Source organism: Oryza glaberrima, chromosome 4 (genome assembly GCF_000147395.1).
Source record: "Oryza glaberrima chromosome 4, OglaRS2, whole genome shotgun sequence".
Classification (NCBI taxonomy): Eukaryota; Viridiplantae; Streptophyta; class Magnoliopsida; order Poales; family Poaceae; genus Oryza; species Oryza glaberrima.
Genome location: NC_068329.1, coordinates 9,373,263 through 9,445,124, shown reverse-complemented (window position 1 = coordinate 9,445,124; position 71,862 = coordinate 9,373,263). Strand labels below are relative to the sequence as shown.

At 42.3% G+C, this 71,862-nt stretch overlaps 4 protein-coding genes and 2 pseudogenes across 4 annotated transcripts in view; 3 read left to right on the top strand and 3 right to left on the bottom strand.

Annotated features, from left to right (window-relative positions):
• The first annotated feature begins 13,045 nt into the window (after positions 1-13,045).
• LOC127771391 (protein EIN6 ENHANCER) lies at positions 13,046-18,054 on the top strand. Its single transcript, XM_052297293.1, has 3 exons — positions 13,046-13,445; positions 15,651-15,718; positions 17,713-18,054. The coding sequence occupies exons 1-3, from the start codon at positions 13,271-13,273 to the stop codon at positions 17,842-17,844; spliced, it is 375 nt and encodes a 124-aa protein (XP_052153253.1). The 5' UTR covers positions 13,046-13,270; the 3' UTR covers positions 17,845-18,054.
• Positions 18,055-20,170: 2,116 nt separating this feature from the next.
• On the top strand, positions 20,171-26,702 carry LOC127771390 (alpha-L-arabinofuranosidase 1-like). The gene is made up of 17 exons (XM_052297292.1): positions 20,171-20,859; positions 20,977-21,031; positions 21,482-21,678; positions 21,895-22,016; positions 22,099-22,246; positions 22,500-22,569; positions 22,655-22,800; positions 22,880-22,925; positions 23,008-23,060; positions 23,543-23,687; positions 24,141-24,259; positions 24,375-24,446; positions 24,925-25,028; positions 25,189-25,245; positions 25,329-25,521; positions 25,715-25,858; positions 26,295-26,702. Exons 1-17 carry the CDS (start codon positions 20,548-20,550, stop codon positions 26,409-26,411), a joined length of 2,100 nt encoding a protein of 699 aa, XP_052153252.1. The 5' UTR covers positions 20,171-20,547; the 3' UTR covers positions 26,412-26,702.
• Positions 26,703-29,572: 2,870 nt separating this feature from the next.
• Positions 29,573-30,643, bottom strand: LOC127770745 (crocetin glucosyltransferase 3-like; annotated as a pseudogene).
• A 12,641-nt stretch (positions 30,644-43,284) lies between these two features.
• On the top strand, positions 43,285-48,854 carry LOC127769879 (uncharacterized). The gene is made up of 8 exons (XM_052295540.1): positions 43,285-43,473; positions 43,651-43,776; positions 43,909-43,986; positions 45,159-45,284; positions 45,409-45,510; positions 45,599-45,745; positions 46,679-46,805; positions 48,634-48,854. Exons 1-8 carry the CDS (start codon positions 43,285-43,287, stop codon positions 48,852-48,854), a joined length of 1,116 nt encoding a protein of 371 aa, XP_052151500.1.
• A 4,434-nt stretch (positions 48,855-53,288) lies between these two features.
• LOC127771794 (UDP-glycosyltransferase 92A1-like) lies at positions 53,289-54,937 on the bottom strand (annotated as a pseudogene).
• A 15,868-nt stretch (positions 54,938-70,805) lies between these two features.
• The window catches only part of LOC127771296 (UDP-glycosyltransferase 92A1-like), a 1,749-nt gene continuing 692 nt past the window's right edge, over positions 70,806-71,862 (bottom strand). Inside the window, exon 1 of the mRNA XM_052297177.1 lies at positions 70,806-71,862. This exon is cut by the window's right edge and continues 692 nt beyond it. Coding sequence (XP_052153137.1) covers positions 70,947-71,862 — 916 coding nt within the window. The 3' untranslated portion in view covers positions 70,806-70,946.

Genomic DNA, 71,862 nt, shown 5'->3' with positions numbered 1-71,862 from the left:
TGAAGGGCGAGTGACGGCTTTGTCATGATGGACCGTGCGAGACCATTTGAAGCTACAAGTAACCGCATCAATCATTTGAAGAATATATGGTGAAAGGTATCGGTATTTGCGTCCCTCAAGACAATGAAAGAAAGATGAAAAAAGGCATTCCTAATGTATAATTCTTTTCTTATTTACATTTGAGTTTAGGAATGCCGTACTATTAAGAGGGATGCAACGTCGAGGTGTTTGTGCATGTCTCAGTGCTAAAAGTGACCTATCATAGTACTACCTTGAGAGAAACCCAAGCTTTAACCTATCCTTTCAGTGGTTTTAGACCTTTTTTTGGTTGAGTTGGGTAGTCCTCTGAGTGAGTTTTTCATAGAGTCCAAGTTCATAAAAAACGGACTCCCGAGCGAAAAGTTATAGTCGTTTTACTCTGTGCTTTTCGGAAAGTCCGAAAAATTATCGGAAATTCTGAAAAATTTTCGGAGTTATCCGAAAAATTTTCGGACATTCCGAAAATGGCTGCGAATCTGAGATTTGCTTCTGTAGATTTTCGGACTTGTCCGAAAATGATTTTCCGCTACCGTAGATTTTTGGACTTGTCCGAAAATGCTTTTCGGAAAATCCGAAAATTACAGTCTTGGCCTCCAACGGCTAGTTTTTGAGAGGCTCGGGTATATAAACTCCTCCACCCCTCCACCACCCCTCCTTTGAGTGGCTGTTGCTCTTAGGGAGTATTAGACACATCCAAAGCCAAATAGCCATCCCTATTTCCCTACCTTTGTGGTGCCTCTTTGTGAGGGTGATTTGAGAAGGGGAGAGAGTTGGATTGAGAGAGTGAGGAGTTGAGAGCTAGTGAGCTTCACTCCATCCTTTGTGGTGCCTCTTTGTGAGAGGGATTTGAGAAGGGGAAAGAGTTGGATTGAGTGATGGAGAAGTTGAGAGCTAGTGAGCTTCACTCCATACTTTGAGCACTCGAGTTCATAGCAAGCAAATCTTCGATTGTGTTTGTTACTCTTGGGGACTAAGGTCTCCTAGACGGCTAGGCATCGCCGGTGAGCACCCAAGGTTGTGGTGTGCCACAGAAAGTTTGTGAAGGCTTTGATTTCGCCTCCGCAAGGGAAGAAATCAACAGTGAAACCGAGGAGTGCATTTGTGCAACCTCGCGAGGAAAGGGTTGAAATAGGCCCGGCCCTTGTGGCTCCTCAACGGAGACGTAGGATCCATGGATCCGAACTTCGGGAAACAAATCACGCGTCTCCTCTCTTGGTTTGCCCATTTGTGCATTCTCTCATATTGTGCTTGAGCTTGTTTTTACCCGATCTACTTGCATGCTTAATTGATTTAGTTGGTGACCTTATATCTTGTTTAGATACCTTATTTGTCACCTTTTGATTCATATACATTTTCTTTATTTGAACTACAAGTTCATAGCTAGTGTTTTATTCCATTATCCGCCGAACCTTTCGGTTGAGATCGGAATTTCCAATCTCATATCGGAAGTTTCTATTTGAACCGAAAGTTCTCATCATTCTAGTATGCTATGAAGTTGTGATAATTTTTAGGAACGCCTATTCACCCTCCCCCCTCTAGGCGACATTAAGGTCCTTTCAGTTTCTATAACCCATCTAAGGCTCTTCAAACGTCAAACTCCATAGAATTTATTTTTGGGCATGATTTGAGCATTTGATTGAATTTTGCCACTTGGAAAGAGATACAAAGCAAATTTCAGGTCTTCTCTTGATAGAAAATCGCTTCTGCAAAAATTCTTTTTGGGAAAGTTTCTTTGATTTTCAAAGATCATTTCTGCAAGATTTCAACTCGCTTGGACTTGATTTGGAAGAGTTTTGAGTTTTTATAACTTTGATCAACTTGCTAAAAAATTCAGAAATGACATGGTTATAGGCTGAATTGTGAATTTTGTATCTCAAAATGCAATCCAAATTGGAAGGAGCTTCCATTATGACTTTTGATACCCTACGGCTGAACCTTACTTTTAAATTTTTGTTTGAATTTTTTCAGCTCTTTTGTACTTTGTTTGAATGCTTTTTAAAGCCCTTCTTGAGTTGTGAAAAATCTGGAATTTCAGCTTACTGAAATCTTGTGATTTTTGTTTTGCCTATATGGTTGAGGTATGAGCAAGACTCCCAAAATGAAACTTGTGCATGATTACATGATATATCTCCATGATTTATTGCATATTTTTTGGAGCTCATTTCCACAAGTTTATGTTGCTTCAAGAGCTTGCTTAGTTGTATCTTTTTTGTTAAACTTCAAATTTTAAAAGTGTGTTTCATTTAGTTGAAAATCTGAGTTGGTGGCTTAAAAAAAGTTGTGTCAAGAAGTGAGCTCTATGTTATGTGAATGTTAAATCAATTTTGAGCTCGTTTGGATTTATTCCTTGCATGAACTCCTCTTGCTCTCAAACACCCATTATTTGAGCCAACCTAAACTCAAATGGAATTTTCACTGTCAACCTACATATTCCATCTATTTTGCTTCTAAAATTGAAGTTGATCCTTGTTTCTATTGCTAACTACCATTTCTTGATTCCAAATTCGCACTTGCATACACAAGCGGTGTCCATATAAAATGGTAGTATCATTTGACCATCTTGAACTCGGTAATTGCCTATCATTGTCATTCCTTTGTCGAGATTACACACTTGACCAAGAAGCTCTCAAGTATCATTGACCGAAATCCTCTCATTGATAAAATACTTGTTGAGTGTATTTCGAGAGGAAGTTCAAGTGCTCACAACCACTCCCTCCGAGAGCAAGGGGGAGCGTTTCTTAAATGGACATTTTCTCAAATTTTTGCTTTGAAATTTCATCTAAAAATTTTATTTGGTCTTGTGAATGTTTGTTCTTGTTTTGCTCGAGCAAAATTGTTTCTCTTTTGGTTCCATGCAAATTGTTTCTCTTTCCATTGAGTCAAAAATCATAAAAAACGGACTCCCGAGCGAAAAGTTATGGTCGTTTTACTCTGTGCTTTCCGGAAATTCCAAAAATGGCTACGAATATGAGATTGGCTTCTGTAAATTTTTGGACTTATCCGAAAATGCATTTCGGAACTTCCGAAAATCGCAGTCTTGGCCTCCAACGGCTAGTTTTTGAGGGGCTCGGGTATATAAACTCCTCCATCCCTCCTTTGAGTGTCTTCTGTTCTTGGGGAGTATTAGACACATCCAAAGCCAAATAGCCATCCCCATTTCCCTACCTTTGTGGTGCCTCTTTGTGAGAGGAATTTGAGAAGGGGAGAGAGTTGGATTGAGAGATTGAGAAGTTGAGAGCTAGTGAGCTTCACTCCATACTTTGAGCACTCGAGTTCATAGCAAGCAAATCTAATTGTGTTTGTTACTCTTGGGGACCATGGTCTCCTAGACGGCTAGGCATTGCCGGTGAGCACCCAAGGTTGTGGTGTGCCACGGAAAATTTGTGAAGGTTTCGATTTCGCCTCCGCAAGGGAAGAAATCAAGAGTAAAAACCGAGGAGTGCATTTGTGCAACCTTGTGAGGAAATGGTTGAAATAGGCCCGGCCCTTGTGTCTCCTCAACGGAGACATATCCGTGAATCCAAACTTCGGGAAACAAATAACGCGTCTCCTCTCTTGGTTTGCACATTCTTGCATTATCTCATATTGTGCTTGAGATTGTTTTTACCCGATCTACTTCGCATGCTTATTTAATGTAGTTGGTGAACTTATATCTTGCATAGATACCTTATTTGTCACCTTTTCTTTCATATACATTTTGTTTGTTCGAGCTACAAGTTCATAGCTAGTGTTTTATTCCGTTATCCGCCGAACTTTTCGGTTGAGACCGAAACTTCCTATCCCATACCGGAAGTTTCGATTTGAACTGAAAGTTCTCATCATTCTAATATGCTATGAAGTTGTGATAATTTTTAGAAACGCCTATTCACCGCCCCTCTAGGCGACATCAAGGTCCTTTCACTTACAACTACTGCGGTTGTTAGCACGCTACTATCAAAACAAGATTCAGATAGTAAAGTTAGAAGGTTTTAGATCTGCAGTTTGGTACACATACTGTGATAATCTGGATGCTAGAGTGTCAGTTGGTTTAATTACAGTTCTTCTAGAATCTAGAGTCTTATAGCAAGTATCTGAAGGAGAGAACTCTGTGGCTTTGATCAACTAACAAGACAAAGCAAAGGGGAAGTATCTAGTGATGTATCCGCAGCACCGTATCGGTTGATATATTTCAATATTGGACTAAAAAACATTGCGGATAGACTGGCACTACTTGAACAAGGTAGAGTGAAACGCAAGCTAACTTGGTGTCTGCTCCACTCTGTTGAAAATCAGATACATGAGGATTCGACTGATACTTATGAACGATAAGAAATGTATTATTTGTTTTATAGTACTATTGCTATTGCTTGGATTCATTCTTCATATTGAATGGTGAGCTGGTTGTTAGTTATGTCTTAGTTATTTTGCCATAAAACCTTGCCTTTTCTTTAATGACTGGAAACATTGAATATAAGATAAGGCCTTCAATTAATTAGCATGACAATGTAGTAGTTCACACATCAATATTAGCTATAAGACATCTGGAAAATCATGTTAATTGGGGCAGACATTGCCATGCATGTTGTTGTCGAAGAGACAACTGCTTCACGTCAAAGGACGTGGTTCACTCAATGGAATGGTTGAATAGTAAAGTAATGTATTAATGGGCTTTTTATAGTCTTAGTACAAGCTCATGCACTCTAGGGTTTAATGTTTGCAGGGGAATTTACATGGATACCCTTCTGATAGGGACATTTACGAGGGCAAACAATGTCCATTTGGTTAAGGGGTCTTTTCATGGGCTTTTGGGCCCGACCCATATTGGTGAACGGCCTTCTCGGGCCGTTCTGATCCTTAGGCTTCTTGGCGAAGGCCTCACATCTTCTGGCGAACCCTTCCTGCTTCGCCTGAAGTGAAGACTTGCCAGTGGGTCCTTTGGACATGATGGCGAACCCTTTCAGCTGCGTCCTCAGGGTTTCGCCATAGGCAAACCATCTTGATCATTGGTGGATCATCACAGGTAAAACGGTTTCGGCAGGTTAATCCATGACTTAGTGAATTTGATATATGTGGAAATAACTCCGCTGGGGATTGTAGTCACTCCTAACTTATGTTTAAGCTAATGCTTGCATATTCTGTGTTAAAATTTTTGGTGACACACTAGTAGGAAATAGTCTTGAGATAATCAAGGAGGCACTAAATCCCAAAAATTTGTTTATAGTGACTTTGTCGTTTTGGACTTAGTGCATTTGATATGTGTGGAAATCACTACCCTGGGGATTGTAATCATTGCTAACTTTGTGCTGGAGTCATGCCACGAAGGCCTTCGACCGAGGCTACCAAAACCACTACGACCAGGGCGAAGGATCAGTCGAAGACCAAGATGCTTACCTAAGGCGAACCTGCTGGGCAAAACTAGAGGGATTCACCACCAATCTGGACGCCTTCGCAATGGAGTCAAAAGGCAATAAAGCCTAGCCGTTCGCCATGTCTGGCCTAGGCTAAGGCCCATTAAGGGGCCTAGGGCAAAATAGACACTAGTTACCCTCATAAATCTCTCTATCATAAGGGTATTCATGTAAATTACCCTGTACTTATTAAACCTAGGGTGTATGAGCTTGTACTAAGGCTATAAATAGCCCCATAAGGGCATTTAGTGGGGGATCCCGAAAAATTCCATTATTAATACACACTGCTTTACTTTTCTACTGTGTGTATACCTCGTTCTTCGACGAATGTAGTTGTCATTTGACAACATTATGTTTATGCTAATGCTTGTGTATTCTTTGTTGGAATTTTTTTGTGACTTGTACTAGTAGGAAATAGTATGAGATAGTCAAGCTCCAAGATCTGTTTATATTGACTTTTGACATCCTGGCTTCTATCTCAAAAATGACCATTTCTCTATATTCTTGAAAGGGATATTTGTTCAGTGTCATGTATACCAAGTAATACACAATAGTTTAGTATTTTGAATGACGTATTTATAACAGTGGATCTATGTTTTCTATGAGACAATGAAGTATTGTCGGCTGAAAATGGTGCTTTGCCCTGATAAGGTTTCTTCTTACATGTTTTATCAGGTGGGATGGCATTTGGTAAAAATATTTTCGACTAGTTGTAGATGGTTTTTTTTTTACTTTCTTGCAAATGTTGGAACTTCCGTACCCTCGTTCTTGATCTATGGAAATGCGGGGAGCATGGCTCTCATTGATAAACTACTTATCTAAATGTTGGTTTTTGTTGGAAGGATGATGGTTTATGAATAATTGTAAATGTATATTCTTTTGGCATGATATCTAGATTAGGAGTTAGTCTATTTAAAAATTTGTTTTACTGCTTTTTTTTCAAATTTGTCACCAAGGTAGTACAAAATGGTTTAGAGTTACTCTTTGCATTTTAGGAGGTCTTTCAGCCTTAGGAAATCGTGGCTTTGTCTTATTTGGTTACATTGTGAATGATAGTTATCTCTAACAATGTTAAAAAGGTACATATACAGCGTTCCCTCTTTTAGATCTGCTGAGAAGTAGTCTCATAGTGTGTATCAACATGCAAAACATTTACAATCGTTCATACCCGATGAAGATCAAATACTTCATTTGTGGCTTTGAGAGATAAAATTCAGTCGAATCAGTAATTCAATAAGAAAGGCAGAAAGGCTGCGAGAGTGCTGACACCTGCATTTTGTGTGGAGAACTGAAACCTCCAATGCTATATTGTTTATTTTTCTGACACCTGCATTTTTCTGATGTAGAGATATAGGGATGGACAATAATCCCTATAAGCTTCGAAGATATAAACTTTTTTTTAGCTTTTTCAATGGTGTTGATGTAGAGATATAGGGATGAATAACAACCCTAAAAGCCTCTTTCGCTTTTGCTGCTAGCCTCTTTCGCTTCGTTCCCTTTGCTGCTAGCCTCTTTCGCTTTCAGTAAAAGCCATGTCTCACGACTTTTGTAAAAAAAAAAGCTCCTACCTTATGAAAATTTTCTTTTGGGTACAATAATATAAGAGAATTCAATCCACTATTCAGTTACATGAAATAGCTCGGGTTTGATATGAATTTTGTGTTCTTTATGCCCAACCTGAAAAAGTTGCACATGTCTTTTTTATTGTCTTTTGCACAATTAGTTGGTTTCACTTATAGGGATGCTGATGCCTGGAATGCTATTTCAGTGTGATTTAAACATTATTTTACAAAGGTTGTGGGTAAAACAAGCGTTTGTATGCTATTAGTTGCTACAGTTCTTAAAAAAAATACATTCCACTCCTTTGACCTTAATCTTCCGCATGCTTTCTTATTTGCTTCAGTGAACCTAACGGCCCTCTTGAAATGTGAAGTCTGGTTGTGTTGGCAACTCTGACTAACTAGCTTATTAATCAGCAACTATTCTTTTTTAATGTTCATAAATATATTTGTTCCATCTCCCTAACTATTCTTTTCTGATGTATCTCTCTACTTCTGCAGTGCTGTCATGCTTAGAAATTCAACAACCCGAATCTCTGTCCAGGACTAGCCAGAGTACACAAACGACAAATTGATACAGATCCATGTCTTACAAAAATATTAAAATAAACTTACAAACGCAGCAGAAAATAAAAGACAATCTAAACTTAATCTTCACGGCAAAAGTGTAGCATCCTCCAAATCACAGGCAATCCTCAACGTCCGGAACAAGCTTAATCCTCAACGAACTCACTATCTGAAATATTCTCTGCTTTTGGGGTTGGGAAAAATAATTTAAGACTGAGTACAACCACCGTACTCAACAAGTCATACCAACGGAAATGTATGATGCAAGGATATCACAAAGGATTGGCAATAGGATATTTGCATAAAAGCAGCATTTGCAAATCATAATTTGAATACAGTAAAACAATAGATATTATGAAGCAATATTAAATAACATCACTGCTCAACGCTAAAACCACGTTGCAACAGGCCCAACCAAACCACCTGAACTACTCCAGTCATATTATTTAAGTGAGACTAATCACGGTGAGCTGGTTGACCGCCCAATAACCACGGGCACGGCTATTCGAATAGTTTTACTCTGATTAGAGGTGTACAAATTTACCCACAAGACGCGATTCGACACATGTTACCATGCCTCGAAGTAACACCGCGATACTGCAAAGGTGCAAATCGTGACAAAACCCTTCATATAACCCTCCTTAACCAACATCCCACCTCAGGTTTCACCCCCACCCCTAAACAGGCATTGGGCAGCCCCCTCTTGTGCCTAGGTTAATCCGGAAGCAGCATAGACCGGCTCCCGCTCCATCCATACTCCATGACAGCCACCCTTGCCACAGTATGTTAGCAGAAAAGATTATACTTCAGGTCAAGCCTAGAGACCATGCTAGCTTGTGGTTTGTACGTGTATATCTTCCAAGGATTCCCGAGAACCGGTCCTTAATTGTTATGGACACGACTTGCAAAATCATGCACCCACAACCCACCATTAAAATATATTTTAGTTTAATTACTTGTATACATGTTGACGGTCGTTAGCGATCAGTTTCGCCCATCAATATTACTAAAATAAAGGAGAACTAGTTATGTTTGCAATGCATATTATGTTAGAATAAGATATATTCCACTAGCACTGTGCTTTCTAACCTTTTGCAGAGAATAAATACAAAATGGAGGAGAATCAACAGTGAAATAAACGATCAATCAATCAGACACTGTCGAGAATCAGACTTATGAATGGATGGGCCAAGAACTCAGAAATGACACGACCAAAATGGGCCAAAATTCATAAGTCTGCGAAGAGAAGAACATGAGGAGGCAACCAGCCAAAACCTAGGCTGGTTGGGCCGGCCCCTGGTTCGGTTGAACCTCGGGTGCAGCCGAACCCCCCTCGTCGCCGTTTGATCCAAGGGTTTGCCTGGACGGTGTAGATTAGCCCCAATGACGGTTGGAGGGTATTTCCAACAATTCCAACCGTCGCAACTGTCATTGGGAGGTTATAAAAGGAGCTCTCATCCTCCACTCCAGGACATACTCAAGCAAGAGCTCAATCATCTCTCTCAAAGTTTAGTTTAGTGTCTAGAGTATAGTGGAATAGAAATAGAATAGAGTCTTCAGTCCTCGGAGACTTCGGGAAGAGTTCGGGTATTGCTCTAGTAGCTTTTCCTTCTTTTGTAAGACTTGTACTATTTTTAGAATATTCTTCTAAATATATATACAGTACTTTGCTTCATTCTGATCATCTGAGTACTAGCTTTCCAATATGTTATTTGATATATAATTGTCTAGCTAGCTTACTCGGGAGATGCAATGGTGTGGGTATAATGTTCATGTATATGATTGCTCTGTGTCATGACGATGATATTAGAGTAGTATTTGGTAGCATAAGCGAGGTGCTTAGGCCGCTGGATATCATTATTTGGGATTATATGCTACGGGACAGCAGAGGTGGGCCGCTGATGGTGACAGTTCAGTACGGTTATTCCTCCACATTAGCATATAGTCCTAAGTACAATTTCCTGGGGAGGGTACTCCTCCGTATTTAACCCCGGTTGGATGGCCATGACGGGTTGTCGTAAGGAACTCGGCAACCAGGGGTGGTATCTCGAAACACTAGGAGGGCATCGTAAGAGGGTATTGACTATACAATTATATAGTAGATAATATTGACTAAAGTTGTATGTATGTATATTAGAATTATAGGAATTGATTCCTTTCTTATTCTTTCCATTAGCCTAGAATTAGTTTATATGAGAATGATGAGTGTTCTGCTTTGTGTCACCCTACCCTTGAATTTACCTTAACCCCTGCTTAGACTTTGATTATTACAAGTAATATATAAATATTAGTATAGTTCTCTCTATTATAATCTTCCCACGGGATTAAACAAATATGATACCCTTGAAATACTCTCGGGTGAAATGCTACAATGGTATATTCGTGCGCTTGTGGATGAAGTCTGTAACCATAATATACCATGAATATTTCTGTGCCATTGCTGGAAATTATATTTCTAGTAATGTCGTTAAAAAAATACCAACAATACCATGGCGGCATAGTATCATAATGACTAAGGACTAAAATCATAATGAATCCCATTGTGAGCTAATTGATCTAAGCATGGCTAATCATTCCTAAACCAATCATCTAATAAATTAATATCCGAGGCTATCAATGACATAGGGTAAACAATAGGCTGAGTACGGTAAATATCCACCCCACATGACATTATAAAATAATGCAGTTTAATAGAAAAGCGGGGATTTTGCAAAGTAGGTTCAACATGATCAATGATATTCGTATGACTTGGCTTGCTCTTGAGCTGACGGGACCTCGGCGAACTTCAAAAGAGACTGGAGCGTCGGAACTGCCGGATTCTATACGACAAACAAAGCACACAAGCAATACATAATAAGGCTACTGAAACAGCAAAAGGAACCAATTTTAATGGATTCTAGACATTTTAGCAAATTCACTGCAACTTGAATAGATTAAAACGGAGCTCGAATGATTTATATATGAATTTTACAATATGAACTGTCTTGTTTACTCATTTATCATATAGTAATGCCCATAGATAAATTACATCAAAGAAAATATATCATCAGTAAACAAGCCTCACGAGTTAACGACTCAATGAGTCAATATATCATGACGCGGGACCATCCAAATGATCAACCGAAACCGGCGAACGGAACCGGCGGCTTAACATGGCTCAAACTAAAGAATGACTCAAAACGACTGGACGAATGAAGCAGTGGACAGCACTTCGTGCAAACGAACCATTAACAACCTAACAAACGACTACGGCTGAACCGGTAGATTAGACACATTTACGGCAAAGACTCGGTGCGGAAAACGATTGATCGGTAGGAGTTTAGAGATACACCTATGGCTTTACAACTTAACTACTGAGCTTTAGGTCAAGACGGTGGCTAGGTTTTAGAGAGACATGGCCACGGCACAGCGGGACTTAACAGCGGCTCGGCTTGGCAGCAAAGCAGTGGCGGCGGCGGCAAAGCGGCGGCAGCAAAGCGGCAGCGGCGCGGCTCGGCTTGGCACAGCAGCAGCGACATCGGCACTGCAGCGGCGCAGCAGTTTAAGCAACTAGGCACGCACAGCACATACGGCGACGACATGACAAGCGGCGGCGGCGCTAGAGCAGCAGCAGGGTAGTGGCATGGTAGCAGTGGCGCGCGGAAGCTGGGGTTAGGGTAGCTGCATGGCAACAACGCGACGACGCAAGCCAACACGAGTGAAGGAAAAACAAACCCTAAAAACAGGATGGAAACCTCACCGGAGAGTGACAAGTACCGGAGAGGAGATGACGACGGCAACGGTGGTTCCAATGGCAAGCTCAGGATCGATGACGACGGTGCTAGATGAGATTAAACGGAATATATTAGAATATAGATGGATGGGTATAGGCATCAACTAAGATACCGAGAGGGAGTACGGATTACCGGTGACGCAACGGCAGCGAAGGTGATGACGAACGGCGGTGGCACTGGCCAGCAGCGGTGGGACAGTGGGCGCACAAGGGAGGGGCGGCGGCTAGGGCTGGGGGTTTGGTGATTATGTGGGAAATAAGAAAAATATGGGATATGAGTACTTATATAGGGGGAAAAAATAAGTGGATAGGTGGGCCTTGTGAGACTCGGATTGGGAGGAGGGGGAGGAATCCGAATATGGGCAGGAGATTGACTCGGCTCGGTTGGCTAGGGGGAAGGGGGCGCACGGCAGTGGGGAGAGGGAGGGGGAAACTGAAAAGAATAGGGTAACAAATAGGGAAAGGGAAAGGAAAAAGATGCGGTGCCGTTTTAGTAAAAGAACGGAACCGGAACCGGAATAAGATTCGGACTCGGGTCGTTATGCAAAACGAAATCGCGGACGGAGAGTGGAGTGAGTCGGGCACAATTCACGACCAAAGGCTGGAAAGAAAGATTAACATTAATGTAAATCTTGACATTTTAAATTATCAATATTTATTCCGATGCTCTGGATATTTCGCTTTAAATCCCGTTAGTGCTTTAAGAGCAAAGAGAATTTGAAAAGAAATCTCCCAAACATTTCCGATTATTAAACATGTTGTTAATTAGGGTTTTTTTCCTAGTTAACCAAAGTAATTTTTTAGACAATTTATTAGTGAATTACTACGAAAAGGGGGAAAATTCGGGTGTGACAAGTGGGCAGGAAGGTATTTCTGCAGTCTAGGAAGGATGTGCATCTTGACCTTTTGCTTCTGCATTAAAGTCGCGGAAACAAAGCATACTGAAATTCTTGATATTTAGCCAATCTGAAATTCTGATTTCTTTCGCTTTCATGTGCCGTTGAAAACTTACAATAACTAGCGAAGACACCTTGCGCCATTGAGAATCTAGTAATGTGTCATTTTTTTGATAATTGGAAGGACTGTACTACAATGTCTATTTGCTACGAGTATTAAAGTGTAGATAGTAGCTAAATTATCGAATCACCACATAATGAGTTGCTCATGCTGTGTTTGAGGAGAATGAGATAGACGAGATTGGAAATATACGCAAAATGAGGTGAGCCATTAACGCATGATTAATTGAGTATTAATTATTTTAAATTTTAAAAATAGTTTAATATGATTTTTTAAAGCAACTTTCTTATACAATTTTTTTTTACAAAAAAACACACTGTTTAGTAGTTCGGGAAGTGTGCGCGCGGAAAACGAAACACACAAACTCACAATGTTACGCTGCTGAACGCAGCCTAAGGGTCCGAAGTTAGTTTGTTCAAGTTAGTGCATTCACATAACCGATTAAGACACCTTTGGACCCCTAACACCTCGTATTCTGTCACTTTTTGATAACCTGAGGTCGTGCTCGATGATGAACAGTATGCCACTTTTAGATGTATCAATAAACTATTTGTCACTGGACCCACATGTCATAGACACATGTGAACCCACGTTTCATTGAGATAGATGTGGCAAATAGTTAATTGCCAAATCTAAATGTGGCAAATAGTTAAAAGCGGGGGCGGGTTCATTTTCCTTCCTTCTTCCCATGAGACTGATAGGTGGGGCCCACATCTGTCCTCTAATTCTCTCCACCCTTCTCGTTTCGGAACGCCGCCGCCGCCGCCGTCCACCGCCGCAACCAGCCCCCACCAGCTCCGGCCGTTCCCGGCGCGTCCTCCCGAACGCCTCAGCCCCCACCCGCCAGCAGGTGGAGGCCTGCGCCGGCGCGTCGACCCCGGCTCTCTCTCTATCTCTGTCTCACCTAGTCGAGGCGTGGAGATCGGAGCATGGAGTCGGAGGTGGTGAAGACGGAGATGGTGCTCGCGGCGACGTTTCCCTTCAAGAAGGTGCAGATCGCCGACAAGTACCCCAAGGGCCAGTCCCGCGGCCGCCAGTGGAAGCACCTCCGCCTCCTCCTCCAGGCCGCCGACGCCACCTCCCTTCCCCCCGACCGCCCCAACTGTAAGCGCCTCCGATCCAAACCAATCTTCCCCCCTCCCCCCTCCCCGCTCAATTAATCTGCCGATTTCTTCATTGGGATCAGTTTAATGGTGTGGATTTATCTACCTTGTTGGTTGTTGGGCGCTTGTGATTGTACTACTCATCGAGGATTTGTGTGGATTCACTTCTATAGGTCAACGAGCCCTTGTTGGCATTGGGAGATTTATCTGGTTAGGGATTGAGAATTCGATGCTATGCATTATTCATGTTAGGCCCTTGTCCAGCCAACGGTTGCTATTGTGATTGCGCATTAGATTGTTCTTATGTTCTGTTGCAATTTTACAATGTTACTATGTGAATAACTTAATATGGTTTAGATTTGGTGGTAATCTAATAGATTTTTGAGGCTACGGAAGCTACATGTTCATATGCCTTGTCTTGTTGCGAACCATCCATCTACCGTGAAAACGCAAACCAATTGGATAGGGTTATCATCATTTGTTTACTCTCCCAAATAATCTGGATAAGCAATCTGAGTCCGTGCAAACAACTTGGTTCTGGAAGCGGATTCTTAATAATCAAACGATGTTTTTCTACTGAAGTCCAAAAGCAGGTACGGAGCTGCTTTTGTGGATTTTAAGCGGTAATGTTATAACATAAGAGTATTAACATAGATGGTGCATTTCATTGTATCAAAAGCCAAATCCACAATCAGCTTTTAAGAATCCCCCTTGTGAAAATAACATTCCAGAAGCAGGATTGTGAGAATCAAAAGCAAAGTAAACAGGCCCCGACAATGGTACAATAAGGATTTTTTTCATACAAATATTATGAGAGATTTCTAGTTTCAGTACAAACATTTCTAAAATATTTAATCTAATAAGTCAGCCTAAAGGTAAATGCTCACCTCTACCTCATTAGTGTTAAACTTTTAATTAGTCTGTTAGGATGAGATGAGCACTAATGATATGGGTGTCTGATGGCAGCATGATCAGCAAGTGATGTGTATAGAAATTACAACAATATTCAGAAATAAGTTATGTTTTACAACAATATGTTCATCTTAATATTTTTAATAAATATAGTACTAGTACATATGTTGTGCATACTGGCATTAGATAAACATAGGAACAGGAACATAATATTTCCAAAATGATTAATGAGTCATTAAGCAAAGTGGATCATTTGTACATATCATATAATCATGTATTGCTGTGTTGTTCACCATGTCTAAGCAGATGACAGAATTTGTATCTTTGATCATATGATTCTGGCTTTTGGTATTTTGATGGTTGATATTGATACTAGTATTGTTTATGATAAGGGATATCATGAGGTACTATTTTTTTTTCTGGTTGTGTATGAGTCAGCATTGATAGGCAAGTGAACTAAGAATCAAATTTATTCTATGAGATCATAAGATGTATTTGTTTCACTTCTTAACATCATGAGGTATTTATTCTTACATCTCCTGAAGGAGAAGCGTGGGCTGTGAATGTGTCGTGATATGTTGGGTTGTCACTTGTTACATAAATGTAGTAATTAACTTTGATTCAGTTTGATGCAATACCATGCTATGAGAAATATTAGGATCCGTTGTCCTACTTATCATTCTTGCTTTTTTATAAGCTTTTTTTTAATAAGCAAGATAATTGAGTACCATTTCATTAAGAGGAGAGAATGGAAAGGGAGCAGTGGCCACCAACCCGGTCCAAAACAGGCCAAAGTCTTTACAACACACGCAAAAAGCTCACCTCCGAGGGGCTATCGACCTCTCACGGAACTCCTTTAGTCTAGAAGCCCCGGCTAGCGACCACATGATACACTTATTGGCCACTGTTTGGAGGACAGCAGTTACACAAGGGTTAACACCATTAAGCACATTGTCATTTCTATGCTTCCCAATCTCCCACAGTACCAAAATGATGAGAGCTAAGTCCGTTCTTGGTGTCTTTGTCCCTTCCTCTCATCACCCTTGACCACCACCTTGATAAATTGGTTGTATCTGGACCTGGGGCTATATGGGCCAGCCCCATCCTTTGGAGGATTATAAACCAAACTTGCCGTGGACACCTCTTATCTTAATTATTTGATTGGCCATTAATGTTATAAATCACAAGGCATGGCTGAAAATTGATGTTAAGTTAATTATGCCACATATTATCACTTTTCCATACTGAGGCTATTGCATTTGTCTTTATTCTTACATTATGGTGTTTTGTGCAGATTTGAATATCCAGTCGCCCCCATCAATTTATCCACCCAAGAGATATTGTGACATAACTGGTTTTGAGGTTAGTTACTTTGCTGTGAGTTCGTCCTGTTGGATTTGCATGTTTTCTTGTTATTTTGAATGTTCATTTTATGCTACTTACTACTGAGTTTAAATTGATCTAAATATCTTCTGAGCTAGATGGGCTATACAATATCTCGCGGTTTAGTAATATTATCAAAGTCGACATTCTTTGAGTTGGATCTCAAATGCTCAAATTAAAATCCCGTATATGATTAGCATCAGATCAATAATCCACAGAAAATGTTATCACAATAGACAAGCTACATGTCTGGAGAATTCAATCCTCTGTAAAGGATTACGAACACATGCATGTATACAGCAACAAAAGATTCCAGCAATTAAATCTTTTGGAATTGTTAGGAAAAAAAACATGTGGTAGTGATAGTACACCATTGTCATTAACTCACTCTATAGGCGAAGATATCCAATTAAATTCTATATAATAACTCAACCTTTTGTCCATGCTATCATCGGATCCTTATTTTCCACCCTCTGAACTTTGAAATCCTCAACCTTTACATCTCTCTGTTCTAAAACTGCCTCAGCATATACCGTAGTGGTATTTGCTTGACGACAGTCATCAGTAGATTGGATATCTTCCATGCCTACTTTTCCTTCTTATTGTTGTCAAATATCAAATCTCTTCCTCTGTCTGTTTAAAAAAAATACATTCTCAATGTGACCTAGGCTAAACTCAAGTGCATAGCTTCATGGCCTCTGAGCTCCACCACAGGTGCAATTTTCCCTAGTATGTCATCATGCCTTCTACATCTCTCCTAGTCAGCAATCCATGCCACCTCCCAAATCCTCTTTTGCTCCTGCAAACACAATACATTTCTTGATTCATTTGATAGAGTTGTGTAGTATTCGTGTTAGCTAAATGAGGAGCTGGCCCTTAGACTGATCCTACATGCAGCTCATACTGCAAAGCTGCCATCTCAAATTCCTTCCCTGTTGTGAACGCCTCATGGACATAAATGAGCTTTATTTCCCCACCTGTAATCATGGTGGTGCATATGAGGGTGGAGGATCGTTGCTTACATTACCACTGAATCATGTGTCGCTAACATGTCCAACATGAGATAGTATCTCAAATTCTCAATTCTACTGCAGACAAGTTACTGAGCATGAAATTGAGGCTGCCTGAGAGGTACTGAGAGCGCGAGGGAGTGAATATGGAATTGCTGTTGTTTTCAGTTATCTTGTTTAAATTGTTACTAGTTACCTGGCTAAATCAGCAATAGAAGATGACATTTGGAGCCTTCTTGTTGCCACATAGGCCAAAACTGTAGTGGATTGGGCTTTTAGGTGTTTCAGTGCATAAGTATTGTTAGTCGAACTTAGAAGTCCAATTTTGGTCCTAAATAGCACTTAGTTACTACTCCCTCTCTTTCATATTATAAGTTATTGACTTTTTCTTAGTTAAGCTTCTTTAAGTTTGATCAAGTTTTTAGATAAACATAGTAGCATTTTCAACACAAAATAAATCTATTATCAAAATATATTCATTGTTAATTTGGTGTTTTATATATTGTTAAATTTTTCTATAAACTTAGTCAAACAAAAAAGTTTGACTAGGAAAAAAGTCAAAGGGACTTATAATATGAAATGGAGGGAGTATTAGGTGTCCAATTTCTCTACTTAGAGAGCATTTAAGTTACTGTTTTGGCCAGGATACTTCATTGACATTGAAAAATGTTAGAGCATATGTGACTGACATGACGTTTCACCAAGAATTTCCTGTTCTATCTTGTTAGTAATGGTTTGTCTTGGACATCAACTTATCTGTAATCCACTAGAAGCTTTATTTGCGCCCAACAACGCTTTAATGCTCACACCTAATACTCCGCTAATGGGGAGCACAAAATAAACTGAGACAAACATTGATAATATCACTTGGTCTTGCATTCTCTATTTGCTCTTCGACTGCAATGGTGTTTTGTGTGCCTATTTCTTGTGTTGTGTGGATAATAATTGTATATTTTCTTGCAGGCACCATATGTGGATCCAAGGACAAAGCTGCGCTATGCTGATCCAGAAGTGTTCAAGCAAATCCGAATGCTTCCTGATGAATATGTCCAAAGGTATCTGGCACTGAGAAATGCTGCCGTTGTACTGAGATAACTATGCAAAATCTATGTAGAAGAGAAATGGGGATTTGTGCTCTTGAGTCTGTTGGCAAATACATCTCTAGATCTAGTGTGAATGTATATCTACTTGTATACTTGTTTCTTAGCAAATTGTAAGAGATGACTTTTCCTCTGTAGTGATAGCTGACATCATGGCTGGGGACGTTCAGTTCGTGCTTTATCGACGTTCATGAATTACTGGTAATCTGTTCTCGTGCACCATAGCCGAAATTACTTTCTGGATTGCCCTGATCTTTATCAAGGAATGCAATGACGGATGAATGTGCATGCTTCTTGACCTTATAAACGGTGCGCAAAAAAACTTTCGATATATCAATTTATTAGAGAACCGATTTAAATCCAAATTTGAGCTTTATAATATATTTTCAACCACAAAAACAAATGCAGTTGCTTGTATACACGCGTGCACACAACATCTATACGAGCATCTTCAAAAAATTGAGCTGACATGTTTTTAAATTGACTGTTGTTACGGGTGTCTTGCTATCATCGACTGTTGGTCATTGACAAAATATTAGCCGTAAATGTGAGCACCGTGCTAAGCTTAGGACTTATTTAATTAATTTATTTGTACCATTATATAATCGTCACAAATAATTCAGCTATTCACCCATTTAACACGAGAACAAAGCCAAGCATACGGATGGGTCTCATCTTTTCGATTATACTTATGCTTATCAACCAAAATTTGAATTTTGAACCTTAAATTTAGAGTTGATTTTGGTGTTTTTTCATCGTAGTTTATTTTTCAGCCTTTGCTTTTAGATCGTTTAGAACACGTATATAAAAGTTTTATTCACAAATTATTTTTTATTTATAAATATACCGTTAGGCTTATTCCACCAAACAGCCAAACGATGGGCATCACAAGATCATGATTTGATGTACCTAAATCCTGGTCCATTCATTTGTGTGCAATTGAAATTAAATCCTGGGTTATACCCACATGGATGCATTGATCAACTTGGATTTGGGTTCATACAAATGATGTCTTATCTCTGAATCTCTGATATCATTGAAGTTACCGATAATTCATGTAATTTTCACAAAGAGCAATTGATGGGCATAAAGTGCCTGAGATTTTCTTAATTGCATGCAACATCATATTTTTCCTTCAAGCAAAAAAAAAAGAAAAAAGAAAAGAACCGCCAAAACAGCTCTGCAAATGCTGTTCCGACTGAACAAAGTCCGTACCTATAGTTACCATGGAATGGGGGCCCACATGTCAATATCATAGTTTTCTTTTCTAAATGTCAACTAAAAGAATGATTCGATGATATTCCATACCTCAACGGGTCCCACCTGTAAGTTTTTGTTTTCCTTTTTCTGTTAAAAATCTCCCCCAGAGTCCTCTTTCATACATACTCCGATTTCGTCCATCTTCTTTCTAAATCCATTTAAAATGAAGTCGGTAAGCACTAAGCACTGTAGTATCTAGTATTAGGTTGGACACCTGGGCTCACTTTGGTCGGTTCTTTGGTTTTTGTAGATTGTGTGTAGCTGTGTATGACTGACCATGTCTGTCAGTAGCACGAGCAGTACATGCGTGTGAAAGACTTTTCTAGAGCTGACTTTCTTTCATTTGTTCTTATTAAATCTAATAATGTTCATGGTCAATTCGAAAGACAGTTACTATTATTATCATTACTTTTGCTGTTATGTGCAGAACAGGTTGAGATGAACGTATTGAAAAGCTGCATGGCTGACATACCAAATGATTAATTATGTGCTTTCTTTTGTTTCTAGCCCCTTTTTTCTTGAAAACTCGTCTTTTGCATCAAGAAACCAAGAAACCTCGTTCTACTGTAATAGACTTTGTGCAACATGTGAACAAGCAACAGTGACATTTATTGTTTATTTTTTAACAGGCCCCCGAATCCCAATCAAATCTCCCCTTATCCAAACATGTCCACACTGATGAGTATATTCTAATAAAAAGGTAGCAAGGCAAGAAAACGTGTAAAAAAAATTCAAACAACCTAAGAAACAAGGTCATCTGGTAAAGTCAAAATCCATCAGAGATCATACATGCACTTTATCTTGAGGAACATACGGCAATTGGGACAGTATACCAACTCAACTGCTTGAGCAAAGTTTTACCAATTCCGAAGTTACTGATGATGTCAAGTTTAACGCCTACCATGGTTTGTCTATTTAAGTACCTCCAGCGATCCTCTAGTGTTACATTAAATGTACACCTGTATCTTCCTGAGAAGGTCTGAGGTGTTGGTTGCTGCCTGGCTGGGTTTATGGTGAGAAATCTCTCTGTACTTTTACCTGATATTGATCCCTGTGATTGTTTTTGGTGATACATTGATCTATGCTGTGTGATCGTGGATTCAGATATATTATCTTGTTTTCATGATGAATGTTTAGTTATTGTTTCTTCTTTGTATTGAGTGTTCTGTTCTATTTAGTTTATTTTGCCAGTAATCTTTGTTTAGACTTATTCCTTGACTTTAAGCCAATATCTTTTTAAACTTAAGTACCCTCCCTTCTTATTTTGTTAACTTCCATTTATTTTTTTAAAAAATCTTGTGTTGAACCAGTGGACTAGGTGATGGACGGGTCACACAACTTACTGTCCAAACAAAATTGTCCTCAGTTTAATGGTTAACGAATGCTTTTGCTACCTTAAGAACAACATAAATCAGTCACTGAAAATTTGTTTTTTTTGATGGAGGTCTCTGCAAATTTCAGTTTCACTATGTTTTTTTGTTTCTTCTTAACGGCTCTCAGCTTTCAATGGTTTTATATTTGTACCTTTCGTTCCCAGCTAGCATGCAAAGTTTCACGTGGGAGCAAGCAACTAATGGGCTCCAAAGAAGCATTCCGACGTATCATATTCTGCGTCTTGCTTCTACTCTGTGTGAGCTGCAAATGCTTAACCTCAGAGGTAAACACAACCCAACTGGCAGTCCTCAAGGTTGATGCCTCACCGCAGCATGCTCGAAAGATCCCTGAGACGCTCTTTGGGATATTTTTCGAGGTACTTTAGTTTCCTTCCCTTGAAAAAAAATCCCAGTTCTTAACTTGTTAAGACTTATCAAGTTTTAAATACGAACGTTTACATATTCTTACTGATTACTTTGGTAAAATACTGTAGGAGATCAACCATGCTGGAGCAGGTGGAATATGGGCAGAGCTTGTCAGCAACAGAGGTACTTCTACTGGCCTGCCATTAATCTCATCTCTAGATTGTGCTGTGTGCCTCTTGAAATAATTTTTGTCAAGTTATTAGATAGTAGAGAGAGTTTACTACGTGGTGTTTGGTATTTTGGTTGGGTGAACTTGCTATGGAATGCAACTACATCTATAACAATTACTGACATTTCAATGGCTCTCTTACAAAAATAGATGAGTATTGAGATCAATGCCTATCTGGTCCAACCGAGGATAAAAGAGGTTATCGTAATGGCTTATAAATACAAGTGCATGCTATGAAGTATAGAAAATAATTTCTGCCCAGCACTGGCCCATACTATAACAGAATTGTTTTCTGTTTAACAATTTTTTGACATCGAAACTTGAGCATAAACTGGAAACAGCATTCAAACAGGCATTTTCCTTCTGAAGTTTAGTTCAACCAGCTCATGAATTTTATGATACAGGTTTCGAAGCTGGAGGCCCTAATACTCCATCGAGCATTGACCCTTGGTCCATAATTGGAAATGAATCTGTCATATCAGTGGCAACTGATCGATCATCATGTTTCAGTCGAAATATCATTGCTCTGAGGATGGAGGTTCTCTGTGGTGACTGCCAAGCTGGTGGTGTTGGCATTTACAATCCAGGATTCTGGGGCATGGTATGACCTTATGTTGATCAGAGGTTGAATTTTCATCTCATAGCTGTCGTTTTGCGAAATGTTTTCATTAAATTTAACCAGAAAATACACAGTTTCTGTTTGAAACTTTTCGTTAATGTTTGCTTTCATGCTCTCAAGTAAGGCAAATGTTTAGTACACATTGTGTAATCCTGCCAATTCAGCTGGATAATGTGACCTTGTCATGTCAACTTACAGAACATAGAGGATGGAAAGAACTACAGTCTTGTCATGTATGCTAAATCATTAGAAAATACAGAGTTAACAGTTTCACTAACAAGCTCTGATGGGTTGCAAAATCTGTCTTCTGCTACCATACAGTAAGCATTCTTTGTTTACTAAAACGGGGTAAACTTTTCATTTTTACAATTTTCATCAGTGTATAGTATTTTGTTGCCATAGAGTTGCTGGTACATCAAATTGGACAAAACTTGAGCAGAAGTTGGTTGCTAAAGGAACAAACAGAACCTCAAGGCTTCAAATAACAACTAACAAGAAAGGTGTCATATGGTTGGATCAAATATCACTCATGCCTTCAGACACGTATGAGGTACCATTGTAGTTTGTTTCACAGGTATTGCTTGATACTTCGAACAGCAAACAGAAGAGTGAACCCAAGTATATTTCACAGGTCAATTGTAGTTGGATTCTTCTTTTATCCAAGATCATATAAAAGCTTTCATTTCTGTCTGTATTTATTTGTTTGTTAATCCATTGAGTTTGATCTCTTTCTAGTAGTCATGCTTATGACGTATGCCATGAGGTTATTTCCATATTTAACTTCCATTTCTTTGTATGTACAGGGTCATGGTTTCCGGAAAGAACTTGTATCAATGCTTTTGGATTTAAAACCACAATTCATGAGGTTTCCTGGTATGTGAATTATTCTTTCCATCGTTGCACATATTTGATCAGACATATTTTGGACAGTTAACTAGATTGAAGGGAACTATTCCAGGAGGCTGCTTTGTTGAAGGCCAGTGGTTAAGAAATGCATTCAGGTGGCGTGAGTCTGTTGGTCCGTGGGAGGAGAGGCCTGGACACTTTGGTGATGTCTGGGGTTATTGGACTGATGATGGCCTTGGATATTATGAGTTTCTTCAGGTACCAATTGGCATTATTTCAGCTCTACATTTTCTTGATTATTCCATAATCATATTTTCCTTTGAATTGAACATCTAAGCTTTCTGAGGATCTGGGTGCTGCCCCAATCTGGGTGTTCAACAATGGTAATTATTTTTGTGTTTATTGCATCTTTGATCACCACTACCGTCTGCCTTTATTGAAATAATTTTGCCTCTTAAATGTCAGGTTTCAGCCACAATGAGGAAATTAATACCACGGCTATTGCTCCATTTGTAAAGGCATGTTTTGAGCTCCCAATTCATTTTATACCAGCATAGACATATCTTGATGCAGTGAATGAATTCCATTTGTAAATACATTGGAAGTAGCAATTCTCACTTTTCCTGTACATATATCAAGGATTAGAAATAGAAATTTTGTTGCTCAATCCTTTCTGAGACAGCTATTATATATATGATGGGTCTGCTCAAATGATGGTAGATGTTTATCCATCATAATCAATATTGGGACATTATTAAGATGGTTCTTTGGTTTATTTACATGTACTGCACAAATTGATACAACACCTTGGGTTAAGTTCAGATTGTTTTTTACCCAAAATTATTAATGGATTACTTACAATTTTTTTTCTAAATTTGTTCATTTTTATGGATAAAAGTTAGTAACAACTAATTATCTCACCACACGTTGCCCATATTTTCCCCAGACTTGGATAAGTTATAACTGAGGCTCATATCTTTTGTTATTGTCTTTTCTCCAGGATATACTGTACAGCCTAGAATTTGCAAGGGGAAGTACCAACTCAACATGGGGCTCTCTTAGAGTTGCAATGGGGCATCCTGAACCATTTCCAGTCAAATATGTTACAATTGGAAACGAAGACTGTACAAAAAAATTTTACCATGGTAAATATATCAGTTAGTTTCTTATGGATTAAATCTATTTCCCACTACAAGTTGATTATGTTTATGTATACAAGGATTAAGCTCATTCTTTGTCAAGAAAAAGGAAACATAAATAATTTTGGTATAAGCAGATAAGTTACTCAACCTTTTCCTGTAGTTTTTAAACACAAAATATAAACACCTATTTTTATGATTGGGCATATTTTGCAAAAAAAAACATCAATACAAGAATTTTTTTTTTGTAGAATTAATTCAATAATTTTCTCACATGGATCTTCATAAAAAAATACAATGCAATTTATTCTTACTCTATTTTTATCTGCATTCTGCCCTTGTTCTCCTAATTTAAACAAGTTTGTTTTGTTGATTTTGAGTAGCTTTATGTCATCATAATTCTGTGGCACTGCACAAAGTCCACTTAAACTGTAGGTATTCTTCAATTCTCTTGAACAGGTAATTACCTCAAGTTCCATCGTGCTATAAGAGAGGCTTATCCAGACATTCAAATCATCTCAAACTGTGATGGTTCATCTAAACCACTTGACCATCCTGCTGACATATATGACTTCCATGTAAACCACAACATTCTTGTAATTCCTGTTGTTAATGTTCAAAATCTGTTCTCTTATTTATTGCTGTTAATATTCTTGGATTTTCTGAAAATATGATAATATATGTTCTTTTCAGGTCTACGGGGATTCTAATACTTTGTTTTCTATGAGGAACAAATTTGACAGCACGCCTCGGAATGGGACAAAGGTAGCGTCCGTTTTCATATCTTTATGGATCTTTATTAGATGGATTGATTTAGTTCGTTTTTGTTTTCTTTTTCTTTATCTATTACTCTGAAAACAAAGGAAAGTCAGGAATATGAGAAGCCTAAGTAATTTGTACCATAATGTACTATGCTATTTTCATGTGTACAAGCTATTACGGTATAGTCTGTACTCCCTCAGCAATAAGTTTTTTTGTTCAATTAAATCTTGTCATTATATCCAAACAGTTTAGAATGCAAAAAAAAAAAAGCAAACATATTACAAGTAAAAAAAAAAAACAGGTTTTGAGAAGCTTGTAACCTGCATTGGTTATCTTTATTGCTTACATCAACCTAGATGCCTTTGCAGTACTATGATTTCAGTGCAGGTTTATTTACAATAGTTCTCTTGCTCATTTACATCATTATAGATGCCTTGACACTTTGACAGTAAATATATTTCTGAATATGGTCTGAGTGCAGGCCTTTGTCAGTGAGTATGCTGTTTCAAGTAATGGTGTAGGTAGAGGAACTCTTCTTGCCTCACTGGCTGAGGCTGCTTTCCTCACTGGACTGGAGAAGAATAGGTGATCGATCTATTCCCCACATGCACACACAAATTTCTTCACCACATGGTTATATTCTCTATTGTCAGTGGCATATAAGGAATTTATCCTATAAATTATATTACTATCGCAAAGATCACTCTGTTGACTATTGAGATGGCTATTTACTTGTTCTTTGCAGTGATGTTGTTCAGATGGCCAGCTATGCACCGCTCTTCATGAATGATAATGATCGCTCGTCAGTATCGATGGCCTTATGATTTCTACATTTCTTGTGTTGTTAACCTTCCACTATAACTGTATCTGAATTAATCCAATCAGGTGGAACCCAGCTGCTGTCGTCTTCAACTCATGGAAACAGTATGGAAGTCCTAGTTACTGGATGCAGACAATTTTCCGCGAATCGAGTGGTGCTGTGCTGCATCCAGTGACAATCAACTCCATGTATTCTAATTCATTAGCAGCTTCTGCAATAACCTGGAAAGCCAGTAACAGTAGCTTCTTGAGAGTGAAGGTAAAACCAATAGTTTCCAATTTCTTCATGGCCTGAGTAGTTTGATTCTATAATTACTGAAATGGCCCAGTTTACATATGGACCACAATCTTGAACATTGGCATATTTCAATAAAATCTCACGCAGATATGGTTTCTACTGTCGGAAGAATGTGTTTAAAACCTCATACTGATTTACAGATATTCTTGTGCAGATTGTAAACATTGGGTCCAACCCTGTGAACCTCATAGTATCCACAACTGGTCTTGAAGCTTTGGTCAATATGCGGAAATCAACAATCACTATTCTCACATCCAAAAATCTGTCAGACGAAAATTCATTCAGTAAACCCACTAATGTAAGGGCAGTTACTTACTTCAGTTATTAAAAACTTCTGCTTCATACATTATAAACTGGATATAGTAAAGGGCATTTCTTATATTCGATTGTATTCCTTGAGGACCTGCTTGGCAGACCTGAAATTCCAGTCAATCCATGTGGATGTGCTGGGATTTCACTCTTCCCATGTAAGCCCTAAAAGATCTCCACTACAAAACTGGATTATTCATGTTGAAGTTTCTTCATAGGCTTCTAATAACCAAGTAGCTCAAACTATATACTCTTTTGACTAATAATATATCATCTTTACTGATTTTTGGAACAGATTATTTGTCCTGTAAGAGAATCAAATTTAGTTATGAAGTTGAGGATTTACCACACACTCAATTGGCAATTGAGGATTTCCCATCTTCTCTATTCTTATCTAACAAGTATATCACAAACAATTCTTGCAGGTCGTGCCGGTTACAAGAGAACTACCCAATGCTGGAGAAGAGATGTTTGCTTTCCTTGGTCCTTACTCATTTACTTCATTTGATCTTGCTCTCGGCCAGCAGAAACATGTTTCCTAAATGATGTTAGGGGCGTTTGCACGGGTGTGTGAGTATGTGTGTTTTCCATGTAAAGCCTTATCCGTTTAATCCCCATTAGGAAGAGATTGGTGAGGATTAAACGAACAAGGCCTAATTGGGGAAAAGTCCCCACGAAATCATGGAAGTGATGTATTAACAGGCTGATCAATATGAGAATCTTGAGATTATGCCATCCTCAGAAGTGGGCTTCACGCAAATGCCACTTAAAAGGGATTTGATAAAATACCACTTTCAATTAGTGTGTCTATGCTATAATGTCATTCCAGACGAAATTACCCTTGCCTCCTCTTCTTCCTCCAATCCTCTTGCTGCCCCAGAAATAACCTAGGAGCCCCTTGGTCTTGAGCATACTACAAATGACGCAACAATGGATTGGTTCTACTGCTCTATCACACCGTTTTGGCAGTGAATACGGTGCGTTGGGTTAGTATCAAACTCCGGTTGTAGTGTAGTGCTCTGTAAAGTTTGCCGATGTAAACTCCCCCATGCTCAGTGAAGAGGGAGCTCAAATTGTGTCCATTTTGGGCCTGTGCTACCGCCCAAATCCGTTTGATCGAAACCAGCACATAGTCCTTTGACAGGAGGATCTCAATCTGCATGAACCTGCTGAAGTCATTGACGAGCAATAGAGACAACTTCTTACCACTAGGCATCACAGACATGGCCTGGTTGCAAAGGTCCCCGCAAACCAACTTGAGGATGCATTTTGCACTATTCTATGTTTGTTTCGAGGACATTCTAACTACTTGTCAGCTAGGCACCTGTTGCAGAGTTGGTCAAAGCCTTTCTGGGGCTAGCTTCTATTACATCGGGAAGTTGAGGTGACTAAAGTGTGTGTACCACCTCTGGGCATCCTTCCAGAAGGCTCACCTGTTGCGCAATGGTGAGGTCGAGCATATATAGCTGGTTCGGGGTGCTTGGAATCTTGGCATGGAGATACCTTTCTGCGTCGGACACGCATGACTCCGCCTCAAACTAGGGCCTCAAATCTGATCTCGTCGAGCTAGCCCTGTAGCCCACACTCATGGTGTTTGTCATCAATCTAGGGATGTAGTAGACACCAATGAAGGAGCAATCTTCTCAGTCTTGTAGTCGAAGATGAATGCGCCACATCAATCTAGATGAGTGAGCCATCAAGGTTGGAGGAAGCGGACTGGTTTCCTCACATGTGGTTGGGCGCCCCAAAGCTGACCACCATCCATTGGTTATCCTGCTCGGGGAGCTTTGAAATGCATGTGAGTCAGTTCTCTTCGATAAGAAGAAGGGTGCTGATGTTGCCCCTGGTAGAAGCAGACTCCAACTTCTTCCGCTGCTCAATTATGCTTAGATCAAGATTGAGAGGAGTTTTGATGGAGAGGCCACCTGTTCAAGGTACTGGGGACCACTTGCAACTTCTTCACCACCTCCTTCTCAGTGATGTCATATCCAAGCATGCACAACTCATTGGTGAGGCCGGTGAGTGTAAGGAGAAATCCTCAATGCTCCTTCCCACATTAAAGGTGATCGCAGCAAAGTTTTGATCAAGCTTTTGAGCATTTGCCTTCTTCAGACACTCAATATCGACGCACACTGCTCGAATCACCTCCTAGGCTTCTCTCATGGAGCTCTTAAGGGAGAGCGACGTCAACATCTCCGGTGACCGCGTGGAGGATGGCAACGAGCGCGGTGTAGTCATTGCAGAATTCATCGGTCCTTGCCTCAAACACCTGCCACAAAAGTCCTACGGAGGCAAGTTAATGTGCTTTACCATGGACCATTTGGTGTAGTTGGGTCGCGTGAGAATGGGGTAGACGATCGAGTCCAAGCTCTTCTCAATCGATCACACGCTCAACAATGTCCTCACGGCCGCCGAAGTCGTTGCAGCACCCATGATGACGACTCACCGTAGCAGACATTGCTCCCTAGGGTGGTCGATCGCCTTGCTCTAATACCACTTATTAGAATTGGAAACAATACACAAAAAAACAAGGATTTGGGTGCTGCATACATCTAACATAATTTTCATTCTTCTACTCCTGTTATTCCTGGAAACGGAAGAACATGCGCACGTTGGCCCTGCATGCATGACTCCTTTGCGTGAATGCATTCCCAGACGCAACAGATCGTCCCGTGCGACGTGCTCTCGTGCAAACAGATTGCACAGATCGAGCTCAACTTCACGCTTTTGACCACAGAATCTTCAGCCATGCGAATGACTCGATCTAACAATAATAAAAAAACAGAGCAGAACAGGAGTCAGGAGAGGGAATGGAAAACAGAGCAGAACAGGGGGAGGGAAAGAAAAACAGAGCAACAAAGTATTTATAGTGACAGGAAGGAGTATTCCTCGATTGAGGTCAGGAACTTTCAATATCAACTTCTATTTTCATTTTAAACTTTTTTCTCCAAGGAAATATATTAAGATCGTTTGATACAAACTTTGAAAGGAAGCAACGGATGCACTTAACATTCGACAACTACAAGTATCCTAACAAAAACATTTGACAATTCGACTAAGATGGCAAGATAAGTATAGTAATATTTTTAACACAAAATAAACATACTATCAAAATATTTAATATTGTAATTAATGAAACTAATTTGGTATGATATATGTTACTAAAATTTTTGTAAACACGATCAAATTTAAAGAAATTTGACTAGAAAAAAATTAAAATAACTTACGATATGAAATGGGGAATGGCCATCTCCCTCGCCCTCTGCCCACACCATCTCCATCACCTTCTTGACCTCCCTCACCCGTGCCGCCGCCTCCGCCGTGTCCCCCATCACCCTTTCCACCACCGACAACGGCCAGCCGACCACCAGCACGCCGCATGTCAGGCTCTCCAGCACCGAGTTCCACCCGCAGTGGCTCAGGAACACGCCAGTGGATGCGTCATGCGTGCGCGAGGATGCTCACCCGCGGCGCCCACCCGTGAACGACGTGGCCGCGCGCCCGCTGCTCGAACCCTTCCGGCAGCTACTCGTCGCGGAACTGGCCATTGATACATGTCGAACCCCACCGGCGGGCGGATGGCCCAGATGAACGGACGGCCGCTGGACTCCAGCGCCGCCGCGAGCTCTTTGTCGTCTGGTGCAGCCGTATCGAGTTCTGGGAGCCGAAGGATATGTAGAGCACCGACGCCGGCCGCTGCGTGTCAAGCCAGCTGAGCACGGCGTCGTGTTCGCTGGTCGTTGTCTCCGACGAGGACGGCCGTGCCGAGCGCGCCGCACGACACAAGGAACGCGTGCGCGGGCACCCGCGCCGCCGCGCCACGCCGACCGTCCATGCGACGAACCCGTCGGCGACGACGCAGACGGTGGTGCCCTCCTGATCAACCAGGCCGGAGAGGAAGCCATCGAAGGCGGGCTCGAGCGACTCGAACGCCTCGAACAGCAGCGTGATGAACTCCCGGAGCGGGAGGTCGCTGGAGGACTCGCAGCCGTCCGGCAGGCCGCGCCGTGGTCGGCCGGCGCGAACGGCATAGCGCGTGGAAGGCCATCCCGGAAGAGCACGCGCCGTCGTCGTCGTCGTCGTGGGAGGCGCGGAGGGTGGCGCCGTTGCGCGGGGTGCAGACGAGCGTGACGTCGACGTCGCCGTCGGGCAGGAGGGCGTCGCAGCGGAGGAGGCGCGCGAGGGCGAGGAAGCCGGCGAGGTGGCCTTGGCCCTTGAAGGTCGTACTACCTGTTTGTGTTCGTAATTTCGTATACGGCCTAGCTGCAGCGTACTCCTATTTTATAGAATAAAAAGATATCTTAAATAGTTTTTTTTTCAAAATCTGAAAAACTGTAGTTAAAAATAAACTAGAACCTAAAAGTTAGTTTGCCCAGTTTGTCTAGATTTGCACCAATTAGATTCCCACTATCTGCATCTTAGGCTGTGTTCCGACACACAAAACGAAATAGCGCTTAATGCGTGATTAATTAAGTTTGAGCTAATTTTTTTTCAAAAATAGATCAATATGATTTTTTTAAGCAACTTTCGTATAGGAACTTTTTGCAAAAAAAACACACAGTTTAACAGTTTGAAAAGCGTGAGTGCGGAAAACGAAGTAGAGGAGTTGGTAACCCCTGCAATCTGAGTGTATTTGCTTGGAGTGATGTCCTTGGATAGGAGATAGTAATACAACTTTGAGAGAAAATCCATAAAATGCCATCGACAAGCACCCTAATCCTAGATAACTTTCAAGAAATACCATCATACAAGCCTTTTTCTCCAGAAATACCATCGCCGTCAACCTACCGTCGATTGCACACCGTTATAATCATAAGAATGACCAAATTGCCCTCAATTCACACGAAAAAAAAATAAAATGGAAAAAAACACCACAGCGGCACCTATAGGCGCAGGGCGCGGCATCTCGGCGGCGCGGCGTGTGCTGCTCTTCGGCTGACGCAACCAAAAACAAGTGTTCGTACAAGTGTTATGGCATTTTGCTTTCACCATTCAAACAAGTATGTCAAGGTAACAGAGGAGAGAGCATGAGTGAAAATTAACCCATGTTGGTTGGTGCAGCCAGCATAAAAGTTTGTAAAATTATTTCTCTCATCTTATTAATTAATGAGTATTGGGGGGCCTTATCTTGAGAAAAATTTGGTTCATAGCACCATTCAAAAGCCAAATTCAAAAAATACCACGAAAATTACCCTATTTCATGTAACACCACAGGTGACAGCATTTTTGTTCTGAAAATACCACATCTGTCATTCTTCATGCAAACTGTCGTGATCTTAGGTCACGGACAAATCAGGAATAGGCGGGAAAGTACTATTTTCCTCGCCTACCATAAAAGTGAGATGAGCTCGAAGGGTAAAGTCCCGTGTGTCGTATGGTATTTTGATATCTTAAATCTAGCAGGAACGGCTTATATAGCCTTCGGAGGTACATGTACAATCCTACCTCAATGGTATATAGAAATTACTAAAATACCCCTCTAAAGTTAGAAATCTTATGGGTATGGTTGTACAACTGTGTGGACCTCCAAAGGACCTGACGCCAGCTTGCAGTAGTGGTTGGAGTGGTCCCCGCAGTATCTTCTTGGGGAATATTTCTCGCTCGATGACATTGTCGACGGGTGATACCCGTAGACCGGATATAGAGGGTATTGGGGTACGTTGGTACAAGGATCTACGTAGTACGACATCAAGCAATCAAAAGACAAGAATTATACTGGTTCAGGCCCCTTGATAGGTAATAGCCCTAATCCAGTTGATATGGGATTATATGGTGGAAAACACAGGTTACAAAGAGGACAATGGAACTTGTCGGATCCGACGAGATCGTAGTCAAGTTGATTCGACTAGCTCTTGATGACTTGGCTCCTCGCAGATTCCGGCTTCGTAGGCTATGTTGGTTGTGTTGGCTCTGAGATTTGATGTCTTGAGCCCTCCCCAGGGGATCCTTTTTATATCGCAGATCTGGAGATCTCCAAGTAGAACTCGGAGGTATCAGACCCTATACGATACGTCAACGACCCAGTTCTGTCCGAGTAGGATTCTTTCCTTCTATAAACAGGAAATATCCGCATGCGCGTGGATATGCCATATCGATATGCAACGTATATCGAAGGGTAGAGGGTATGCCTAACCCGTAACCCTGACAGTAGCCCCTGACTTCTGCTTAAAATGAACTCATGCAACCATTTGTGACTTCGGATGTCGAGACTGTCGTCATTCCCGGTGTGAGGACCGCGGAGATAGACCGTAGTCGAGTACGCCATTTGAAACCCAATGGTCACGAGCGAATTTTGAACTGAAGTCCAGAAAAACCGCCGCGCGTAACGGACCTAGAAATTTCCGGCGGGCATCTCTCTTGGTTCCTTGGAATTCGCACCGTCGGTAGTGTGTTTATTTAAAGGAATTTTGGGAGCCCATTTTGAAGTCCGCCAACCCTGTTGAACACACACCGCCTGCCAGCGCTCTTTGCCTTCTTCACCGCCGCAAGAAACCCTAGTTCACCAACTTAGGATCGTTTTCCGGCGATCTTCAAACAGCAATGGATCTCGGCAAATCGGCTTCCACCAGCGTGATGTTGAAGAACCTTCAGGAGGACGGCGCCCTTCCCGACCGTGGAAGCATGGAGAGAGAAGCAGGAGGTACTAATCCTCAGCTCCTCTTGGGTCGCATGGTTGCGATCGAAGATTATGTTCTCTGCGGTTTTCTCCCTCCACCTTCCGAGTTTCTTCTCCTGGTCTTGAATTTCTATGGTCTTTCTCTTCTCCATTTGAATCCCAATTCCATCGCCTTTCTTAGTATCTTTGTTCATCTTTGTGAGGCCTACATTGGGGTAGAGCCTTTCCTTGATCTCTTTCGTTTCTATTATGAGCTGTGTTGGATGGAATCCAATAGGGTGTCTGGTTGCGTCGGGTTCTGACTTTGTGATGGCATGAAGTCGCGTTATGTCCCCTTCCAGTGTCCTTCTTCCCGCAGCAAGTGGCGGAACAGGTGGTTCTATCTTGAGATCAAGGACTCGAACCCTGTCTTCGTTGTCCCCGAGGATCAACCGGACAAGATTCCGGCCTGGACCGCCAAGCCCCCCTTGACCCCCTCTCTTCAGTCGTTTATCGACATCATCAACAATCTCCGAGAACGGGGCTTGTCAGGATATGAAGTCGTTGCAGACTTCGTTGGTAAGCGAATCCAGCCGCTCCAGGCTCGGGCCCATCCAGCCTATAACTATTCCGGGCCGGAAGACGCGACCCGGGTTTCTCCTCGGGGTATCTTTCTCGCATTTATCTTGTCGTGCTTGCGTTCGTGTTCCGCTTGACTTATCGAAAGTTGGTTCTCGATGAACAGGTCTGAGCAGCGAAGCCGTGGAGTGGCGCGTTGGCCAAGTGATGATCAGCAGCCCGACCACGGCGAGTGACATCCCCGTGCCCCTTTGTGAAAAGGGGATGACGGAACGCGATGAAGCCATCAACGTAAGTGTATCCGATAAGCATCCCACATTCCCCCTTTCGAAATCACCTTATGACTTGATTAAGCGTAGGCCCTTCCTTTGACTGACATCATCGGGCCGCTCGCGGACCACCAGGTGGTGACATCTCTGAAGGACGGGGTTGTCAAGGAGGCGTCTGACGCGGCCACCACTAGCGGTGGCAATGTCCCGACCAAGCCGAGGAAATTCTCGTCTGTAATCGGACATCGTCGCAAGGCAGCGACCCCCTCGGTAACTTTATCTCGTCGTTAGATCATGCAGCAAGGAGGGTTTTTCCTTACTCTGTATTGATTGTCTTTCAGGCCTCGGACGCGTCTCCTCCACCTCCACGACGACAACGTATTGTGACGATTGGCGAGAAGTAAGTAGATAGATTCTTGAATCTCCGTGCTTCTCATTCGAGCGGTGTCTGACCCATGGTTGTCTGTAGGGAAGCGCGGGCGAAGGCTGCTCGAGCTAAGTCTGGAGGAGCTTCCAGCGCGTCACCTGCCACGGCCTCGACAGATGTCGTGCCCGTAGCCGGGAGCCGGGAGGCGACGCCTAGCGGCCCCATCAGCAATTCTGCGGGAGGTCGTGGGCTGCCAGCTGCCGTCCTCACCTGGAAGGAGCTCCAAATCGAGATGGGGCGCCTCCTCGAAGCTGGTGCTCGCGGCATCGGCCGCGAGATTGCGGAGGCGAGGTCGGAGGCGGCGACGGCGAACGCGCGTGCTGATCGACTGGTGCGCGAGTTGGCTGAAGCCCGTGAAGACCTCACAAAAATGAGGGAGCTGGTGGTCAGCAACGAGCGACAACAAAAGGGACTCGAGGACCGCATGTCGGAACTCGGGAACAACCTGTCCAAGATCCGGGGCTCGTTGCGGGTCACCTACACTGGGCTCCACCAACTCGCCAGGAATGCGGCATTAAGTCCACAATCCTGGTGAATCCTGATGAGTTCTTACTGACCTCCTCTCTTGCGGAACTAGCGACGGCAATGGGGGAGATCCCCTCCAAGCATGCAGCCAGGATCGTGGAGGAGACGTCGAACGGGATCTACACCAGGGCGTGTCACGTCCTCGCGTGTGTGAGGTTGTCGCGTCCTGAACTCGATCTGCGCGAGATCTTGGATCAGGGAGCGGCAAGTGACACGCGTAAGGAGGTGATGGAAGAAGTCGGTGATCTGGGGGAGTCTGTTCTCCCCCTTTTTGAAGAGTAGGACTTCTTGTATTTGTTAGATAATGTGTAAAAATTGAACTTTGACCGCCTTCGTGCGTGCAATTGCCATCCTCGTTTAGTTTTGTATGTTGATCTCGGAAACTTTTGTCCATTGTAGAGATGCTGATGACGAGGATGTCCAGCAGCGTGGGCAGCCCGGGTCACTGGCGATAATTCCGGTACTCGAGCTTGGACCACACATCTCACCTGACAATGTGGAACAAACCCTTGATGCGGAGGTGACGACTGCCTCAAGTGAGTAGCCCCTTCACCTCTTAATGCCCTCCTGATTAGGTCGCCCATGTTCCGAAAGAGGTATCCAGCTGGTCTTGATGGCTGTCACGTTTAGCAGATCTCGAGGATGCCCTTGCAAGCCAAGATCGTCGTATCCAATACTGGAAGACGAAGTTTGAAGTGGTGGAACTCGAGAGAACCATGCTGGCCGTGAAGAAAGAACAGGCTGTGGAAGCGCTCCGAGGTCGCGAAGTGTGGTTTAACTCGTACTTGAAGAATTGTTGTACCTCCATGGCGAGAGCATGCAGGGAACCTCGAGTAGTCCGCGGTGACCCCGAGGAGTCGGCGGCCGGGTACATCTCGTGGCTGAACGGGGCCTGTGCCCAACTCGATGGCATCGGCAAGCGTATCGACGAGGCCTTGAAACAAGAGTGTCGTCGAGCGAGCCGATACGCCAGAGGACACGTGTTGGCTTGCCTACGAGATCACCGCCCGCGCCTAGACCTTGAATTTCTCCGCGAAGGTTTTGCTCGTTCTCGGAGAAATCCGGCGGAGATAGACCATCTAGCGAGGTCGATGTCGCCGTTGGCCGAGAAGATCTTTCAGTCTATGGACTAGCGTTGGCCTTCTTGGTAGTACTCGTATCCTGCGACAAATATCTTAGGGAAAGGTGTAAAGCAGCGAGAGATTTATGTAAAAATTGTAAGAAGTACTTTGTGAATAAAGAAATCTATCTTTAACAAATGTTTCTTACTCTGGATGTCGTGTGTAAGAGTGTGTTCTCAGTTAACGACTTTAGTCAGCCGTTTGAGTCGTACACTCTCCCTAGCCCCCAGCCTTGTCGTCAGAGGAATTTTCTCGGAGGATAAGGCTCTTGGACCCTTGACCTGCCTTGGTTGAATAAGCTCTGATTCTAGCCCCCAGCCGTGAAGTTGGAAAATTGATTTCCGATTTCACGACTTGGTTAATACGCACGGCGAGAACTCTTACACAACCAGATCTTACATGGTCTTTCATCTCTACAGGATCTGACAAGGCCTTATCGGCTCTGGGCGTCCCCAGCCAAAGATCCCTTAGGTTCCTCGGAGGCCTTGTCGAGATGGCGTAAAGGGACATAAGGACAGGTTTCAACGCTAGGTGTCATCAGAGTAAGGGATCATCGGGTGAAAACACTTTGATTGTGATATGGGGCCTAGAAATAGGCTTTATTGATACTGTAAGGGTACTTACAGGTATAGTGGTTTTGACTCATACATAGAATTTACGTAGTTGGTCAATGTTCCAAGAATTTGCTAGTTCGCGACCGTCGCCGTCTGCGATTTTGAATGCGCCTGGCCGCAAGACTTGTGTGATCGTGTAAGGTCCTTCCCATTTTGGTGAGAGTTTGTTTCGCCCTGCTTGGGTTTGAACTCGTCGGAGGACATGGAGTCGCCTTGGTTCGTAGCCACTGCGTTCTCGTTTCCGGTCATTGGAGGACCGGCTGAGATCGGCGTCGTGGTGTAAACCGGGAAGACGATTTCGCCGACTTGAGTCCATACCAGCATTGTTGAAGCAGGGAGTACTTGGCTGAGGCTGGTGCTAACGTTGTTGTCGACGAAGCTGGATGACATAGTAGTAGAACCTTGAGTACCAAGGCCCCCTACCTGGCGCGCCATTATCGACGGGTGATACCCGTAGACCGAATATAGAGGGTATTGGGGTACGTTGGTACAAGGATCTACGTAGTACGACATCAAACAATCAAAAGACAAGAATTATACTGGTTCAGGCCCCTTGATAGGTAATAGCCCTAATCCAGTTGATATGGGATTATATGGTGGAAAACACAGGTTACAAAGAGGACAATGGAACTTGTCGGATCCGACGAGATCGTAGTGAAGTTGATTCGACTAGCTCTTGATGAATTGGCTCCTCGCAGATTCCAGCTTCGTAGGCTGCGTTGGTTGTGTTGGCTATGAGATTTGATGTCTTGAGCCCTCCCCGGGGGGTCCTTTTTATATCGCGGATCTGGAGGTCTCCAAGTAGAACTCGGAGGTATCAGACCCTATACAATACGTCAACGACCCAGTTCTGTCCGAGTAGGATTCTTTCCTTCTGTAAACAGGAAATATCCGCATGCGCGTGGATATGCCATATTGATATGCAACGTATATCGAAGGGTAGAGGGAATGTCTAACCCGTAACCCTGACAGACATAACCTTCAGGCTTCATCCACCCTGGTTGATGGTATTTTCCTCTTGCGGTAAGCTAGAATACTCCTTTCCAGACTGGTCTTCTATAGAAAATTTATATGTGTAAAGTTTATCATAGAATTTTTGTATCTATATTTTCAGAAATATTGGACATGTGGACTGGAAAAAATGGCCTAATAAAAAGGAAAGATACCAGATCAAATCTATGGAAAAGGGAGATGGTAGATCTCCTAATAAAGGAAAACAAGATGGCCATAAGCCTATCAAACAACTTGCAAAAAAGAAAAGGCCCGAAGCCCATCAAACAATATGCAAAAAAGGAAAGGCTCAAAGCCCATCAAACAATTTGCAAAAAAGGAAAGGCCCAAAATCACATGGACAAGATCGCAATAGGTTGACCCGATCGTGCGGATTTGGCTGCGTGCTGTCATTGCTGGTTAGCATTTAAGGTGCAGATGTGTTGGAAACAGATATACTTGTGTATTATGTTTATAGAATGAAATAACTCCATGCAAAATATGCAAGACGCCGTATTCACACTTCACACTACTTGGCAAGTGGCTGGGAGAAAGGTGTTGCGCCTCCAACTAGGCCACCCTGGACATTTGGACCAGCTGGTCAGTGAGAGAGGCTGGGGAATGTGTTGTGCATTAACAGAGCTTAAGGGGGCATTGAATAAAAAAAGGAAACTTGGATGGATTTGAACTGGGTTAGCTTTGTCCATAAAAGTGGAATATTTTCCGGTTGGCTTCTAGATAAGTCATGGAATTTTTAGAATGTTTCAAATGCCTCTCAAAATATCTTATGCTGCAAAACTACGGTTTAAAATTGATTGGACAGGGCTGGGGAGGGGGTTCCCGCTAGGGGCGGACATGGGGGTACAATTGTTCCCCAAATTATTTTGCAAATAAATAACTATATGTATTTATATCGGCCAAATTAATAATTTATAGGCCTTGGAGAATAGCAATCCAACCATCCTAATTGGCGGCCCAGTAGCCCATGTGCGCATCTCTCGATCTCCCTTTCCGGCTAAACCCTATTCCCCTCCCCTCTCATTTGTTCTCTTGCCGGTTTAGGAGTCGGGACTCAGGAGCAATGCCATGAGCGGCGGCAGCGGTCAAACAAGTCGTCGGGGGCAGGAGACGACACGCCTGCATGCCGCTCCAGATCCACAGCACGATGGCGACTCAGCTCCTCTAGTCGGCACACTAGCTCCACTCGCCGCCTCCCATGACCCTAGCCCAACATCCCTGTCGTCGCCACATCTGTCGCCGGTGCCACTTCCAACGAAGCAATGGTTAGTTGTGTTTTCTATTATACATTTGTTTATTGTTCACTACAAATTATTCACTACATGTTGCGTATTGGGATTAAGATATACATTGCCTAATATATGCATGTCTGCTGCTTGGATTGAGTGCTTATTAGTGATTTGAGTTCATTTTTATTGTCGATCTAGTTTCCTTTGTATTATCTACGTAGTCCGTACTCTGTAACTTTGTACCCCCATTGTCAAAATCGTGTGTCCGCCACTAGTTCCTGTTAGATTTCAATTTATGAGTTTCCATTAAGCTCTAAGTGAATTCAAATGCATGATTGTGGCAACTAGGATGCAATGCACATAAGAAAAACCAGTACTTGGGATTGGATTTTTTTGACATGCGAAACGAGATGAGCTATTTGTGTATGATTAATCGAGTTTTAATTTTTACAAACTTAAAAAATAGATTTATTTGATTTTTAAGGAACTTCTACATATAAAACTTTTATATGGAATTGGATGAGAACAGACTTGTATGAAAATTATTGCCCACATAAGAGATCTAGCTGATTTTTTTTATTTGGGATAGGTTAAGAACTAAAAGTTTCTTATAAGTTCTCACATCTATTTTAAACAACGAATTTTGAGTGCATGAGATTCTATTAAGAAACTGTCTCTAAAAATCAATTAATATATTAAACTTTTAAAGTCTTCAAGTGGAATGTTATTATTATTATTTGAAAATCCTCAAAATCTGAAAATTCGTTTTCACTCCGATTGAGGTGAATCAAAGTATAATCTATTTCATACCATTGAGTTTGTTATGGTTCTATATTTTACCACCGAGTTTGTCCACTTCTACTATATGCCATCATGTTTCAACTTTCTTCTATGATTTACCATCACTGTCAGTTTGTCAAGTTAGTATTTTCAAAAATGACACAAATGCCCTCATTCTATTTCTTCTACAACAGATTATTGAATGTTCATCTCTTTTGATTTGAGAGAACGAGGAAGTACTCCATAGTAGCGCTGCTGCTGCTACAGTACCAGTTATGAATCAATTTCGTTGCTGCTGCTAAGCACCACTGCTAAGCTTCTTGTTGGTCGCATGAATCCACAATATGTTGCTACCGAATTTTTTGACATAAAAGAACAAAAGCAACAACATGTTAAACAGACTTAGGTGGAGCGGAGCACCTCACTAGCTAACTAACCCTGATTCCCTGAACTGAGAAGCAGAGCAGCTAGCTTGCTGGCTGCTACGCATGCCCACAGCCTTGGGGGCTGGGCTTGGGTGGCTACTGCCTAGTGCCTACCGGAGTACCGGCCGGACTGCTGTTATGCGTTAGCCCACGAAGAAATGAAGAATTGGCATTCTTCAGTCACCCTGCCGCCTGCCATGCATGTTGCACCTGCGCCCTGCTCGTGTACGTGGGGTCTCTGGCTTCGTGGAACGCCACGTCTCGCCGGCGAACGAAACGAGCATGACGTCGAGGAGCACGAAGTTGGTGGCGTGCTAACGCCAGGGCCGCCTAGCCGGAGACAGTTTGCTGCACGGGTGAAGAACGAGCAAAGGGCATGTCGCATGGGTTATGGGCAATTTTGTCTTTTCAAAAGCACAAACGGCACACTAACTAACGGTAATGGTTAATTGTAAAAGAAATTACAAACTTGATGGCATATAATAGAAGTGGATAAACTCAATATATAGTAAATTGTAGAACCGTGACAAACTCAATAGTATATAGATTCTCTCAAGTTTATAAGATACTTACAATATTTTTCTAATATGGTCAGCTCAATATTTTCTGAAAATATTTTCTTTATAGTATGGTCATTCACTAATGTTATGTTTCGAAACATGCCAACTCTGGTAGAGGCAAATCCACATTTGTAATTGCTGATTTCTGTAGACCCTAAATCACATGCGATTCGCTAAACTCGTGTACAAATCGCGTATCATCCGTATGTAAAAATAGTGTTCGTACAAGTGTTATGACATTTTGCTTTCACCATTCAAACAAGTATGTCAAGGTAACAGAGGAGAGATGATCAGTGTAAATTAACCCCCTGTTGGTTGGTGCAGCCAGCATAAAAGTTTGTAAAATTATTTCTCCCATCTTATTAATTAATGAGTCTAGGGGCGGCTTGTCTTGAGAAAAATTTGGTTCATAGCACCATTCAGAAACCAAATTCAAAAAATACCACGGAAATTTCCCTATTTCGCTTAACACCACAGGTGATAGCTTTTTTGTTCTGAAAATACCACATCTGTCATTCTTCATGCAAACTCTCCTGATCTTGGTCACGGACAAATCATGAATAGGTGGGAAAGTACTATTTTCCTCACCTACCATAAAAGTGGGATGAGCTCAAAGAGCAAAGTCCTGTGTGTCGTATGGTATTTTGATATTTCAAATCTCGTGGGAACGGCTTAATAGCCTTCAGAGGTACATGTACGATCCTACCTCCAAGGGTAGATAAGAAATTACTAAAATACCCCTCTAAAGCTAGAAATCTTATGGGTATGGTTGTACATTTGTGTGGTCCTCCGAAGGACCTGACGCCAGTTTGCAGGGGTGGTTGGACTGGTCCCCGCAGTATCTTCTTGGAGAATATTCCTCGCTCAACGACATAACCTTCAGGCTTTATCCGCCCTGGTCGGTGGCATTTCCTCTTGTGTTAGGCTAGAATACTCTTTTCCGGACTAGTCTTCTATACAAAATTTATACGTATAAAGTTTATCATAGAATTTTTTTTATCTATATTTCTAGAAATATTGGACATGTAGGCTGGAAAAAAGGCCTTATAAAAAGGAAAGGCCAGATCAAATCTATGGAAAAGGAATATGGTAGATTTTCTAATAAAGGAAAACCAGATGGCAATAAACCTATCAAATAATTTGCAAAAAAGGAAAGGTCCGAAGCCCATCAAACATTAATATGCAAAAAAAGGAAAGGCTCAGAGCCCATCAAACAGTTTGTAAAAAAGGAAAGGCCCAAAATCACATGGACAAGATCGCAATAGGTTGACCCGATCGTGCGGATCTGGCTGCGTGCTGTCATTGCCAGTTAGCATTTAAGGTGCAGATTTGTTGGAAACAGATATACTTGTGTATTATGTTTATAGAATGAAATAACTCCATGCAAAATATGCAAGGCACCGGACTCACAATTCATACTACATGTCAAGTGGCTGGGAGAAGGGTGTTGAGCATCCAGCTAGGCCACCCTGGACATTTGGACCAGCTGGTCAGTGAGAGAGGCTGTGGAATGTGTTGTGCATTGTGAACACAGATAAGGGGGCATTGAATAAAAAAAGAAAACTTGGATGGATTTAAACTGGGTTAGCTTTGTCCATAAAAGTGGAACGTTTTCTAGTTGGCTTCTAGATAAGTCATTCGAATTTTTACAATGTTTCAAATGCCCCTCAAAAATATCTTGTGCCGCAAAACTACGGTTTAAAATTGATTGGATAGGGCAGGGGAGGGGGTTCCCGCTAGGGGCGGACATGGGGGTATAGTCATTTCCCAAATTATTTTGCAAATAAATAACTATATGAATTTATATCGGCCAAATTAATCATTTATAGGCCTTGGAGAATAGCAATCCAACCATCCTAATTGGCGGCCCACTTGCCCATGTGCGCATCTCTCGATCTCCCTTTCCGGCTAAACCCTATTCCCCTCCCCTCTTATTTGTTCTCTTACCGGTTTAGGAGTCGGGACTCGGGAGCAATGCCATGAGCGGCGGCGGTGGTCGAACAAGTCGCCAGGGGCAGGAGACGACACGCCTGCATGCCGCTCCAGATCCACAGCACGATGGCGACTCAGCTCCTCCAGTCGGCACACTAGCTCCACTCGCTGCCTCCTATGACCCTAGCCCAACACCCCTGTCATCGCCACATCTGTCACCGGTGCCACTTCCGACGAAGCAATGGTTAGTTGTGTTTTCTATTATACTTTTGTTTATTTTTCAGTACAAATTATTCACTACATGTTATGTATTGGGATTAAGATATACATTGCCTAATATACGCATGTCTGCTACTTGGATTGAGTGCTTATTAGTGATTTAAGTTCATTTTTATCGTCGATCTAGTTTCCTTTGTATTATCTGCGTAGTCCGTACTCTGTAACTTCGTACCCCCATTGTCGAAATCGTGTGTCCGCCACTAGTTCCGGTTAGATTTCAATTTACGAGTTTTCATTAAGCTCTAAGTGAATTCATATGCATGATTGTGGCAACTAGGTTGCAACGCACATAAGAAAAACCAGTATTTGGGATTGGATATTTTTGACATGCGAACGAGACAAAGCTATTTGTTTATGATTAATCGAGTATTGATTATTACAACATTAAAAAGTAGTTTTATTTGATTTTTATGGAACTTCTGCATATAAAACTTTTTATATGGAATTGGATGAGAACAGACTTGTATGAAAATTATTGCCCACAGAAGAGATCTAGCTGATTTTTTTATTTGAGATAGGTTAAAAACTAAAATTTATTATAAGTTCTCACGTCTATTTTAAACAATGAATTTTGAGTGCAGGAGATTCTATTATGAAACTGTCTCTAAAAATTAATTAATATATAAAATTTTTGCATAGAATTCATTGTTTAGCAGTTCAGAAAATGCCATTACGGAGAACGAGTAAGTAACCATTCCGAAGATGCCGACTAGAACTCGAAGTCAGGCCAAGTGTTATACTTATCACTAATATGCACTGCTGCAATTTTACTCACTTTATGGTAGGTTGATATGGACAATTTTGCAAGGTGTCGAATTAAAAGAACAGTTTCTGTTTCTGGACTACCCCATATATTTAGGTGTAAACATGACATCCTCCAAGGTGCTGGCGTGCAGCTGTGCAAATTTAATGCCGGCCGGCAGCCATTTTTCTGTACGCTCCATATATATAAAGCACCCTAAATCTGTTGCCCAACCCATCCTGCCGTTCTTATATACAAGCAACTGTGTGGGTTGGAGAGAAAGGGAGAGAGGGGGTGAAGGGAGGAGAAAGAGTTTGGAGAGGATTAGGCATGGCCGGTCCAAGCGTTTGGAAGGGTTTAGGCGTGGCCGGATCAACATCGATAGTGATATCAGATGACGAGAAGAAAGAGATTCAGCAAGATGTAGAGGATTTGGAGGAGGAGGAGGAACGCCCAGGATGGCTTCCAGATGGTTGGATAATGGAGGTCTACCAAGGTGACGATGGCACAATCTACCGGGTATGATAAAAGCGAGTTTACTGCATCTTGTTACTAGAAAGTTCATAGTATATAACTATGCATAAGAGATTTACGGATGATATATATGTGTGTGTGGAAGTTTTGTCTGTAAATATAAATTCTTTATTTTCGTCCCTGAGATTTGTGATATTTAGTCAAAAATATCTTTGTGTGCAGTACTACACATCTCCTATATCAGGACTCACTTTCACCATGAAGTCAGAGGTGCTTCAGTACCTTTTCTCTGGGATGGATGAGCGATTCCTGGAATCAAAGAACTGTGCTGCAGATAACCAGCTTATTGTGAGTGATTCATATATATATATATATATATATATATATATATATATATATATATATGAATATGCTATTCATGATTTTGGTTGTCTGTAGAATAATTCGGTATATGTGAGTCCCACCATGACATATATGCAGATGACACATGAATGGCTTCCAAAAGGCTGGATAATCGAGGTTAGAGCTGGTGGAAAGAACATGAACAAGATGTATAAGGTACCTTTTATTTTGTCCTGTAATATAGTTGTATTCTAATTGTTCTATGCCCATTAGTAGTTTGAAATGCAGTGATTCATCATCAGATCTTAGATTATTCTTCATGACAGTGCTAGGATGCCAATCCAATAAGCTAGAAGCGAGATAGGGAATTCAACAAGGATCTAAGCTTGACATATTATAAAGGAAAAACATCATTTTACGCCTGTAAACTTTTAAAAGCACTCCATAACTTCAAAACCATGCCTCAGCTCTTTGTAAACCGGTTTTTTATTCCTTGATATAAACTCAACTGGTTTTGAACTACATAGCGCTTACTTTTTTATATCTGGCCAGGGCTGGGAAAAAAAAATCCCATAGAGGCCCACCTATCATTTTCCATCTTCACTTCCTCCATCGAAAAAAAAAAATCAAATCCTAAGGATGTATTTGGATAAGGTATATATTTTCAGATACTTCCTTAGAATTAGATTTTTTTTGGATAGAAAGGGAGTAGGTAGTATTAATTAGGTCAGAAATGAGCTCTCCAACTGTGTATTATTCTTGTCTTTGGTGTGACAGTAAAAAATCTTGACATGGTGGATCATTTGAATGTACTATAAAATAGGGGGACATGTACCCTCGTTAATACAAATTATGTCTATACTAGAAGACCTCAACTGTAGTGGTGGTAAATTCGCCACCATCACCTACCCACCTATACTTGAAATTCAAATTAGTGAATCCATCATCTACCACTCTACATCAAACGATGAGGCATATGGAGCAACATCCATTACATTGAATTTTGATAAAAATATGATTTTTCTCAATTAACTTTTTATAAAGTAACAAAGTGATTAATTTTAATTCCCTTGCAACACATGGGTGTTTCACTAGTATAGAAAATATAACGGCAAATCTGAAAAGCCATTGCCAAAATGTAACAGTCCATTTGCATTATTGGCCTGTACACATAATTGCTGATGCTTCTATTGACTGGAAACTATGATGACGCTTTTAGAAAACTATTGTTGAAATAATTAGTTGTATATCTTCAAGGGCTTAAATATATTTTCTATCATAAACACATCATCTTACATTTGAGTACAATATAAGGTCCTCTACAATATAATAGTTTTCTCGTGTTAGTGAAAATTTTCTGATCACCTTTAATTATGCCCAATTTGCAGTTTTATGTTTATCCACCAGCTGGAGTTCGACTGTTTTCTAAAGAGGATGTACTGCTATATATTAATAAGTCCGAGATTACTGGATTTGATACAAATGGAGAATGTGACACAAGAACCAAAGACAACGTGTGCTTCTTGCTGCAACATCTGCCCTAATCACTTATCTATTAATTATTTTACCAATTTGTAGAATTTAATGATTAATATATAGATTTTTCTGAATGAAACTAATGATTGAACTTGTTTTTAGATTCTTGCAAATGTGGAATTTAATCCACATTCACTGCCAGAAGGATGGGTGAAGGAAGTAGTATTTAGAAAGACAAAGACTGGAGTAATTAGAAAAGACCCGGTATATATATGTAGTGGAGTATAACTTAATCATTTTTCTTCACTTACAAATGGACTTCAGTTTTTTAATTATCTTGCTGAATGTGCAGTATTTCACGGATCCTGTTAATAATTATTCATTCCGCACAAGGAAATCTGCAATGCTCTATGTTCAAACTGGAAAAGTACCTAAACGCGCATTTATTCAGAGGACAAGTGTTCATGACCTCTACTCTTTTGAGAAGTCCGCAGATCTGGTAACTCTTCCTCAAAATCTTTCATCCGTCAAGTTTAGGTTCCTTTTCAAAACGAAACAACAATTTTAATGTATGTTCTATAAGATATATAAAGAAAATGGAGTATGCATAGTTTACGGGCTTTGTATGGTAGCATATGAGGTACATCTACTATTATAATAAAATTGGGCTTAGTTGAGCATTCACGAAGTTAACTTAGGACATTAAGAAAGACAACTAAAATTATAGTTGCATTTTTTTAAAAAAAATAGATGTATGTGAACAGCAATATCTATCTCGGTGTTATTACTTTCTTCAGAAAAATTAGTCGCTAGGAAATTTTGTGCATAAGTAAACTAGATTGAGGATTACTGAATAGACTAAATCCTTTGTTGATTCGCTGGGCATGAACACAACGAAATGGCATGTTATACCTTCAACTTGGGCTTTGGCCCTTCAATGCGTGAATAGGCTAATTGCTCGTATATGCTACTACAGTCTTGGCCAATTGTCAATATACCACATTTTTTTTCTCTAATTGCTCAAATGATACTGGTTTCATCCTATAGCTGTAAAAATGCCACTCCATGAATAAGCTATATATGTAACTCCACGGTTATTTTGCACTAGTGATAGCTTATATATATGCCTTTATTTGTTGAAGCTCAAACATATATGCTATATTATAATTTACTTATTTAAAAATCTAATGGCATGTACTGATTTTGTAATTCAACATCCTCTGTTATGGTAACGCATGAATTACGGACCTAAGGTCTAGTTCCAATTAATTTTGTGTCTAAAAAAATGAATGAAAAATAATACTAATCTAATCTGATTGGATGTTCCATGGATAAATTGCTCTATAGCACTTATTACATGCAACATTTGGTGAGAAAGCTAAGTTTAATGTAGAGGGTTCATACCCTAATTTGTTGATTTTATCCATGACAGCATGAAAGTCTGAAGAAAAGACTAGACTTTGCAGCTAGGACTAACCGGAAATCCAGAAGATCATTGAAATCCAAAAACTCATCGCTTACAGAAAAGTCACTCAGTGATGAGGAAAGTTCATATAAGTGTAAGTTACTCTTCTTATATGCTGCTCATTGGTTTCTATGCGCTGGTGATTCTATCATTGATTGCTTCATGTTTTTACTATCAAAGTTCATATAAGACATCGTATGGGATCATCCAGACTTAAATCATCAACGTATAAACCCAGAGAAAGTTCATATAAGCTATTTGTTGTTGTTTATATTATGTTTTGTAAATAATAGTTTATCCTTTCTGAGTTGCTCATGTTTAAATGTAGTCATTTATTCTGATATCAATTATATAAAGCAACTTTTGAATTTGAGGATCATAACCTTGCCATATTTATTTCATAGTCCATAATAAATAAAACAATTTTGTAATAGCATAACGATGTAATCACCTTGGAATTTTAATTTAGTATTATATTAATATAATTCTAAAATTCTAAATAAAAAATTAGCAAGATGAAACTGATGTAATCTAAACCGCTACAATTCTGAAAATAGAAAAGATATTTAGCATTAAAATTTAATATTTGTAACATCAATAATAATCGTCTGTGCAACGTATTTTGAATTTATACAGCTTTTTATTTATTTTTCATATCTATATCCTCTGATACATATGAGAATTCTGCACGCATTAATATCCAAAGTAGGTAATTAACAGAGGAAAGGTGTCAATTTGAGTAAATTATACAGTAGAATTGAATAGGTTATGTCTCATGGTGGCAGTATGTGCTAGACAATGATTTTACATTGCAAATTTCAATTGAACGATCATGTTGGGCAGATCAAATTAATTATCATGTGGCCAAATGCTGCTAAAAAATATATTTTAGGTCATATTATTTCTAAATCTGGTCGCTATGCACTTTCAAATACTTCTGATGCTATTGGCCATATAATAAGCTGTACAGGACAAGGGCAAGAAAACCAATAGGCCATGGGTTCTTGGCTGACAATACTAACTTATTTTGATAGGGTAAAAAAACTTAGTGTTCCGGAGAATTCGGAATTCCGAAAGACATAAAAAATCTGGCAATGTTAAAATTTGATAAGATTAATTTTCCCCCAAAAAAAAAGATAAGGTTAATTTTGACAATAAGATAAACAAGCCCTAGTCGATGATATTAGGCATGCATATATTAAGTGCAACTACATGAATAGATGGATTTCTTTTTTACTTAGGCTGTGTTAGCATGCACCTTTTCCCATCCCCTCTCTCTCGTTTTCCACGCGCACGCTTTTCAAACTGCTAAACGGTGTGTTTTTTTAAAAAGTTTCTATGCGAAAGTTGCTTAAAAAAATCAAATTAATCCATTTTTGAAAAAAAATTAGCTGATACTTAATTAATCACGCGTTAATGGACTGCTCCGTTTTCCGTGCGCAGGAGTTGGGTTCCCATCTCCCCCATCCGAACTCAGGGGATGTTTGGTCGCTTACTAACTTTGCCAAACCCCATATTAGGCAAGGTGTGGCTGCCACAAAATGTGTGGCTAGCAAAATGCTAGCCACAACTTAGCCAAAGTTAGCAAAAAAAAATACTAGTGTATGACATGTGGGGCCATATAGAGAAAATATGTGGCTAGCCACAGTTGTGTCATGAACTAAACAATAACTAAAAAAAACTGTGGCATGACTAACTTTAGACGTGGCAACTTGTGGCATGCAACCAAACAACCCCTCAGCCTTAATATGCATGCCTAACAGTTATTGACCTAAAATATTTGTGAGGACTGGTTCCATAAGAAAAACAAAAATTCTGAGGACTACGGATTGTTTGCAATAATCCATATGTATTTGTGGTATGTTGTATTTTCCTCCTGAATTTGATGATGACTGACAATATATCTTTTTCCTTTTTCATAGCTGAAGATGGTGACTCCTCTGATGATTTATCAGATTCATCAAGCGAGGTTAAAAAAAACAAGGGCAAGCTTGAGAAGACTACATGCAAAACCAAAAAATCGGTATCCTTTAACACTGCCAAGCGTCCTGTTGGGAGACCCTCAAAAAGATCCACTGAGGAAATGCCTCGTGACGTGGAAATCAAACAAGAGAGTGCAAGTAGCGAAGAATATTGGTGCTGAAAATTGTGACTCGATCGGGCTGAAGAAGAAATTATGCTCGTATTTCTTTTCCGTTAGATCAATAAGAAGAAGGCATATCAAAACTTTAACTCTAGTATTCCTTTTGCCTCTCCAATTTCCATCTCCACAGGACACTGTAAGAAGATGAAGTTAAATAATCGTGCAACATTTTTGTGCGGACAAAATTAAGAGTGCTCCCCCATATAAAGTTCCTTTAATCGTTTCCTTACGTTATGAGCAGGGTTCACACTTTTGGAAACCACCAAGATTTCGTGAATTTTGAAAGTTTTTTATTTGAAATTTCATACTTATTTTGATTGAAATTATACAAAGGTGGAAAAATCCGAAAACATTTAGTGAGACGTTTGCTTGGCCGGGGAAGTGGTTGGGGGGGGGGGGGGGGGGGGTGAGAAGGGGGATTTCATTCCCTTGGTCGAGTCCAAATTTCCTAATCTTCAGAACTCATATAAGGCTGCACTACTCGCTCTTGCATGTTAGCTTTCTCGGCGATCCTAGTCTTGACCGTGGTTGTTTTACTGTGCAAATTACCAGGGTTAGTTTGTTAGTTACTACTAATAAGTAAGTGATTCTATCCTTGAGCCTACTTAAACATAGATGCAAGTTAAACGATCGAAGCTTTTTAAGGGAAAATGACATACTCCCTCCGTCGCAAAATATAAAGAATTTAAGACGCATGAGAGTCCCAAAATATAATAGATTTTAAATGGATGAGACATTTTATAGCACAACACAACATAAAAAATATGTGTGCTCGAAAGCACACACAACACAGTACAACTGAACGTGTATCCGCGTGTGGACATGTTCCTAGCTGAAATTATAGTCATAAGTCATAGGGTCAAGCCTACAAAGCTCGGTAAATTCCCGGATGAACTATGAAGTGCACAAATTTAAACACATAAATCTGAAACCGTGAATAGCAGTTTAGATGGCTACCGTCTATATATTACTTTCACGTCGTATCTAGATATTATATAGACAAGACATACAAACATGTCAAATGTTTGGCTATTTTATATGTATTTGAATACTTGTCGATTTGATCCTATAGGCAAGTACATTATTGGTATTAGTATGTATGGAATATGGATGGTATTAAACTGTCTATTATACCGTTAGTTAATCCACGGAAGACAATATTCTCTATACAGATCTTTCTTCACTTCATATCTTAGATTGTGTTCGGCACTTCGTGTTGGGAACTAATCTCTCGCGCACTTAAAATAAAATGACTCATTAGCACATAATTAATTAAGTATTAGCTAATTAACATCTTTTAAAAATAGAATAATATGATTTTTTTAAAGCAACTTCCGTGTAGAAAAAAATTGAAAAAAACACATCGTTTAGCAATTTAGCAAGCGTGTGTGTGGAATACAATGAAGATGTGTTGGGAACCTCAACAAAAGAACTTAGCCTTATAAATTGGGTTAATTTGATTCGTGCCATTGCAAATGTGATAATTCAGATAAATGTCATTATAATTCGTCTATACGTAGCTCTGCTACTCAAATATTACAAAATTGGAACCATGCCAACAACATCATGTTTTCCATCTTCTCCTGCATCTGCACGTGGAAACCACCCATCAGATTCATCTTCTTCCTTCATCCTCCCCTCTTTATCTTTTTTCTCATCTCTCTCAACCACTTCTCAGCCTCCTCCACACCCATCTCTCTGCACAAAACGCATAGATGAAGATGCTATGCTACTACACCACCAACGCCAACAGAGAATCGCGCATCCGATTAATTCGAAGACTAGCATGCATAAGGAGATCTCGCGAGCAACCTCAAGAGCAACAAACTGGCACCACAAGGGGGAGACTACATAGGAGTCCATACTTGGTCACAGGAGTGACAAAGTTGTTGGTCAACACGAGCTGCTCCCGCTGCGACGACAGGCCAATTTCCATGCGGTTGGCCGGCCTTCCTCCCCCGCGGGCCATGGGTGTGGAGGAGGCTAAGAAGAAGTGGACAGATGGGAAAAAAAAGAGAAGAGGGGAGGATGGAGGAAGAAGATAAATCTGACGGGTCAAATTAACCCTATAAAATTCTACATGGCATCTTCTGCCAGACACTTATATCACTGACCATACCATTGTTCATGCCTTAACCAGCGTTTCATTGTTCACTTCACTGCGAATCAGCCAAAACTAAGCAGTATTTCTTTAACAATGTTAGGTCGACCAGCCAATAGTGAGTGATTTTGACATGCAAATTAGTGCTAGCCCTAAGTCTGGCCCACATGCATCTAAATCTCAATAAGCTAACATGGTCCAGAACTAGATCTTCTAGTAGTTATATTACCTATACCATGCCCCGGATATATGGAATTAAGTGGGTGGATCTAATGTTTTGAATTTTCTGAAATCGTGTATAAAACAATATGACAGATTTCCCCCAAAACAAAGTTTAGGGTACATGCGCGTGGCCCTAAAGCATGAATTGTTGCGGCGAGCAGATATTGAAAGAGCAAGGAAAAGACAAGTGTCGCGAATAACATCCATTCGCGAGGGGGATGTGAACACTAAGTGTTTCCATCTAAAAGCAAATGCTCCTAGAAGAAAAAACTGCATCCTAGGTCTTGTAGGAAACAATGGATTGACAGTGGCACGAGGAAAAGGAATTAAAATCTGATCATGGACCGTTTCTCGGTAATTATGGGAAGTCATGCACCGAGAGAGTGGGAGCTTAACTGGCAAGCCTTGGGAGTTACACTAATAGACCTAAGCACCTTGGCTGAACCTTTCACGGAGGAGATTCATAAAGCAATTCAATAGTTGTCGATTGACAAAGCGCCTGGGACATACAACTTCACTGGCAACTTCTACAAGGTATGCTAGGGCATTATCAAACTTGACATAATAGTGGCTTTCAACTCGGTCTACAACATTTGATGTGCACACTTCAACCTCCTCAACTTAGCTGACATCATCATCATCCCCTAAAAAAGATGGGGTAGACAAAATAACGATCTATAGCTTGACCAATAAATCTGATCCACACCTTCGCCAAGGTTTTCTTTAACCTTCAAGCCTTACTTCTGCAACCTCTCATGCATTTCCTTATCTTGGTAAATCAGAGTGCATTAGTTAGAGGGCGAAGCATCCAAGACAACTTTATGTATGTCAGAATATGGCCTGGAGATATCATCAAAACAAGTGCCCTATGCTCTTCAAGCTAGATATTTCAAAAGCATTTGACTTAGTCTGTTGGGACTACGTCTTCACGACACTTTTGCAGGAAATGGGCTTCTTGTAGTGTTGGATAGACTAGATAGTAGGCTTCCTCATAATTAACCTCCTGCTCCAAGATACTCCTTAATGGAATCCCAGAAAAGAGGTGCGACATGGTTGCGGCCTTAGACAAGGAGACCCCCACTCCCCCCTCCTCTTCATTATGGCAATCAACCTGTTTCAAAAGTTACTACCCAAGATGATAAGTAAGATGAGGGGGAGATTGGTGCGCCTACGAATTTCTATCTATGCGGACAACGCAACCGTCTTTATTAAGCCCAAGAAACAAGACATACAAGCCCACAAAACTGCCAAGAATCGTAGGTAGCAACAATCAGATGTGGCTATCTAGATTTGGAAAACATCCTTGAGGGCACAAACATTGCCAGAATGTCCTTTCCGATGAAATACCCGGGCTTACCTTTAATGCTGGGTACATTGAGAAAAGTAGACCTACAACCACTATTCGACAAATCGGGGAAGGGGGGATGGTGGGTTGGGAAGGGAAGGACCTGGGATGGCTGGAAGAACAGACTTATAGTCAAATCAATTCTCACCTCATTGCATATTAAAAGAGGAAAAAGATTCCCTATAGGCTGTAGGTGATAGATAAGCAGAGGAAATGCTTCCTCTGGGCAGGAATCACCGGCAGGAAATGCAAGATGAACTAAGCAAGAACTTGCTCGCCAACTTCAAATGGAGGTTTAGGGTTCCTGCAACTGGAGAGATTCACAAGAGCCCTACGTTTCATATGGCTTCGGCAAGAATGGAAATCAGCGGGAAAGCGTGGATCGGTTTGGAAACCCTATGCGATGAAATAGATAAACTCCTGTTCATGGCTGCCATGCGAGTTAAGATTGGGGATAGTGCTACAACCAAAGGAGTTGGAACCAAAGTTCTATGCAATATCCAGGAAAAAAAGAGAGTCCTTGTGATACACTGAGCTCCCACTGATGGTGCTCCTTGTGAAAATAAAGTACTAGGAAGCAAGAACCTTGTCTCTGGTAGATGCAAAGAGGATGTTCATGTAGTTTCCGTTTGTATATAACCTTATCTATTTTCCGCACCCATGTAAATACTTTTTTTCCTACTACTATATTCAATGAAATTGGCACAATTAGTGCTAGTTTGTTAAATAAATGTTTACATACATGATTGTTTCCATGTACGTCCAGATAAGAATCACATTATTATGAATGTTTACATGTATGTGTAGATAAGAATTGCATTATTGAAAATCGAGTGAAACATAATAACACAATAACATGGAAGAAAAAAAAAGATAAAACAAGTCCATCATGATTACAGCAATACAATGGCATACTTCATTTCAGCTTCATTGCTTCCAAGAACGCTTGAGACGCCTCAAAGGAAGACCCTCCCTCCTCCTTCCAGGCATCCACCATCATCGTCCGCACCTCCTGCACCCGGCGCCTCATGTCGTCCGCCTTTGCCGTCTCACCCATCACCATCTTCACCACCTCCGCCACCCGCCTCCTCTCCACGACCGTCTCGTCCGTGTTCCCCCTCGCCACCTCCACGCACACCCCGAGACCCTCGAGCACCATCACATTGTGGAACTGCTCCGCCGTCAGCAGCCACCCGATGACAGGCACGCCGTGCGCCATGCTCTCCAGCACCGAGCTCCACCCGCAGTGGCTCAAGAACGCGGCCGTCGAGGGGTGCGCCAGGATCCTCACCTGCGGCGCTCACCGCCTGACCAGCAGGCCTCTCTTGCTCGCCGTCACCCTCTCTTCAAACCCTTCCGCCAACCATCTATTGTAGGACGACGGCGTCGTCGCGCCGCCGTTGAGGCCGGCCACATCGCCCTCTGGTGGCTTGATCTTCCAGAGGAAGCACCGCCCGCTTGACTCCAGCGCCGCGGCGAGCTCCAGCATGTGCTCGGGTCGTATCATGCTGTTGGTGCCGAACGAGATGTACAGCACGGATCCCGGCGGCTGCGTGTCCATCCAGCGCAGCACGGTGTCGTCGGTGGGCTCGGTGGCTGCGTCGCGGCGGTCGCGCGAGAGCGGCCCGATTGGCCAGACGGGGAGGACTCTGAGCGTGCGCCGCAGCATGGCGAGCCCGGCCGGCTCCGGCTCCGCCACGGCATTGACCAGCACCGCGTCGGTGTTGTTGCCGTGAGCTAGCTGCCGGTCCAAGAACCGTCTGTCTGCTCGGCCGCCGCTGCCGTCATTTGCTGCACCGGCAGCGGGCAGGCCGTACTGGTAGAGCATGTACTTGGGCACCTGCGACCTGTGGATGACAAGGTCGGTCGGGGTACTCAGGGAGAAACACACGTCCGCTCGGCTCCTCCGGGCGCAGAGGGAGGTGGGTGAAGAGGGAGTGCGTGACGGCGCTGCCGAACGCGCCGCACGAGGCAAAGAACGCGTGGCCGCACCCGTGCCGCCGCGCGACCTCCCCCGTCCACGCGACGAACACGTCGGAGATGACCACGACGCGCGCTGCGGCGGCGGCGGTCGACGCGACGAAGTCGTCGAAGGCTGGCTGGAGCGTCTCGAACGCCTCGTAGAGGGGGATGAGCAGCGGCGGGAAGATCTCGTCCTGGGACTCGCCGCCGGGCGGAAGGCCGTGTTCCGCCGGGTCGAAGCGGAGCGCGTGGAAGTCGAGGAACGGCGCGGCGGCGGCGGCGCGGAGAGCGGCGACGTTGCGCGGGGTGGAGACGAGCGTGATGGTGGCGTGCGGGAGGATGCGGTGGAGGCGGCTAGCGAAGGAGAGGAAGCCAGCGATGTGGCCTTTGCTCGTGAAGGGGAAGAGAACAACGTGCTTCTTCGGTGTGGACATGGCCTCCTACTTTTGTCGACAATCGTACTAACTCTTAAGTTATGGGGAGTTCTATACTATGGTGACATTTTTATTCAGCTCGGATATCTATTCGTCATCAGAGATCAGACAAACAACACGCCGCCCACGTAATGTCGACACATTTTACTCTTTGCCCTTTAATATTGTTCAATATTTTTAGGGCAAACACGTTTTGTGGACCCAAATTCGCAAAAAGTTAGGTTATTTTGGAGGGAAACAATTGTAAATTTTGCATAATATTTTTTCCGAGTTGAGTTATTTGTTTCAAACCATCAACAAAGCGTGCAGAATATTTTTACCGCCACCAGGATTGGTCAGCTTGCACGGTATGCGTTCGATTAGGATGGACTGCTGGGTATTGCCTAACTGCTTTCCCAACAAGTAAAACGGTGTCATAATCTATCTATCTATCTATCTATCTATACCTATATTAATTGGACACTTTCTACGAGTCCTCAAGTTAACTATAAATATATAGCCATCGATTCAATAGATTAAAGCATCCTGACCGTATATTATGTACCGTGGGCTCTGTAAAGCCCAATCATATCTAGATTAGAACCAACGTTAGATTTGCACATCTATACCTACCTATACTAATTGGACACTTTCTACGAGCCTTCATGTTAACTAGAAATATATAGCCATCGATTAGCATTCTAACCGTATATTATGTACCGTGGGCTCTGTAAAGTCCAATCATATCTAGATTAGATCCAACCTTAGATTTACACATGTTAATGTATCGATCTCATCCCTTATTACGTATGTTTGCTCGTAAACGTGAGGACTTCCTTCTTTGCACTCCAGTTCCGCTCGCTGGCATGGCCGCCCGGAGATGGTGACGAGCGGACTTCTTTCATCCCGCCTGGACGTTCTGCTCGCAAGGCCGATCATCGCATCGCGACACGACGGAAGACGTGCAGCCAAGCTCATCCATGCAGTGACCCGGTAAGCAGGCCAACAATTTTTGGTATTTACCTTATATGATCATATTATAACTTTTATGTATTGAGATGTTGATTTACAAAGTTTGCTTGCCCCAAATAAGTCCATCCGTGGTCACTGCATATCAGTAATTAATTCATAAAAGTTTTCTGTCAGTTTGACTAATTGCAGTTAAGAAGTTCGATTGTAAGCACCACATCCTCAATCTATTAGGCACTTGCTTTGAACTCACAAGCTAATCATAAAAATCTGAGCATCATATTTGTAGCAGTAGAATGTATTGAGAAAAAGACTTCTTTTTTAATTTAACGTGAGGCACAGTGATATACCGTTGGTCTATTTTCTTGACGTGCTTATCTTAAACTATATCTATTTTTAATTTTTTTTATCCCATGATTAACTCTAACCCTAGAGAATATTAATTAATTAGATCTACAGGATTTAAGGCCACTAACATGACGCAAAAGTGACACAAAATACAACATGATGCAAGTCATGGGAAAACTATGACTCTGTGTACAAACCAAATTCAACTATATATTTGTAGGAATTTTTAAACCATGAAAAATTTATGATTGAGATCAAACTAATTATCACACGATATTTATTAAGACAATTTGTGGAATTATTATATTATGATAATCTACGATCAAGACAACAATCTACAATATCTTGGTATAATAATTCTAAATCTTTGAATTGAATAAAGGGGAAAAATACGAATTCTGATATGTTGTTAAATTATGAAAATATAATAGTTGAGCCTGCAAACTAATGGTATATCGGGTATATTAGTTCTCAAATTCTAAACTAGACTAAGGAAAATTTGTTCATATCTTGATATTATTAAAGCAATAATTTGTATAACTAAGGCTGCACACTAAGGTATTTCGGTATATTAATTCTAATATTTCGATTTAAGTTAATAACGATAACAAATGGAGAGTTCAATGTGAGATAAATAGTACTTCTGAATTTGGAATTCTAAAGTTTAAGTTAATACATATTTACATTAATTTTGTTGTACTAATTGGGCACTCCACTAGAGTTTCTACAGTAAACAAGCAGATTTGGATCTGCAATAATATTAGCCCGTTCAACGCACGGGTTGGTGACTAGTACCCATAATCTGGAGTGCCCTATTAGGATACGTATATGTATACTTGGTATGAGCCTGCTAAGGGATGTCAATTGAACGGTTTTTTCAAGTTGGTGGTGAAGATTTGGTTTAGGGATATGAATTAAACTCGTGTAGACATGAGGGATTATAAGTAGACTTATTCGTTCTTTCCCCCACCATCTGTTAGGTCCAACCCAGCCCATCAGAGGCCACCTTCCTCTTTCCTTGTCACCAGGCCCAGCTAGGCTAGAGTCTTCTCCCTTGGCCTGCTTGGCGAACGCATCGCCCTGTTGCCGCCGGGAGCCCAGGACGAACCGCGAGTTCGAGCGAGTGTGCACAAAGACGCCACAGCCGTGAACACTCGCGCGACGAGCTGGAAAGTTTCAAATGAATATATATAGTGATTGCTCGGTCGCCTGACGACGAAGATAGCTTCTATAAATAAATGTGACGTCAAATGCTACTTTCTCCAGTTTAAAAATAATTGACAATTAATTTCTCTTCCTTTTGGCTGATAATTAATTTGTGTCCGGTAATTGTATAAGGTCCGAACCATGCCGCATTGCCGCCCGCGGCCCGCCGCTCGGCCTCCATCACCAACCTCGGTTTGCCGCTTCCGTCTGTCGCGGTGAGAAAACGAGTCACCAGCCATCTCCTCTCCCACGTGCCGCTATTCCTGTGTTGACGCAGCCGCTACGCTTATGGCGCTGTCAAATTGGCATGTGCGCTGCGCTCGCACGCCCCAGCCGCATGCATCAGCCCGGCTTCACGCCAAGCCGCCTCCGCTGCCTCCGCGGGAACTTGGGGCCAGTCCTCTCGCCGTGGACTTCCCATAGTAAAACCATAGCAAGCCCAGTGCTTGGCACCAAGGATTGTGCTGACTGCCTAGACGTCGTGCGTGGTAGCTGCACCATCATGCCGCGTGCTCGGCCACCCGTTGCCGCGCCACTAAGTTTACACGTGACATCGCCCTCGACCGTCCGTCCTACAGAACCCGGCCCTCAAGCAGTGAGCCACCGCGCCCGAGCCGTCCTAGCCCCGCCTGGTCCGTATCACCCCCATCCAATTTGGCCAGGAAACGCCGGAGCGCCGCCGCCGCTGTTGTCTCACCGCGGCGCGTCTGGAAGCCAGAGACGACACTCCTCCCTGATCCAAGTGATGAGGAAAGCGGGAGGAAACAACCCCTCACCACGAAAACAGCTCTCAAAAGCTTCATTCTGGTCACCCCGTCACTGGACCGTGGAATTTGTCACCACCGCAGAGCTGCCCCTTTTTGCTGGCTAATCTTATCTCTATATCTGTATTTGACTCTTATCTCTAACTAACATATTATACTTCTAACATTCCCCCTCAGTCGTAACGGGAGCGAAGCGAACGATTGCAACTGGATTTAAAATCTTCTATTTCTTCATCTCCTTCGAATCACCATCATCGATTGTATCTCTGATGGACGGTTCCTCCACCTGGTGCCTGCGTCCCCTTCTGTGTCGTCCCTTGACTCTACTCTATTCGCTCCCGTAGTCATAGCGGAAGTGTCATGGACAATAGCGATGACACGGACGCTTTGACTGAAGTTTCCGTAGATGATTCTTGTTGTAGACGTTCGTCGATGTAGCTGATCATGTAGTAGTCGTGGTCATGGTAATCATGGTAGTAAAGCCGAAGGCGAAAGAAAAAATATTTACGCCATGGTGTGAAGACGAAACTGTAATTGTTAGCATCTTGCATCTTGTAGATGTCAGAGGATGCCATTGAGGACGTCTTGCATATGTCAGAGGACGTCGTTGGCGATGAGGCCACCACTTTGGTTGGTCCTTTCGCGCCATGTAGCGGTCATCACAATGGTGATGCCGGATTGATGTAGTCGTTGTCGTCGTAGATGACGTGATCGATGCCGTCGTCGGTGTCGCGGTCGTTGTCGTCGTAGAGGACGCGGTCGATGTCGTCGATAAAGAGTCTTGCAGATTAATCTATTAGAGGACGCGGGATGTCCATCCTTGTGGACGAGCGGCGGCGGCGTGTTCCCTTGTTGATGAAGACCATGTTGTGTCGGCGAAGACAATTGCGCAGTTGTACAGCTGATGATGATCAGTACTGTCGGTGTAGGTTCGAAGACACGAGTGTTGCGGCGGAAGAAGTTGATCTCGGCGACCGCCACCCGCCGACCATTGCAAATGCATGCATGCGTAGTGGTTGCTGGCTTGCTGCTTCTGCTCACGAGGATCATGGCTTTTATGTGGCTAGCTAACGAAGGATCTAATCTAATACTAATCATTACTTAATCTATGAAATTTTTTTCGGTGGCTGATGGATGCGCGCCCCAGGGAGACTAAAAAGATGTCATCTCCCCAGGGCAGCGTGAGCGGAAGACTAATAGAGCGACGGGGTCTCTAGAGCTCTGATACCATGTGAAAAAATCTAATTTATTGTATTCTAATGTTTTCTGATATATTATATCGACTCTCTCATGGGGTATATATAGGAGGACATAGGGATAGATACTTGGAGTATAATATAAGTAAAAGTAGATTTACCTTTAGGATTCTATATCTAGGACTCTATCTTATCTCTAGGATTCTATCTCTAGGATATATCTTATCTCTACATCTGTATTTGACTCTTATCTCTAACTAACATATTATACTTCTGACACACGGATTGTTTCAAACCAAATTGGTGGCCAAAAGAGATTTGTGCCAAAGATCTCGGTTAATCCATCCTTGTGAATCTCAACTCTTGTCATAATTCCTTCGGATTCGAATTCCGCAGTTCGATACTCCTCCCTCTCAATTGAACCCCTCCCGAACCAATTGTTCGAATATCAGGAAATACTCGAACCCAGTAGTTCTTTCAGAATCGCCTCACAGAGCGAAATCCTTTCTCTGTCCTCTCAACTCTCCTAGACAATTGTAATACCCCGTCCCTTCCTTGAATCGTTGGATTACCTCAATTAAATCGTTCCGCCTAAAGGATGTCCTCCAATCGACGTCTTCCCTTTTCGCTAAATGCTTCGATGCAAAGCGAATCGAAATCCCAAAATCCTTTCCTTTTGTCGCAATGTCGTTTCATTCCCCGAACCCTTGGAACCTTGCGAATGAATTAAAACCCGCTTCATCTTTTTGACTCGTGTTCCCTCCTTTCATACTTTCGTTCTACACAAAAATCCTCGAGTGTGGCTGTCGCTTAAAACCCTAAATTTGTCCGGCATATTTATTTGTCGTACGTAAGCTCATTTATCCTCCACTCTATCTCAACTTTTGAACCCCCATCACGGCGTATGGATTTGTACGCCATGCACCACCCCTAAAACCATCATCGGTTGATGATCCCGAACATTACTCTCGCGCTCGCATATATATATTCTGCAGCGACCAGAAGGATGAACAGAAGCTCTTCCCAACGTCTCTTGCACTTCCGAAGTTCCTCCCTCTGTTCCTGTGCTACAGAATCCTTCCCCTTTTCCGTTCACCGGCACGCATAGGTGTACGGGGACGAGCAGGTGCCTCCAAAACTCCGTCCGCTTGAGAACCTGCATGGGTAGGCAGGCGATCATGTTTTTGGGGAGCACTTCAAGTGCGACTGCTCCTGTTCTTCGCGACTACTGCTGCTGCAGCATCGACGCCTTCGCTAACATGTCAACAGAGATTGGAGACAAGGAGGTGAACGACATCAACGGAGGCAATACTGCCTCAAAATCCAGTGGTGGGACGTTCTCGGGGTATACTTCTATTCTCCATATTCCGTTAGATGTTTGTTTGTTAATATTCTTCGCAATGGCATCATTGCGTTACTCTGTAAATATTGATGCTTATTTTACCTTATGTATGCTCATATTGTATACAACTAGCACTATCACTTATCAACTCATATTGCAAATGCTATGTTTATTATCTTAATATTTTGGATTAAAATATGCCGAATTATGACCAAATTTCCAACAATCCAAAAATTTCATGGGCCTTTTTTGGTAGTTGGCTTTGCTACATCACTAAAACCACACGCTTTCGATGGTTCAAATTATAAAATATGAAAAGCATGTGCACTACTGTAGTTGACGGCGATGCAATGTTTCTTTATTTCATGGGGCAAACCGAGTGAACCGCCTCTCCCTCCTGAGGAAGAGGTTAAGTTTGAGGCTGCGACCACGTATAAGGTCCTAACCATAAGTTTGGTGCTATAATTAATTTTTTTTGGTTTGATAATTAATTAATAATGGCGCTATAATTGCGATGAGAAGTTCGTGCGTGGCCATAAGTGTGCACATCTGTTCTACATCGAATCATTTGTTATTACTTAGCACATCCACAATGTTGCATGTAAAATAACCTTAACGGATAAAGTAATATATTTGTTTTATCTCTATCATTGGGAAAGTAGCTAAGAAGAGAATATTGCTAAGGGTAACCTTGAGCTTAAAGTTAGACCATAAGAAATAAAAAAGTATTTTATGCATTTGCAATATATATAGCAGCTTTTGAAATTGTAGGTGAATAGAGTTTTTTTTTTAGTGGGCTCCACCTTAAGGTCGAGAAGAAACCATACATATTGTAGCATCTATTATAGACAAAAAGAACACAATATTGCGGATCCCATCTTATGGACATGCTCTTATTACTAGGCTAGCCCATGCCCGCTGTGGTTTCGTTGCTTTATTGAAATTCATGTTGTAATTAGCAAAACAATAAATAACGTGGATGTGACTGCAGCTCAAGCACTTTCTCGTCCTTTGTACTACGTGTAGCTTTTGATTGGATCCTTATATTTTTTTAACCATTTTATTTGTTTCAGAAGAGACTTTATATTTGAAGAAAAATCATTGTATTACAGTTTGCGAAATTAGTACATAAATGCATTGGTATTTATTATGGTGGGGGATAATTGCATATGAATTTATTAAAATGTTGTAATTGCATTGGAATTTGCTAAAATAGAGGGCATTCGAGTCTTTCTGATTTTGTATTGGTACGTGTGGGATAGGTTAAAAATGATGTTTTTATTTTTGGACGGAAGTATCACAAGTGAGCCATCACTTGCTTTTGCAAAATAGAGATCAAAACATTGTTGAAGCTATGGGTCTGATTGTGGATGTGAAAGCACGACTACTAAGACATGAGGGATAATGGTTGGGCACTACTTTTCAACCAAGTAAAAAACTTTTGTGAGGCAAATGGAATTGGAGTGCCAAATATGGATGATCTCATCGGAGTTAACGGTAAATCTGCACGTTGGAAGCATAAGGTGACTTACCTTCATTATTATCGAGTTGATATTTTCAATGTTGCTCTAGATGTAATTATGGGAGATATTAATCATAGATTTCATGAAGTTTCTTTTTATTTATTGGTGTGCATGTCTTATCTTAATCCAAGCAACTCCTTCTCTAAGTTTGATATGCATAAGTTTGTTCGATTTGTTGAGATTTACGCTGTTGATTTTATGACAGTTGACTGTTTGATGTTGAGAAATCAACTTCAAACCTTTATTCTCAACATCAGGAGATGTGTTGAATTCAACGACTGCCATGATCTTGCAAAAATTGCTGAAAAAATGGTTCAGTCCAGAAAGAACATGACTTTTCCATTAGTGTATTGACTCATTGGGTTTACATTGATCCTTCCAGTGGCAACAGCATCAGTTGAAAGATTCTTTTCAGCTATGAGGATCATAAAGACAGATTTACGCAACAAGATAGCTCACTATTGGTGGTGCATTACAATGAGAAAGAGATATTTGGATGCCTTTTTATATTTCGTCTTCCATCTACGAAAATCAATTTTTCCACGCGGACCAAAATACCTTTATTTTCACACGCAGAACTCTTAAGTGCTCCACCTGGAAAAATATGATTTTTGCAGACGGAACCTTACGTAGTCAATCCGCAATAATCATACCTACCCAAACTCAAAGTCATCCTTATCTTATCCTCCCCACCGGGAGCACCACTTTGGCAGTTCAGCGAGCTCGGCCGGTGAGAGTCGACGGAACTGTCGGGGAATGGAGTCTAAGGCGGTAGAGCCACCAGCTGGCGGTGGGTCCGGTGTGATGGCGGCCGCAGCGCGAGCAAACACCCTCCGCGGCGGTGCGCCGGTTTGTTGGCCTTCCACTCGTACGCCCGAGGCAGTCTCATGGCGTCCTGGAGATCATCAGGCTTCTGCAGTTCAACGTCGATGCTGATATCATCCTGAAGACCGGCGATGAAAAGTTGCACTTGCTGGCTCTCGGTGAGGGGGTCTGGGATGCGACTGGTAAGTGCCAGAAAACACTCCTGGTACGCCACCACGGTGCTCGTCTGCGTGAGGCGCTTGAGCTCACCAAATGGGTTGTGGCGGATCGGGGGAGAATGATCGGCGACCCGTGATGGACACAGCGACAGAAAGAGATGAGAAACAGAGGAAGCTGGAGATGAGGAGATAGCTTTGATCTTGCTTGCCTTTATTCTAAGATTAATTGCCTTAAATAGGTATACAAAATGTAACAAACGGATGCTAATTGAAAGGAAACTAATCGTAACAAACTTATAAACAGATCCTATCAAAACAGAGCAAGCATCGTACTATTCTCCGTCCGGCACGGAAACAATCACGGCGCCAGCGCGCCATCTGCGCCTGCGCCGCCTCCTGCTGTTCCGCCCTCTCGACTCTTCTTGCGACGTCTGCAGTATACAATCCCGACCATGACACTTATATTACTGGGTTATGGGTGCAAATTGTTTTCTTCCCCAATGCACGTGTAAAGTATTATATCCGATCATTTCAGTTTCTTCGACAGAAAATGTTTGGTTTGTTGTCACTGATGCCTTTTTTTAATAAGGTTCTGCCGTTCTGCACAAATTATCTGATGGAGTTATGATTTTCCCTGAATAAACCATGACGATATTATTTACGTATGTGTGATTTTTCTTTTGGTTGTTTGATTTGTATATCTAATTGGTCATGTGGCATTAGTACGGGCATATTTTCAATGAGATTATTACTGATTTGAAGGAGAGTATTACTGATATTTAAAGGACATTTTCTTTTGCTGAAGGTTATTTCACTCCTTTCACTAATCTATTTACTGTACAGTGGAATAATGTAGCCTTTTTTTTGTTCTGAATTGTTGCAGATCTGATGGGAAATCCTAATGATTAAATTTGTATGCATCTTTTTTATAAGCTCCAGAAAAAAAAGATCGTCCTGATTACTGTGCCAGGGGCAGAAGTTTCTGTTTTTTTATGTGTTTTGTGTGAGAACAGTGCAAGGGGATCCATATTTGTTCTGGATTCCGTTTTTGTTTCAAGTTTGCTGGTCCTACTGCATGTAGAGGGCAAGGAGGACGAGATTAAAAGTAGGCCAGGAAATATTAAACAAAACATTGATATTAGCATGATGGTGTTGGCATGCATTTGCCATCATCTATTGTGATTGGGATCTTGCTACAATCAACTGGTATTTTTGCAATGTTTCTGTGGGATTTTGCTACAATCAACAGCGGGCCTTCCATGAGATCGTATATGTATAGATGCATGTTACATTTTTTTTAAAATCAGAAACCATATATTTATCTTTATCTTTATCTTTACTACTTAAAAAATCCGTAGTGATGATGGTGAAGCCAATGTAGACGTACGTCGACCCGCTTCAAATAGACACATTCGTTCTCCGTACCCCCATTCGTACTTTTCCTATTTCTCCTCTCCTCCCTTTCCCTCTTGCAACGCCGCCGCCGCCGTCGACATCATTGAGTCTCCTCACCATTAGAATCTAGCATCGCCCAGTCCCTCCTCGCCTCCATCCCCATTCCCCTTGCCCTCTTGCGCCTCTGCCAAGCGCTGCTCCTCTATTGCAACCGACACAGCCTCTCCGCCAAATGCCACGACCTCTGTTCCCCGACACCGCCCCGATCCCAAATGCCACGACCTCTGTTCCCCGACGCCACCCCGATCCCAAGCGCCACGACCTCTGTTCCCCAACGCCGCCCTGATCCCAAGTGCCTATCCTCCGTCGATCCCTCGTCGTCGCTCCACCTCCCTAGCAGATCCCCTCCCTATCCCACAACCCACTCCCTCCTTCTCCGGCCGTCGTCGTCCCGTCGCCGCCACATCGTCGTCGTGCATCATCCCGCTGGCCACTCACCGTCGCCCCATAGCTCTTCCTCCCCCACCGCATCATGCCCTCCAACCCCTTCTCGATATCCCTTCTCCCCACCTCACCGCCTCCCTATCTCCGCGCCAGTCCCCGGCATCCGCCCCCAACCGCCGCTGTGCCGCGTCAATCCCCGGCTACATGGGAGCAAGAGGGGAACCCTCCCCGCAGCCTCCACGGATGGTACTGCACGTCTACACGACTCGCTCGACAGCGCGGGGTTCTCCACCGTGCATGTCGGGTGGTTCACGCAGCAGGGCGCGACACCAACATCGCCATGAACCGGTGAGCGACCTCGCAAGCACCGTGCTCTACGTCGCCGCAGCGGATGACTAGTACCACGTCGGCTGTTCCATCTACTTCCACATTGTACAGTACTATAAGCACAGTTAAAAACATTTGCAACAAGCACTGATACTATTTTTATCGTTTGACTTCAGACTCTGATAGTTCGATTCCTTTATTAAATTCGGAAGGATTGCAGCAAGCACATTATTGTACGGTAAATTGATTGACTAATACTGTAGGACTTTTAGAGTCTGAGGTTATGAAGAAAAAAACGGATCGTCACATGGCTAGGCTATATATCTTCACTCATTAAGGTTTACTCTACCTTGTCTATATATATGCTCCTCTGACTTTCTTGCGAATGGTCCATATAAACCTGTCCTGGTTTGCATGATGACTAGGGTTTTAACGTGTTAGCTGGTGATCTGCTTTAATGCTTTTGTTGATATTTTCAGAGCACTGAAGACGCTATGATTGGCTTTACTGGTTTTTATAATGTGGACTTTTTTCTTTTCACATTATCCCAACAGCCTTCCTAGGGGTTATGAGAAACACAAAAGAAAGTTGGGCGACGAACCACGCAAAAGCTAAATGGTTATTTATATCTCATGAAAGGTAGTTTGCAATTGTACTGGCATTTACCACAAATTATCCAATTCGCAGCATTAAGCCAGCCATCCTCTCGCCCCTTCCCCTACAGAGAAGTTTAAACCAATTTCTCTTTGTTTCCCCTACAGAGTGTGTCTGATGTCAAATTTTAAGATTTGTCAGCGCACAATGATTATATATGCTTATATCTTCTCATATACTTTGAAGAATAAAAATTCACTTAAGCCATGTTGACCTTTTCATATGATCCAGAATGAACATAAATAATTTCAGTTAAACCTTTAGGCATCTCATATACTGTTAATCCCATGGTTTAGAATATCTCTATTTATCATTTTCCAAGAGCACAGTCACCTTTTGGGCCATGGACTCATGGAATTTTTAAAAGATAACTTAGATCTTTGAGATCAATAAACTTCATTGCATACATGTCAATACACACTATTGGCTATATATTTAATCAAACTGTCATGGGCTTTGGGCCGGGAGTCCTAGGCCCATTAGATAGAGTTAGGGTTTGTTAGGACTAGATTAATGAGTCATCCATCTATATAAGGAGGAGATCCTATCCTAGGTCAATTAGGTATTAGATCAAAATTTATCTTAGTGCCCGTCGGTCTGCCTTCTCAGTGCGACAGAGAGCGTCGCGCCGTTTTGGTTCAGGACCGTTCCTTGTTATTTCATCTACTATAATCCAATCTATCCCCATTCTTCCCTATTCTTCTCCACAAATCCTTGCACGTGACAACTTGGTATCAGAGCTTTGGTTCTGTGCCCATGGGTCCCGAGATCGCTACGGTTCCCAACATCAGCGAAGGCCTTGTCGAGATCTCGAAGAAGATGATGGACTTGGCGGCGCAACTCCGGGCCATGGCAGCTCAGTCAGCCAAGCCGGCGGCTTTCATTGAGGAGGCCGAACCATTATACCGGCATGCGGTGGCCTTGCGTTCGCGAGGGCGCATCTTCAAGCAGCACAGATGGCGGCAATATTTAGCGGTGACGCTGCAACCACGCGGGGGCGGCGTGACTCGTGGCGAGGTGCTCATGTTTCCTCTTCCGGCGGCGCCAAGTCTGGGAGTGGCAACGCAACCTCGACCTCGCCGTTGGGACTGGCAATGGTGCCATCGCCGTTGGCGCCCTCAACAGCGGCGATTTCCACTTCAACGGCGATACAACATGGTATGGGCGTTTGGTTTGCAGGCGCTATTTTCCGGCGATGCGGCTTTGTTTCCGCAGGTGGAGGCGCACGTACCAGTGATGGTTGGAGCAGAGCTTGGCGACGTGCGTGCGGCGCGATTCGCAGGCGCGACGGGTAGGTGTGGCATTCACGTGTCGCAATGGCGCAGATCGTGCCAGCCCCACGTGCTGGTTCGCGAAGTTGGCGGATCGACCACGGCTGCGTCGCTCCTAGCGGTGTGGTCTCCTGAAAGGAAAGGAGATAGGGTTTCTGCCCTCTCTCAGTTGGGCTAGGTGGTTTCCACATTGGCCTATGATGCAAAGGTTGATCTTTCTCATATTTTGAGCCAAGGAATTTTGGTCTGAGCCTTCCGATTTGGATCATGGAAAGGGCTTTTCCTCTCCTTAGGAGGCTCAGGTTGGGGTCCTCCTGCGCATGAATTGTTTTTTATTTTTGTTTTTCATAAAAGCCGAGATGTAAAAGGCTTAAGAGTTTTAGTTTAGGGTATGGTGTTCCGTTTGAGTCTAGCCGGGTGTGCTGCTGCTCAAAAAGAGGGAAGTAATGTCACGGACTTTAGGCCGGGAGTCCTAGGCCCATTAGATAGAGTTAGGGTTTGTTAGGACTAGATTAATGAATCATCCATCTATATAAGGAGGAGATCCTATCCTTAGTCAATTAGGCATTAGGTCAAGATTTATCTTAGTGCCCGTCGGCCTGCCTTCTCAGTGCGACGGAGAGCGTCGCGCCGTTTTGGTTCAGGACTGTTCCTTATTATTTCATCTACTATAATCCAATCTATCCCTATTCTTCCCGATTCTTCTCCACAAATCCTTGCGCGCGACACAAACAGACAGTGATGTCGATGCCGAGCAACTCCTGGACTCCAAGCCTCCAACTCTGTCCAGTCCATACAGGTGTATGGCAGCAAACAGCAGGTCCAGCTTGAAGAGATGTGGTTATTCTGAATTATTCTTAGAAATAAGATAGGAATCATTTCGCTCTAAAAAGGCCAACTTGAACTTGAAGCATGAACACTGGAAATTGCAGACCATGAGTACACATAACAAAAAGTGAATTTAGCTAAAAAAGTTAATATCACCTATTTTTAGGTCATTGGGCGGGCTGGTGGTTATAGTCAAAAACCTGGTGCAAATCTTTTCTTCTGCTGGTTGTTCGGATCCTAACTTCATGTTCTTTTGTGGTTAAGTCAAATTGGCCAATGTACTGCTTAAGCTTTGCATCTGGTATGGTTTGATGGCATTTGATCGCCAAATGCTTCATGAATTGCACACTAGAATTTGACAGAATTTATGTATACTGCCACTTTTCAAATGCAGTTTGCCATCTGGACCCATAAACGCAGTTGATGTACTCTGCTTGCATATAGATGTTTTAGGAAACCAATACAATTTTGGAATATGCTAAGCAATAATCGACTGATTTGTATAGAACATCTGAGTTCTGAAAGAGTAATGTGGATTAGATGATAAAAGTTGGCATAGTGTGGAACCATGATAGGCTGAAGTAAATTATTTTTTCTATGGAATATAAATTTTTGTCATGCCAATGGTTGTATTAAGGAAATAACAAATGCACTACTTGTAAAGATCTTTATATATCAAAGTGTTTGTGTATATAGAATTTATAAAGATTTTGGTGGGTTTTTATTTTCGAGTCTTTTGGCAATGGGCCATGAATTTGTATATGACAATATTTCCAAATTTTATAGGTTTATATATTATCTAGCATATATATGTTGTGGAAATGTGCACTGCACATGCTTAGGAGGGCGAGCGTATTGTTGTAGAATAATGTGCAAGCACGACGCCTCTTTGCCTCGCACTTTCTGGCCAAGTCAATTATCATGCATAACTGGATCGTACCAAAATCGCAACAAGTTATCGTACATACAGCAATTTCACGAAAAAAATCCTACCATGAGGTAGTAGGTGACATGGTGTGATTTATACTTATGATAATTTAAGTGATGATTTCAAATGGGTACATGCAATTTTTCTCATTACAACGCACGGGCATCCAACTAGTTTTAGTTAAAATTATTGGCTTGGATGGAACATATACAACCCGTTGGCTATGTGTTTATTAAAATTCTATACAACCCGTTTCCGCAAATTCAACCCGTTGGCCATATGTTTGTTTGGATGGAATATGTGTTTGTTTGGCTTGGATGGAATGGCCATGTATTTGTTAAAATTCAGATATATTTTTAATTTATTTTCCATTGGATATCTCCCCTTTTCTGCAAATGTGAGCATTTCAAGAGATTATTAAAACTAGACAAATTTTGCTACAGGACATTGCGACTTCGTGGAATTAGCTCCAGGACACCGCAAGAAATGAGTTTTGGGGGAAGACACTCCTAAAACATAGCTATTTGCCAGAGGACACCGCACCCATTTGTTTAGTGTATTCGTGCTGACTAGGCTTGAGCGGGCCCACATTTTGACAGGACCGGACCAAATTACCCTGCACATCTAAAGTCTAATTTCTGTCCCTCGCGCTACTGTACATCTTCAACCTCCAGCTCTCGTGCCCGTACGCCACATCACCGCCTCCCCCTCTAAATTCGGCCGATCCCGTTGCTCGTTCAAACATTGATTGAGGGGATTTCTTCCCCTTATCCTTCTCTTTCTTTCCCCTCAAAAATCGGAGCAAATCCCGTTGAATATTGCGTGGATTCGAAGCGGATTTCATCTCTTATTTTTCTGGCACTCTAACCAATCCGTGCAAATCCCGTTGAATATAGCGTGAAGCGTGCTTCTGCTTCTGCTGCCGCTGCTGCTTACTGCCGCGATTGCCGCTGCCGCTGCTGCCGCTGCCGATGCTACTGCTGTGCTGCTTGCTGCCGCTGCTGTTGCTGCCGCCGCTGCCGACTGCTGCTGCCGCTGCATGCTGCCGCTGCTGCTTGCTGTCGGTGAGGGGAGGGGAGAGGGAGAGGGAGAGGGAGAGGGAGAAGGAGAGAAGAGAGATAAGGAGCTGACATGTGTGTCCGAGGATATTTTTGACATTTCACGTGGTTTCTCTCTCCTCTTCAACCAGAAATTATTATTTTAATGGGTGCGGTGTTCGCTGGCAAATAACCATGTTTTGAGAGTGTTTTCCCCCAAAAGTGACTTTGTGCGGTGTCCAAGAGTTAAAATCACAAAGTCATGATGTCCTATAGCAAAATTTGCCTTAAAACTATATACGCAGAAATCCCTGATTAAAATAAACATTATTGTCATTATATCTTTTTTATGAGCATTTAATATTATTTTTATCATTTGTGGTTCTGATAAAATAATTTCAGATGATGGTGAGCCTTCTATCCTAATTGGCGAAAATTTTACCATCATACACACATGTCATCTCACAATATATCTTCATTACTAAATAATGCCATAACACATGCAACAATATGTTTCTTCTCGATCTTAAGGTGGAACCCACTAATTAAGAAAAAAAAAACTCTATTCACCTATGATTTCAAAGATACTATATATGTTGCAAATGTATAAAATACTTTTGTATTTCTTATGGTATAACTTTAAGCTCAAGGTTACCCTTAAAAATATTATCTTCATGGCTACTCTCCCAATGATAGAGGTAAAACAAATATATTACTTTATTCCTTAAGATCATTTTACATGCAACATTGTGGATGTGGTAAGTAATAACAAATGATTCAGAATAACACAGCGGCTAGCATAGTAAATAAGTAACCTTGGATTTTGTTCCAACTTCAGCCGTTCAGCTTCATTGTTTTGAAGAACTCCTCCAATGCCTGATTTGCCGACGAGCCATGTCCACCCTCCCGTGCAGCTTCCATGATCTCCTTGATCGCTCTCGCCCGCTGCCGCATCTCGGCCGCCTTCGCCGTTGGAGACATCACCGTCTCCACCACGGCAACCAGCGTCGCTTTGTCCACAATAATGGCACTCATGTCCATGTCCCCCCGTGCCCCCTCCACGCGGAGGCACACCCCCCACTCCTCGTCGAGCATCTTGGCGTTGTAGTACTGATCGCCGGCGAGCGGCCACCCGATGATCGGCACGCCGTGCGTCATGCTCTCCAGCACCGAGTTCCACCCGCAGTGGCTCAGGAACGCTCCTGTGGAGTGATGCGCCAGGATCCCCACCTGCGGCGCCCATCCATGGAGGAGGAGGCCTTTCTTGGTCGCCGTCACCCTCTCCTCGAACCCGTCGGGAAGCCACTTCGGCTGGATCTCGCCGTTTATGTTGTGCCCGTCCGGCGGCTTCACGGCCCAGACGAACGGCCGGCCGGTGGCCTCCAGTGCGGCGGCCAGCTCCGCCATGTGCTCTGCTTGGATGGAGAACTGTGACCCGAACGATACGTAGAGCACCGACGACGGAGGGTGGGAGTCGAGAAAACTGGTGATGGCGCCGGCTGTGGCGTCCGTCTCCGGCGAGGTTGTTTTGGTGGAGGCGCGCACGAGTGGGCCGATTGGAATTACCGGGAGCCTGAAGGTTCGCCGGAGCATGGCGAGCCCGGTGGGCTCGAACTCCTCCACGGTGTTGATGAGCAGCGCGTCCGTCTTGTACCCCAGCTGTATCTGCCGCCCGAAGAACGCCTCGACGCGGTGCTTCACGGCCGTGGGCGGGTGGAGCACGTTGCTGGACACCTGCGACCTGTGGATG

Excerpts from the sequence above, each read along its gene's own strand:
- LOC127771391 (XM_052297293.1), top strand. The coding sequence starts at position 13,271 with ATGGAGTCGGAGGTGGTGAAGACGGAGATGGTGCTCGCGGCGACGTTT. Across the intron at positions 13,446-15,650 it reads TCCCCCCGACCGCCCCAACT|ATTTGAATATCCAGTCGCCC; the intron begins GTAAGCGCCTCC and ends TGTTTTGTGCAG. Across the intron at positions 15,719-17,712 it reads GTGACATAACTGGTTTTGAG|GCACCATATGTGGATCCAAG; the intron begins GTTAGTTACTTT and ends ATTTTCTTGCAG.
- LOC127771390 (XM_052297292.1), top strand. The coding sequence starts at position 20,548 with ATGGAGGTCTCTGCAAATTTCAGTTTCACTATGTTTTTTTGTTTCTTC. Across the intron at positions 22,017-22,098 it reads CTGTCTTCTGCTACCATACA|AGTTGCTGGTACATCAAATT; the intron begins GTAAGCATTCTT and ends TTGTTGCCATAG. Across the intron at positions 22,570-22,654 it reads ACAATTCATGAGGTTTCCTG|GAGGCTGCTTTGTTGAAGGC; the intron begins GTATGTGAATTA and ends GAACTATTCCAG.
- LOC127769879 (XM_052295540.1), top strand. The coding sequence starts at position 43,285 with ATGGCCGGTCCAAGCGTTTGGAAGGGTTTAGGCGTGGCCGGATCAACA. Across the intron at positions 45,285-45,408 it reads ACACAAGAACCAAAGACAAC|ATTCTTGCAAATGTGGAATT; the intron begins GTGTGCTTCTTG and ends ACTTGTTTTTAG. Across the intron at positions 45,511-45,598 it reads GAGTAATTAGAAAAGACCCG|TATTTCACGGATCCTGTTAA; the intron begins GTATATATATGT and ends CTGAATGTGCAG.